Below are 71,119 nucleotides of genomic sequence, written 5' to 3' on the forward strand. Positions count from 1 at the left end.
CTCTTCGACCGGATGTGGGGCCCCCACGGTCGGGAGGCGGTTAGGGAACGGGCTGATCGGGCGAGGGATCAGGTAAAGTTTGTGTTTTGTTTTGTGTTGTTGAATGTGGGTATACGCGGGTGTGCTGAATCGGTGTGGTGTGTTATAGATGGCGCGTGCTGAGGACGTGGAGGACTTCGGGCATCTGAACAGCGCGCTGCCCGAAGCGGACGTCAACCTGGTGGTGGCCGAGGCTGAGGTCGACCCGGCACCGCTCCCGAAAACCGGTGAAGGTTCCCACGCTGCCCCTGCGTCTACTGTATCTGGTGGAGGCTCGCTGCCAGCCACTGTGCCGATGGCGGAGGATCCCCCGAAGGCGCCGATGGAGCCAGCAGCGGAGGATCCCGTGGCGGCGACTAGGTCTTCACAGGTGGCTTAGTTGGTGTGGGGTAGTTAGGGAATTTTATCTGTGTTACTGAACCTTGGTTGCTGCGTAGGTTCAGGATTTTGGGCCTGCGCACGCAACTGCTACTGCTAATTTTGTGGCGGCTTCGACCGTGGTCGCTGGAAATGAATCGAATGAGTCTACGTCTAAGTTTTCTGAGTTTGACGACTCTGGGAGTTCGGTTGTGTGGACGGAAGAGTCTTCAGATGAGGGCTTGGATTACTTTGCGGCCTTGGATGTGGCTGAGGCGGAGGCTTCTCCGCGTGTTACGGATGCTGAAGTTTTGCCTGGTCCAAGTGTTGGGCGTAGGCGGCGAAGGGCGGTGGCGAAGCGTAGAGTGAGTGAATTGGATGGTGGTCGGCTTCGTGTGGGCAGGACTGGCAGGCAGGAATTGTTGTCCTCACTGGTTGGGGCGAGTATAGGTGAGGGGGAGTTGCATAGTCTTTTTGAGGGTGAGGAGCTGAGGATAATGCTGTTTAACTATAGGGAGATGGGGATCATTCCGAAGGTTGAACCAATGTAAGGTATGATACCCTCGTTGTACGCGTGTAACTATAGTTTGTATGATGAGGCTGTGTGCCTTCGCGCATCTGGCTATGTTCGTAGGGCGTTGCGCACCTGGTCTAGCACGTTTTTTGTGTCGGTCCGGCTGCGCCTGTAGACTTTTGCACTGATGTAATGTGCCTTGGATTTTTTGCACTCGTTGTGCTAGTCCGGCTGCACCCTTAGGCGACTTTTGCACGGATAGTCTTTTGGAGAAGACTTCGATTTTGCGCACTTGTTGTGCTAGTCCGGCTGCACCCTTAGGCGACTTTTGCACGGATAGTCTTTTGGAGAAGACTTCAATTTTGCGCACTTGTTGTGCTAGTCCGGCTGCACCCTTAGGCGACTTTTGCACGGATAGTCTTTTGGAGAAGACTTCAAATTTTCGCACTTGTTGTGCTAGTCCGGCTGCACCCTTAGGCGACTTTTGCGCGGACTGTCGCACGCGAAGGTAGCCAGCGCTGCCCCTCGCGGTGACTTTTGTGTCGGTCGAATGCCGAAGACCGTTGACGCGGTCTTTTTCAACGTAATTTTCGCGGGGAATTTTTCGCGTGTATATTACATGGCTCCGCCTCGTTAAAAACCTCACCCCCCGGGAGGAAAAGAGTGTGGGCCGGTATAAAACTGTTTTGCGGATTACAAGGGTGAAGTGGCCTTGAGGAGTTAAACAAAAAATTTGCGAAGATTATCAATGTTCCAAGAATGTTCTAAGTCTTCGCCGGATGGCGTTGTGAGCCTGTACGCGCTGGGGGACGCCTTCGTCTTGACGATGAAAGGGCCCTCCCATTTTGGCTCCAACTTGCCCCGGGACTCTGTCCAAGCTGTCCGGACGAGTATGAGGTCTCCTTCGCTGAATTCCCTCGGGATGACTGTGTGGTCGTGCCATGCTTTTGTTTGAGCTTGGTATTTGTTTAAAGCCTGTAGGGCAAAGACGCGGTCTCCGTCGATGAGGTCCTTCGAAGTAGGCTCGTCTATGTCGGGGACGGCCGACGCGACTGTCCGCGGTGACCCATGTTTTATTTCTTGCGGAGTCATAGCCTCCGATCCGTATAGAAGGCGAAAAGGGGTGAACCCAGTCGCCCTGCACTCAGTCGTGTTCAGCGCCCAGACCACTTCAGGTAACAGGTCTGGCCACTTGCCTTTTTGTCGTCGAGGAGCATTTTCTTGACAGCTATGAAAATTTTACCGTTAGCGCGTTCCATGACTCCGTTGGATTGCGGGTGGTACACTGAGGCAAAGGCAAGCTTGGTGCCGATGGAGAAGTAGAAATCCTTGAAGTCTTGGCTATCGAATTGCTTGCCATTGTCGACTGTGAGTTCGGACGGGACTCCAAAGCGTCAAACAATATTTTGCCAGAAGAATTTCTGGGCAGTTTTCGATGTTATCGTGGATACAGCCCTCGCCTCAATCCATTTGGTAAAATACTCAACGGCGACGAAGGTGAACTTGAGGTTCCCCTGAGCCGTGGGCAGGGGCCCGACAATGTCTAGGCCCCAGCGCTGAAGAGGCCACGTGTGGGCGATTAGCTTCGTGAATTGCGAAGGGCTTCCCGAGCGTGGAGAAAATTTCTGGCAGGCTTCGCAGCCAAATCATGGCGGGCCAGTAGAAACCTTGACGAATCACTTTTGCAGCTAGGGCCCTAGGCCCTGCGTGAGAGCCGCAAGTCCCGTTGTGGACTTCGCGCAGAATTTGGACGCCTTCGGTCTCGGTGACACACATAAGCATCGGTTGACTGACCCCCTTCTTGTAAAGTTGGCCTTCGATCAGTGTGAAGTCCCGGCTTCAGTGTTTGAGGCACTTGGCCTCATTGATGTCGCTTGGATGATAGTACCCCTGCAGGAACAGGGTTATTGGTGCCTGCCAGTCTTCGATCATGATGAGGTTGACTATGCGGTGACCCTCGCTGTCATTGGTTATTTGGAGCCCCTCTGGGCTGCGGACGGCTGGCGTGCCGATGACGTGGTAGAATACGTCGGAGGGCAGGGCCTCGCCCCTGGCGGCTGCCTTGGCCAATGCATCGGCCTCCTCATTCTTGGCTCGGTCCACGTGCTGCAACGTAAAACCCTTGAATTGCCTTTCGAGTCTGCGGATGGCCGCGAGGTACTGCATGAGTGCGGGGTCCTTCGCTGCATAGTCTTTCTCGACCTGGCCGGCGACTACCTTGGAGTCTGTTCTAATGATGCAGGTGGTGACACCGAGTGCCCTTAGCTTGCGAAGGTCGAGGATGACAGCCTCGTATTCTGCTATGTTGTTGGTGCACCTGTCAGACTCCAAAGCGAAGCTGAGGCGTGCTGCGTATCTGTGCTTGACCCCGGTGGGTGAAGTAATGACCGCAGCGGCGCCTGCCCCCGCATGGCACCATGCGCCGTCACAATGAATTGTCCACACTTCCTTTGTGGACGGGTCCGGCTGTGTTATTGGCCCAGTCCAGTCGACGACGAAGTCTGCCAGGACTTGTGACTTGATGGTTGTCCTGGGTTCAAATGTGATGTGGTAGCCGGAGAGTTCGGCTGCCCACTTAGCAATCCGTACTGATGCCTCTGGATTTCTAAATAATTCACCGAGTCCTCTATCTGAGGTGACCCGGACCTTGAATGCCTCGAAATAATGGCGCAATTTGCGCGAGGCCATCACGACTGCATAGGTGATCTTTTCCAGTTCCGTCATATTACATTTCGATGTTGTGAGCACTTTAGAGACGTAATAAATTGGACATTGCCTGATCGTGCCCTCTCTGGTCTGCTCTTGAACTAGTGCTGCGCTGACCGCGTGTGGCAAAGCCGCGACATAGAGCAACAGGGGTAGCGAGGGGTCGGGGCTGGTAAGAATCGCCAATTCCGACAGGTATTGCTTTAATGAAGCGAAGGCCGCCGCCTGCTCTGGTCCCCATGCGAAGTCTTTTGCGCCACGTAATGTTTTGAGGAAAGGGAGACTTTGCTCTGCGGACTTGGAGATGAATCTGTTGAGGGCGGCCAACCTGCCTGTCAGTCGTTGTACTTCTCTGGCTGACTGCGGGGGCGTCATGTTGATGATAGCCTAGATCTTGGTTGGATTGGCCTCAATTCCGCGGTGTGACACCAGGTAGCCCAAGATTTTCCCCTGGCGAACGCCGAAGACGCACTTTTCGGGGTTCAGGCGAAGGCATGCGTCCCGCATGTTCGCAAATGTTTTAGCGAGGTCAGCCAGGTGGTCTTCCTTGTTTCTGCTGGTGACGACGATGTCGTCCACATATGTGAATATATTTCTGCCGACGTGGCTCCCGAGCACCGTTTTGGTGAGTCAGGAGAAAGTGGATTCGTCGTTCTTAAGTCCCTCCGGCATTCTGATGAAGCAGTACGTGCCAAAGGGTGTTATGAAGCTGGTGCTTGCCTTGTCCTCCTCCTTCATATATATTTGGTGGTAGCCGGAGAAGCAATCAAGGAGTGACATGACTTCGCACCCGGCCGCACTATCGACGATTTTGTTGATCCGAGGCAGCGGGAAGTTGTCCTTGGGGCAGGCCTTGTTAAGACTGGTGAAATCGATGCACATCCGCCATTTGCCGCTCTTCTTCTGCACCATCACTACGTTGGCGAGCAATGTGGGGTAGGCGATTGGCTCGATGAATTTGGCCTTGAGCAGGCGATGCACCTCGGCCTTGGCGGCTTCCGTCTTCTCGTCAGACATCTTACGCAGCCGTTGTTTCTTCGGCCTCACCGAAGGGTTGATTCCTAAGCTGTGCTCGATGATGGAGCGACTGACTCCGACCAGGTCGAGGGCGGACCAGGCGAAGACGTCTTTATTCTTGGACAGACAGCAGAGGAGTCTCTCCTCGTCATGCGAAGTGAGGTCTTGCTGATGGTAACCGTCTGCTTGGGCGTTGCCTGGTCGAGGGGGACAGTCTTGGTCCCGTCGTTGCTCTGCAGCTGTGCTTTTTCATGTTCTTTGGCGGTTGGACTAGCAGACCCGGGGACCTCGCGCTGGGCCGTGAGGCAGTGTACGTTTCTTTGTCCGGGGACGAAGTCTCTTTCTATGTTACGCGCAACCTGCTGGTTGCCGTAGACTGTGATGGCGCCTTGCGGACCTGGGATCTTCATGCACAGGTAAAGTTCGTGGATAGCTGCCTCAAACTTGTTGATGGAGCCCCGGCCCATTATGGCGTTGTACGGGTACACCATGTCGACGATGTCGAACATGACTTGCTCACTTCGGGCATTGGGTGCTACACCGAAGGAGAGAGGTAACTCTATTTTGCCGACGGGAAAGGTGCCCTTGCCGCCGAAGCCGTACAGGGGGTTGTCCGATGGCTTGAGCAGGCTGTGGCTTATGCCCATGCGATCGAAAGCATGGAGGAAAATGATATCTGCCTGGCTGCCATTGTCGACTAAGACTTTGCGCAAGTCCTAGCCTGCCACGCTGCAGTTGATGACCATGGCATCGATGTGGGGGGCGCTGCGCAGATCGACATCTCGGTCGTCGAAGGTCAATGGCACATGGGACCACTTTGTCTGCACGACCGGACCGGAGATGGCGACGTGGTTGATGCTGCGGTAATGGTCCCTCTTCTGCTGCTTTGTGTCGAAGTCGGCGCTAGACCCCCCAGTGATCATATGAATGACTCCGCGATACGGCTGATCGGCGAAGTCCTCTTGCTTTGGGGCTTGGGGGTGGTGGATGTTTTGCTGTTCATGGTGTGGAGGTGGGGGTGGGGGAGGTACAATTTGTACCTCATGGTGATGTTGGTACGCGTGGTGCGGTGGAAGCGGAGCGGGGCCGTGGTTGTATGGCTGAGGGGGTTGCTGATATGTGTGTGCGACAACTCTAGGGTTGTCGGTTGGTTGCGCTCGTGCCATCCTGTCTCTGATGGCCTTCGTCTCTGGGCAGTCTCTTGTAGGGTGCGCGCAGTCTTCGCCGTGGAACAGGCAGTAGAATCTGCGTGGCTGCTGCGCACGCCCCCGGCCCCGACCACGAGTTCCGTTTCCACGGCCCTGCGGGGGATACTCCTGGCGGCGAGGGGTCTCACCAGCGGGGTGCTGGTTGGCGATGTTGTGTACCTGCTGCTGATTGCGGCCGTCCCGACCGGAGTCTGCCTGCGAGGGCCTCGTCCATGTGCGGCTGGACTGCGGAGGGTCTTTGGGTTTCCTCTGAGACTCGACTTTGCGCTGGTGGAGCTCTTCGGATCTGGCGTATTTTTCGAACAACTAATACAGCTCCTGGAGGTTCCTGGGCGGATCCCTGATGCAGTGGCTGTAAAGGACGCCAGCCCGAAGGCCACTGATGGCGTAGTGGATGGCGATCTAGTCATCGACCGAAGGCAGTTGTGACTTGAGGGTCAGAAACTTGCGATAATACTCCCGCAGAGTCTCTCGTTCCAGCTGCTTGTAGAGTGAGAGTTCAGCCAAGGCGTCGGTGTCTGGGCGGTACCCTTGGAAGTTGAGCAAGAATTTGTCCCGGAGACTTCTCCAGGAGTCGATGGACAATGGGGGCAACCTGGTGTACCAGGTGAGGGCTGGGCCTTCGAGGGCAATGATGAATGACTTGGCCATCGTGGCACCATCCCCTCCGGATGATGCAACGATGACTTGATAGCTCATGATGTACTGTGTTGGGTCAGTGCTGCCGTTGTACTTGGGATAGGTCCCGGCCCTGATGTTGGCGGGCCATGGTGTCACTTGCAGATGAGGTGCCAGGGGACTTCGCTCGTCAAGGTAGTTGACGCCTTGGAATGCCATGGCATGAGGGATGGCATGTCCGCGCTGAGGGATGAACAGGTCTTCGATTTGTGCGCGCTGTTGGAGGGGTGGGTCATGTTGCAAGCCGAATTGGCCTTCGCTCTGCATCAGCGCGATCTCTTGTTCAAGCTCCTGAGCCTTCTGCTCTTCGTCGTGTATCATCTATCGCACCTTGGCTTGTGCAGACACACGTTGGCGCTTGTCCTCGAGGATCTCTTTTTGCTTCTGGAGGTTGCGGTTCTTGAGGCGCAAGGCGCGCAGCTGTAGCTGCTCTTCGGCTGAACGCCAATGACTTCGCCGTCCTCGGTGGCGTCCGTGCCCTCTGGTGGAGCGAAGCCTGGGGCAAGTTGCGGTTGTCCTCCAGAGCTGCTGCAGTGCGGAGGCTGCCTTCGGTAGTGGGTTGTTCGTTGCCTGCCTCTTGCTGTTAGCGTCGTCTTCGCAGGGCTCTTGGTGGGTGGTGTCGACAAGGGCCTTGCCCTTTTTCTCGATCAGCAGTGCTGCCTTCGCAGCCTCGTCAGCCTTCGAGGTGGTTCTCTTGGGTGCCATCGCGGGTGGTGGTTTCGTAGCACGAACGGTGGGCGCCAAATGTTGGAACTTGCTCTCCTGGGCAAGTTGATCCAACGGGGGAGCAAAAACAGTGTGAACAAGGTTTCAGCTCGAGATGGCAATAGCTCTGTTAAATTCAGCCACTCAAGGGCACTGTACGGGGGTATTTATAGGTGCCTGAGTCCCCAGCGTCTTGGGTTAAGGACGCATGTGCCCTCAGGCACCCAGGTTATCCCCGGAATATTCCCATAAAGCAGGGTTACAGACTGTAATTACAGGGAAGCCTTTGCAAATTAGGCCTGTAATGCGTAGTGGCCACGCAGGGCCTGCTATAATGGGCCGGATCACACGTGGGCCTCCATGCTGGACAAGGTCGCGGGATGGGACGACTTCGCCGTAGGCCTTCATCTTCCGATGCGTGGGACGAAGGGTAGAGTCTGCCAGTCGTCTTGTCTCCGTTGTTGCAGCGAGTCTGGTGAAGGCATCGAGCGAAGGGTGGCGTCTTCGCCTTCGCCCCATCACGCATACACCTATTTTGCGCATCACGGACAGTCTGACACACAGACGCAGACGGTCCGGGACACCGCCGGATAGTCCAGACCATTTCAGTGGACAGTCCGGCAATGCCCAGAAACCACGACGACCACGTACCTTCAAACCGCGACGACTAAAAATAGGTACGTGGAAAACTAACAAGGTAAATGCAGCTGGCCGACTAGTAAGATTCGGCCCGACCTTTGACCTATTATTGTCTAAATATGTAAAAAAGGTCAGCCCAAGTGACCGGCCAGCAAAGCGACCTCACTCACCCACTCAAGAGCAATAGCAGGTAAGACCGATTGGACTACCTCACCAATCGAAAAGAATGACGGGTCATAATGTCCAATTACGACCCAACATATCTGCATGGACACCTCCACCCCCATATCCACCTATGCCATATCAATATACATACATGCCACTACCATATGTCCCGAGTCAAATGTGGGGCATGCCACCATACCCATTTGGGATGCCCCAGTACCCCGCTTGGAGGGCACCCCAAACATCTGTATTCAACAGGGTGTCACCTCCAGTACAAGACCGATTGAGCACCACTCAATCCAGTCATCAGGCACAGGCCCAGCGAGATTGTCGGACCACTCGGCTGCAAAGGCCGACCAATCCGATAGGGGGCATATATCTACAACCTCCAACAGGACGACAAAAGGAGACGTCATCAAAATAGGGACATCAGATGTCGTCATACAAGAAAATAACGAAGGACCGATGATTTTTGGTGAATCGGCTGATACAAGCAAAAAAGAAGATACGACTATCAACAAAACAGTCAATCCAAAATACTCCATGCCTCGATGGTGCCCATCAGGATTGACACGATCGCAAAAGCGAAAATTACAGCACCTAAGAGCAAAGGAGAACCAGGAAAAGGAGGCGGAAAAGATATTCAATGACACACATCCACAATACCCGCCACCACAAAAGAAATGGAGAACAAAGGCCATTGAGGAAAAGCAAACAACCACAAAAACGGAAAATAAAACAACAATTGTGCAGCTCTCTGCAGGTATGGTAGACAGTCCGGCTATAAAAGGCAGGACTGTCTGCGCAGGGCATGGACCATCCGACCCCTGAGTCCGGACCGTCCACACTACACCAGGACACCTCCAACGATGTGCCAACACCCATGGAGGAGGACGACCTAGTGGGAGAAGACCTGGTCGACTACAAAGCTTCTCTAGAACGCCTAGGTATGGATGTAGATATTTATTACATTCTCCACCGATTGCACTATTATCGGCGACAATGAACATGTCATTGCTTAGTTCGACTTTGGTCCTAAAGAGGCCGCCTTCACTAAACCAAAGGAATCGGTAAACCATTTAAAGCTGCTCTTTGTGTGCGGTCACATTGATAGGATACCGATTGCTAAAATGTTGGTAGACGGGGGGCGGCCGTAAATCTAATGCCTTATTCATTGTACAGAAGATTGGGTAAATAGGACAATGAACTTGTCAAGACCAACATGACCCTCAGCAGTGTTGGAACTGATGTTCAATCAAAGCCAAGGGAGTCACGTCCGTTGAGTTAACCATCGGGACTAAGACCCTTGTTGCTGCATTCTTCGTTGCTAATGTACAAGGAAATTTTAGTCTAATCTTAGGCAGAGATTGGATTCATGCTAATCAATGTGTACCTTCTATGCTACATCAAATGTTACTACAATGGGTGGGTGACGACGTAGAACAAGTATATGCTGATGCATCGGCCTATATTGCCATGGCCGATGCCCCTGTACTTTGGACCTATAAGACTGCTACGTGTCTCACAGGAGTAGATTTTTTTGATTATGAATTCATAAGTCTAGATAAAAAAGGATTCATTCCTATAATGCTAGATCCGATGGAGAATCGACTGAACCCTAAATAAAGTTTAAATGATGAGTACACATAGAATGAGTCCTTGGTCGTGGACGGTCTGCCTTCTGAGACCGGACGGTCTGGTCTGTCACAAAACGGTTCGGCTTTTAAGGCTGAGCAGTCACCACAGCATAAAACCAGTGTCACGGACGATCCGACTCTCGAGACTGGATAGTCCGCCGTCACACAGAGATCATCTAATTCCCCTGTGGGAGACATAATAGAGGAATTCAGAGACCTCGACAAATTAGGACAGGTGTTTACATCGGCTGATCCATTGGAGGAGATCGATACAGGGTATGGTAAAACTCCAAGGCCAACTTTTGTGAACAAGACCCTAAAGACCAATCCTAGGGATGAAATGATCGGTCTATTGAAGGAATATTCTGATTGCTTTGCTTAGAACTACACTGAGATGCCAGGGTTAAGCCATGAGATAGTGGAGCATCGACTGCCCATTAAGTCCGGTTTCAGACCTTTCAAGCAGAAAGCTAGAACATTTCGTCCAGACCTTCTCCCACAAATAAAGGACGAAATTCACCGGCTGCTAGAAGCTAATTTTAGTAGACCTTGCAGATACACAGAGTGGGTCTCCAATATTGTGCCGATGGAGAAGAAAGAATCAGGTAAGCTTAGAGCATGCATTGATTCTAGAGCAACTCCTAAAGATGAATATCCCATGCCCATAGCCGATACATTGATCAATAATGCGTCAGGAAATAGAATTATTAGCTTTCTTGACGGTAATGCCGGATATAATAAGATTTTCATGGTCGAAGAAGATGCGTCTAAAATGGCCTTTATATGTCCAGGCTTCATTGCTCTATTTGAGTGGGTTGTCATGACATTTGGTCTGAAAAATGCCGGTGCTACTTATTAGAGGGCTATGAATTTGATCTTTCACGAGCTGTTGGAAAACATTGTGGAAGTCTACATTGATGATATTGTAGTCAAATCGGCTGAGTTTAGTTCTCATATAGCTAATTTGCACAAAGCCTTTGATAAAATGCGTCGGTATGGTCTGAAAATGAACCCACGTAAATGTGCTTTTGGAGTGTCGGCTGGTAAGTTTTTAGGATTCATCATTCATGAACATGGTATAGAGGTAGACCCTAACCGAATTAAATCCATTCAGAATGTGGGACCTCCGACCTGTAAGCTTGAAGTACATAAGTTCCTTGTTGGGGGCCTTATTCTTCGCCGAAGGTCCTCCAAGCAAAAACACCTTTGACAGGGTGATATGCATGCAGACACAACACAAAGGTATATACCGAAGCTACAATCCAGGGAGCTTCGACATGACGACGCGCCTTGAGACGAAGGGCAGCACCGACTTAAAGAGTAAAAGACCGTTTAGTCCATGATAACTTGTGTCATGGTTATGATTAGTTATAAAGGACACAAATGTATATTTGTCTGGGCTGCGTCCCATGCCTATAAATAGATGAACAGTACCCCCGTACTGTCCATGCTGGCTTGTATTCACTCGCACGTCACTCTTGGATTCATACCTTCTATCAAGCCAAAGGTACAAATGTAATTTACTGTCATTAATGTTTGTTCATGACTAGATAATAAGAATATAAATAATCTGACGATTTAATGTGATTGTTCGTGTTATTTTCTATGTTTCATATGTTTATACTTTCATTATTACATACTGAGATGATGAAGGTATGTCCTTCATAACCTTCGTCTGAAGATCATTATATCTTAAGGGAGATAATGCTTCAAAAGACGAAGGTCTTTGACCATTAACATTTTGTGTTGCCTTGTTCTTAACTCATAGCATTTGAGAACAAGTTCCCAACATTGGCGCCCACCTCCGGTGAACTCACTTCCACTGTTGAGCTGATGGTTTCGTTCAACAACCAAGTTGTAGCACCTTCGGTTACGAACCTGGTAATCCCAATCATGGGCAGTTCAAGTTCAGAGCCATCCAACAAGAAGCAGAAGAAGGAAGCGCAGAGAAGAGTGCAGCATGTTGGGGTGCAAGGACCCTTCGTCAGGTCCAAGTGGTCCCACATCCCAATCACCTTCTCCCAGGAGGATCTTCAGCTAAAAGACTATCCTCACAATGATGCTATGGTTATATCTTGTATCATCAAGGGATTTCTGGTCCACAATGTTCTGGTTGACATAGGTAGGGCAGCGGACATTATATTTGCAAAGGCTTTTAGGCAGATGCAAGGACCAGAGGACAAGATTCATGATGCTACACACCCTCTTTGTGGCTTCGGAGGACGACAGATTGTGGCACTTGGCAAAATCACAATGTCAGTTACCTTCAGTTATGTCCACAACACAAGAACTGAGCAAGTTGTTTTTGACATTGTCGACATGGATTATCCATACAATGCCATCATTGGTCAAGGGACGCTTAATGCCTTCGAAGCCATACTTCATCCAGCATACTTATGCATGAAGATACCTTCGGAACAAGGGCCCATTGTTGTCCATGGAAGTCAAGAAGCTGCCAGAAGGGCTGAAGGGAGTTGGACAGATTCAAAGGCAATCCACAACATAGATGGAGCCGAAGCTTTTCAACAATATAAGCACAAAAGAGAGAAGGCTGCTTCGGCAGATCAGCCGAAGCCTATGCTCCTATGTGAAGATGTAGCAGATCAAAGGGTACTGCTGGGATCTCAGCTACCTGATGAGCAAGAAAAAACTCTAATAAGGTTTTTGTTCAATAACAAAGATGTCTTCGCTTGGACAGCCAATGATCTTTGTGGTGTCAACAGAGATGCCATCGAGCATTCACTTAATGTGGATCCATCTTTGAGGCCAAGGAAGCAAAGACTTCAGAAGATGTCTGATGATAAAGCTGAAGGTGCTCGGAACGAAGTAAAGAGACTTCTCAGTGCTGGTGTTATCAGAGAAGTAACATATCCAGAATGGCTAGCCAACACTGTTATGGTGAAGAAGGCTAATGGCAAATGGAGAATGTGTATTGATTTCACATATCTCAACAAAGCATGTCCAAAGGACGAGTTCCCATTACCAAGAATAGATACCCTTGTAGATGCAACAGCTTCTTTGGAGCTCATGAGTTTACTGGATTGCTACTCAGGCTATCATCAAATTTGGATGAAGAAGGAAGATGAGCCAAAGACTAGCTTCATAATTCCTAGTGGCACCTATTGCTACCTTCGGATGCCTGAGGGTAATGCTGGAGGAAGCTTCAGCAGAATGACAGCCAAGGTCCTTCATTCTCAAATAGTCAGGAATGTGTTGACTTATGTTGATGACATTATAGTGAAAAGCACGAAGCAAGAGAATCATATTGCCGACTTGCAAGAGACATTTGCCAATTTCAGGCAAGCTGGTCTCAAATAAAATCCAGAAAAGTGTGTTTTTGGAGTAAAGAAGGGCAAGTTCCTTGGTTGTCTGGTATCAACGAAGGGAATCGAAGCTAACCCAAATAAGATCGAAGCTATCCTTCGGATGGAGCTGCCAAATTCAAAGAAGGGGGCTCAATGGTTGTCAGGAAGGCTGGCATCGTTAAATAGATTTATATCAAGATCAGCAGAAAGGAATCTACCATTCTTTGAAATACTAAAGTCAGCTGAAGTTTTACAATGGGGTCCAGCTCAGCAAAAGACTTTCGAAGAGTTAAAGCAATACTTGATAGACTTGACAACTCTAACTCCACCTTCGTGATAGACTTGACAACTCTAGATTTATATGTAGTAGCTTCTCACTCTGCAGTCAGTGCGGCGCTAGTACAGGAGAACCAGGATGGTCAAGACAAAAGACAAGCTCCAGTATATTTTGTCTCCGAAGTTCTAAGTATATCCAAGAAAATTATACAGAATTGGAGATGGTGTTATATGCTGTGTTGATGGCCTCAAGGAAGCTTTGGCATTATTTTCAAGCATATCATATAATTGTTCCTTCGTCACAACCTCTGAAGGACATAATGAGGAATAGAGAAGCTACTAGGAGGATCGGAAAATGGGCTACCGAGCTCAATGAATTCTCTATTGATTATGTACACAGATCCTTAATTCAGTCCCAGGCATTAGCGGATTTCATTGCTGATTGGACGCTAGGGGCTCAGGGAGAAGAAGTAACAAAAGACGCCGAAGCCTGGACAGTCTTCTGTGATGGTTCTTGGGGAACCTTCGGCGCAGGAGCGGCTGCTGTTCTAGTAGCGCTCTCTAAAGTCAGAACTTGTTATGCAACAAAACTGGACTTTAGTTGTACAAATAACATTGCTGAGTACGAAGCCCTTCTATTGGGGCTTCGGAAGCTAAAAGCAATGGGAATAAGAAGAGCAGTCATCAAAATTGATTCTTAGGTCATTGCTGGTCATGTAGATAAAAGCAGCAAGGCAAGGGATCCGAAGCTTGAAAAATATTTGGACATAGTCCGAAGGTTGGAGGCTTCCTTCGAAGGTTTTTCTGTAAAAAATATTCCAAGAGGGGAAAATGAACATGCAGATCTACTAGCTAAGTCAGCAGCACAGGGGCTCCCTTTACCTTCGGAAGTATTCTTTGAAACAATAAAAAGCACCTTCGGTCGAACTTCTGGAGAGAGCAGTGCTTGCAATATCACATGTACATAGTGAAGATTGGAGGACTGAAATCATTTCTTTTCTCCAGGGTAACTGCCTTTCGGATGATGAAGTTTATAACAAAAGAATGGAAGCAAGGACAAGACCATATGTCATAATAGAAGGGGAGTTATACAAACATGGAGTCTGCTCTCCACTTCTCAAGTGTTTATCCAAAACCGAAGCTATAGAGCTAATGAATGAAATACATGCAGGTTTGTGTGGATCTCACATTGGGTCTAGGCCTTTGCTGGGAAAAGTTTTTAGACAAGGTTTTTATTGGCCGAAGGCAGCTTCGGATGCAGCAGATCTGGTTCAGAAGTGCGAAAATTGACAAAAATGTGCAAGAGACCAGAAACAACCTTCGTCGCTAACTCAGTTAATGTAGCCAACCTGGCCATTGCAAAGATGGGGCCTAGATTTGTTGGGTCCACTCCCACCAGCACAAGGCAACTTGAAGTATGTTGTAGTGGCAGTAGAATATTTTTCCAAGTGGATCAAGGCAAAGCCCTTAGCTACAATAACTTCGGTCACGGTCCAAAAATTCTTTTGGCAAAATATTATTTGTCGCTTCAGTGTGCCGAAGGCAATAACTGTGGACAATGGTACACAATTTGATGTCTAAGCATTCAAAGATTTTTGTGACCAAATTGGTACGAAGATTCATTTTGCATCAGTTAGGCATCCAGAATCAAATGGGCTGGTAGAAAGAGCAAATGGCATTATAATGACAGGAGTAATGAAGCTAATCTTCAACCAACCTAGAGGAAAGTGGCTAGATGAGCTGATTAAAGTGGTGTGGAGCCACTACACAACTGCGTCAAGGTCAACAGGATTTACACCCTTCAAGCTCTTATTCGGTGACGAAGCAATAACTCGAGAAGAAGCAAAGACAGGGTCAATAAGAACAATAGCTTCGGTAAAAGACGAAGCTGATTATCAAGTAACAAAAGATACTATAGAATGGACCAGACTTCAGGCTATAGAACACATCAATAAATATCAGGCCGAAACAATAAAGTGGCGTGATAGAAAAGTTCGATTGAAAAACATCAAGCCAGGGCATCTGGTGCTTCGGAGAGTGGCCAACCCAGATACAGTGGGCAAGTTGCAATTGAAGTGGGAAGGTCCTTTTCTGGTAGTATCTTCGTCAAGACCCGGTTCTTATAGATTGAAGGATATGGACCGCAACGATATACCTAGATCTTGGAATGCGGATGAGCTTCGGCGATACTATGTGTAATCTGATGTAATCTTTTTTTTCATTTTTTCTATGGCACCCTTTTCCTTTCAAGAGGGGAGAAAGGTTTTTAATGGGGCCATAGCTTGTAATTTTTCATTCTTATTTAGCCCTACGAGGGCCAAATCCCCCAAAGATGTAACATGTAAAATCTGAGTCTGCACCATCGAGTGCAAAAAAGAAAAACAGGGAGAAGCTCAAAAGACGTCCCCAAGGGGATGTAGAGCATGACGAAGCTGCAAAAAAGTCATTCCTAAGGGAGCGCATCGTAAGTTTTCTGCTCAAAAGTCGTTCCTAAGGGAATGTAGAGCCAAAGGCATAATGAAGCTGCAAAAAAGTCGTTCCTAAGGGAGCACAGAGTAAGTTTTCTGCTCAAAAGTCGTTCCAAAGGGAATGCAGAGCCAAATACCACCGAAATAGAAGGTGAAGAAGTTAAAAAGTCGTTCCTAAGGGGATGCAAAACTTAAATGCCACCTAAATAGAAGGTGAAGAAGCTCAAAAGTCGTTCCTAAGGGGATGCAGAGTCTGGGTGTGGTTTCGTGTGTGCGTTCGGGACATTCACTTGCACATTACATTACATCATTCATTGCATTCATAAACATTCATGTAGACATTCATAGGGTCATCATCATCATAACATGAACACAAATAGAAATACTTCAGCTTTGATATCAATGCTTCGATGAGCACGAAGAAGCAAAGATATGCTTCGTTGTGAACGAAAAGAAGGGAAGGTGTTTTTCGCCTTCGGCTCAAAATATACAAGTTTCGTCCACAGCAAAGCAATTTACACATGGATGAAAAGGTAAAAATATATTACAAGGTATGGATAAATATACAAATGATCAATTATCGATTACAATGTTTTTTACAAAGATAATACAAAATGCTTCTAAGCTTTATGCAGGCAGGCCTAAAAATAGCTTCAGCCTTCAGAATGTGCTTCAGACTATCAATCTTCAGCATCATCATCCTACACACAACAAAGTAGTATAAGGTAAAAAGTAATTACAAGAAAATGTAAGCAACAGGTATAAGTTTCATACCTACTTAAGCAAGCTTCGGGCCTCGTCGCCAGCCAAATCCCGACCACCCTTCGCCCAAATTTGTGTTATAAATCTGCTCCCTATGCTTCGGGCTTCGCTGAGAATATCAACCAAAGCTGTTGAAGATAGGTTGAAGGTTGGTCTATTCACAATCTTCACGTGCGTAGCCGGCTTTCAGAAATGCTGCAGTTGTGCCGCGAGAAGCTAGCAGGGCATAGAAGTCACCGTGCCCCGCTATTACTTCATCAAGCGCCTCGACTTCGCCTTCAATGTGTTCAAAGGTGCTTGATATATTTTCGGCCGAAGGGTTAAATTTTTCATCACTGGCTCCAACCGAGTTCAAAACCTTTTTCAATCGCTGTACACAACGGCTGCCAAAACCCAAACACATGTTCCGAAGCTCTTTCGAAGATTGCTGCAGCTTCGTATTTTTGACAACTTTAGCTTCATATTTTGTCTGCAAGTTTTTTTTCTCTTGTTCGAAGCTCTCTGATTTTTGGAGAAGTTTCCCGTTTAATGTAGTATTTTCTGCTTGTGCTTCTACAAGGGAACCCTCCATTGCTTGGAGCAGGAAATCTTTCTTCTCAAGGGAAGCTTCATACTCTTTAATTTTGTTTTATAAACCCTCAATTATAATTTCGTTGTTTTTATCTTCGAGGTCTTGCTGCATTTGCAGTGCTTTGCTTAGCAACATACTCTGTAGAAATAAACCTTCATCAGCAAATTTGCTTCATCGCAAAAATAAAAAAGAAAAATTTTGCTTCATCACAAGAATTTTACCTTGAAGTTGGAATAAAACAAACTGTCGATGATATGTTGTCGACGGTAGCTGCTAATATCGGCTTCGAGGTTCGGAAAACCGACACTCTTTGATAGAGTGTCGATTATCTTCGCCCCGGTGCGGTCGCGAACGCATCCTAAGGCCTCTTTATCGATCCCACCAAAGAGCATGGCTCCTGGTTGGTAGCCACAGGAAATGCCATATTCCTATAGCTCCTTCTTTTTGGCCTCAGATAGTTCTTGCCCGACCAGGTTCCGAAGGTCGAAGTCTTTTTCCTCCGAAGTAGCATCGACAATTTTCTTTCCTTTGTCAGGCACTGGGGCCATGACCCTTTCTGCAGCCACAACTGTTTCTTCTGTAGGCATACCCGATAGCAATTTATCAATTCCAGATAGTGTGCTCTCCAAGTTGGTAGCTTCGGTGGCAGCTGCAGCTTCGGCAGAAATGTTTGCTTCGGCAGTGGCCAGGGCCGATGGTAGTGTCCGTTCAATGGCTTCCATTACGGTGCCGATCCTTCGCTTTTTCTGCCCATCCACCTTTTTTGTAGCTGAAGGCTCGTCCTTCTTCTGTAAAAGCTTTGTCAGTTCCGGTCCCAGAGGACTTAGCAGCTTGATAGTGAAAGGGAAATGTGTCCTTGGGCCATTTCTAAGTATTTTGGTGATTGAGTGCCAACACAAGTGCTTAAGTGAAAATATATGCCAAATGTTGGACAAAGTGCAAATCAAGAGTAAAGGTATGTTTCTAAGACTTAGTACATTGTTTTGAAGACAAATGCTCTGTGTCTAAGTGCTGGAAACAGAAAAAACGAATTGGAAAAGAGATGGCTTTGTACAGCCAAAGTCTGCTCGGTCTGGGTGCACCGGACTGTCCGGTGGTGCACCGGACTGTGTCCGGTGTGCCAGGCTGGCTCTGGCAAACTTGCTGCTCTCGGGACTTCGACAGCGGTGTACGGCTATAAATCACCGGACTGTCCGGTGGTGCACCGGACTGTCCGGTGAGCCAACGGTCGGCTGGGCCAACGGTCGGCCGCGCGATCTGCGCTGGACACGTGGCCGAGCCAACGGCTAGAAGGGGGCACCGGACTGTCCGGTGTGCACCAGACAGTGTCCGGTGCGCCAATGGCTCTGAATCTTCAACGGTCGGCTTCGCCAAATAAGGAAAGAAATCCGCACCGGACAGTGTCCGGTGGTGCACCGGACTGTCCGGTGCGCCAGGCGACAGAAGGCAAGATCTGCCTTCCTGGAATGCTCTCAACGGCTCCTAGCTGCCTTGGGGCTATAAAAGGGGCCCCTAGGCGCATGGAGGAGAACACCAAGCATCCTTAGAGCATTATTGATCACTCACACTTCATTCTTGCGCACTTGTTCGACATTCTTAGTGATTTGAGCTCCGTTCTAGTGAGAACCTCGTGATAGTCTTTTAAGCTCAAGTCTGGGTCTTGTGTGTGCGTATTTGCTGTGATTTTTGTGTCTTGTGTGAGTTGCTCATCCCTCCCTTACTCCGTGCTTCTTTGTGAACATCAAAGTGTAAGGGCGAGAAGCTCCAAGTTGTGGAGATTCCTCGCAAACGGGATATAGAAAAGCAAAGCAAAACACCGTGGTATTCAAGTGGGTCTTTGGACCGCTTGAGAGGGGTTGATTGCAACCCTCGTCCGTTGGGACGCCACAATGTGGAGTAGGCAAGCGTTGGTCTTGGCCGAACCACGGGATAAACCATTGTGCCATCTCTGTGTTGATATCTTTGTGGTTATTGTGTTTTGTTAAGACTCCTCTCTAGCCACTTGCCATTATTGTGCTAACTTCTAATCAAGTTTTGTGGCATTAAGTTTCAAGTTTTACAGGATCACCTATTCACCCCCCCTCTAGGTGCTCTCAATTGGTATCAGAGTCGTTCTCTTCAAGAAAGGGACTAATCGCTCGAAGAGATGGATCCTAAGGGGAAGGGAATTGTGATCAATGATAAAGAGAAGGAGTCCTTCATCAACGAGCCAAAAGACGACAAGCCTACCGACTCGGGCTCGGGCCACAAACAAAAAGATGGGAAGAAGAAGAAGACGAGGCGCATCAAGGAGATCGTCTACTACGACGACAGCGACGAGTCCTCTTCTTCCCAAAAGGACGACTACGACTACGAGAAAAAGAAAATGGTCAATTCAAACTTTTCTTTCGATTACTCTCGTATTCCGCAAAGTACAAATGCTCATTTGCTCTCCATTCCACTTGGTAAACCTCCTCACTTTGATGGAGAGGACTACGGATTTTGGAGCCACAAAATGCGTAGTCACTTGTTCTCTCTCCATCCTAGCATATGGGAGATAGTAGAGAGTGGAATGAAATTTGATAGCTCGGATAGTCCTATGTTTATCAATGAACAGATTCATAAAAATGCACAAGCTACTACTGTGTTGTTATCCTCTTTGTGCAGGGACGAGTATCATAAGGTGAGCGGCTTGGACAATGCCAAGCAGATCTGGGACACCCTCAAGATCTCTCATGAGGGGAACAACGTCACCATGCTCACCAAGATGGAGTTGGTGGAGGGCGAACTCGGGAGATTCGCGATGATAAGGGGCGAGGAGCCAACCCAAACGTACAACCGGCTCAAGACCCTCGTCAACAAAATAAGGAGCTACGGAAGCACGCGATGGACGGACCACGACGTTGTCCGCCTAATGCTAAGGTCCTTTACTGTTCTTGATCCACATCTTGTGAACAATATTCGTGAGAATCCTAGGTACACCAAGATGTCGCCCGAAGAAATTCTTGGGAAATTTGTAAGCGGGCGGATGATGATCAAGGAGGCAAGATACGTCGACGATGCACTAAATGGACCAATCCAAGAGCCTCAAACTATTGCTCTCAAGGCAACGAGGAGCAAGGTGGCGCAAGTTGAGGCGGCGGGGCTCAATGATGAAGAGATGGCCCTCATCATCAAGCGCTTCAAGACGGCGCTAAAGGGTCGCAAGGGGCAGCCAAGCAAGACCAAGACAAAGGGGAAGCGCTCATGCTTCAAATGTGGTAAGATTGGTCATTTTATCGCTAATTGTCCCGATAATGATAGTGACCAGGAACAAGGGAACAAAAGGGAGAAGAAGAAAGCTTACAAGAAGGCTAAGGGCGAGGCACACCTTGGCAAGGAGTGGGATTCGGATTGTTCGTCGTCCGACTCCGACAATGAAGGACTCGCCGCCACCGCCCTCAACAAATCGGCCCTCTTCCCAAACGAGCGTCACACATGCCTCATGGCGAAGGAGAAGAAGGTATGTACTCGAAATACTACTTATGCTTCTTCAAGTGAGGACGAGTCTAGTGATGATGATGAAATAGATTATTCATGTTTATTCAAGGGCCTAGATAGAAACAAGGTTGATAAAATTAATGAATCAATTGATGCCTTGAATGATAAGAATAGGTTATTAGAAAAGCAAGAGGATTTGTTGTATGAAGAACATGATAAATTTGTCGAGGCACAAAAATCTCATGCTTTAGAAGTTAAAAGGAATGAAATGCTTTCTTGTGAACTATCTACTTGCCATGAGACAATTTCTAGCTTAAGGAGCATAAATGATGAATTGAATGCTAAGTTAGAAATAGCTAGTAAATCAACATCTTGTGTAGAAAATGTTGTAATTTGCAATAGGTGTAAAGATTTTAATATTGATGCTTGTAGCAAACACCTAGCTACAATTTCTAGATTAAATGATGAAGTGGCTAGTCTTAATGCCCAACTTAAGACTAGGAAAAGTGAAATTGATAAAATAAAATTTGTAAGGGATGCCTACACGATTGGTAGACACCCCTCAATTAAGGATGGTCTTGGCTTCAAGAGAGAGGTCAAGAACTTAACAAGCCATAAGGTTTCCATCTCCGCCAAGGAGAAAGGGAAGGCCCCTATGGCTAGTAGTGCTCATAAGAACCATGCTTTCATGTATCATGATAGGAGACACTCTAGGAATGCTTTTAGAAGTTATGATGCTTTTGATTCTCATGCCATGGTTGCTTCTAGTTCTTCTATTATGCATGATAGAAATGTTGCTAGGAAAAATGCTATGCCTAGAAAAAATGTTGTTCATGTTCCTAGGAAAGTAATGAATGAACCATCTACAATTTATTATGCTTGCAATGTTTCCTTTGCTATTTGTAGAAAGGGTAAGAAGGTAATTGCTAAGAAGTTAGGGGCCAAATGTAAGGGAGACAAAACTTGCATTTGGGTCCCTAAGACTATTGTAACTAACCTTGTAGGACCCAACATGAGTTGGGTACCTAAGACCCAAGCCTAAATTTGCCTTGCAGGTTTATGCATCCGGGGGCTCAAGCTGGATTATCGACAGCGGATGCACAAACCACATGACGGGGGAAAAGAGGATGTTCTCTTCCTACGTCAAGAACAAGGATCCCCAAGATTCAATAATATTCGGTGATGGGAACCAAGGCAAGGTGAAAGGGTTAGTTTGTCAAGCAGGTAAACAGGTGGGAAGCTCTCATCATCCCAAAAATGTGATGACCACATCAAGACCTTTGGAGATGCTTCATATGGACCTCTTCGGACCCGTCGCCTATCTAAGCATAGGAGGAAGTAAGTATGGTCTTGTTATAGTTGATGATTTTTCCCGCTTCACTTGGGTATTCTTTTTGCAGGATAAATCTGAAACCCAAGGGACCCTCAAGCGCTTCCTCAGGAGAGCTCAAAATGAGTTTGAGCTCAAGGTGAAGAAGATAAGGAGCGACAACGGGTCCGAGTTCAAGAACCTTCAAGTGGAGGAGTTCCTTGAGGAGGACGGGATCAAGCACGAGTTCTCCGCTCCCTACACACCACAGCAAAATGGTGTGGTAGAGAGGAAGAACAGGACGCTCATAGACATGGCGAGGACGATGCTTGGAGAGTTCAAAACCCCCGAGCGATTTTGGTCGGAAGCCATGAACACGGCTTGCCACGCCATCAACCGGGTCTACCTTCACCGCCTCCTCAAGAAGACTTCGTATGAGCTTCTAACCGATAACAAACCCAATGTATCTTACTTTCGTGTATTTGGGAGCAAATGTTACATTCTAGTAAAGAAAGGTAGAAATTCTAAGTTTGCTCCCAAAGCTGTAGAAGGGTTTTTGTTAGGTTATGACTCAAATACAAAGGCGTATAGGGTCTTCAACAAATCATCGGGTTTGGTTGAAGTCTCTAGCAACGTTGTATTTGATGAGACTAATGGCTCTCCAAGAGAGCAAGTTGTTGGTCTTGATGATGTAGATGAAGGAGACGTTCCGACGGACGCAATACGCACCATGGCGATTGGCGATGTGCGACCACAGGAACTCGAGGAGCAAGATCAACCTTCTTCCTCAACAATGGTGCATCCCCAAACTCAAGACGATGAATAGGTTCATCAAGAAGAGGCGTGTGATCAAGGGGGAGCACAAGATGACCATGTAATGCAGGAAGAAGCACAACCGACACCTCCAACCCAAGTTCGAGCGACGATTCAAAGGAATCATCCCGTCGACCAAATTTTGGGTGACATTAGCAAGGGAGTAACTACTCGTTCTAGATTAGTTAATTTTTGTGAGCATTACTCCTTTGTCTCTTCTATTGAGCCTTTCAGGGTAGAAGAGGCCTTGCTAGATCCGGACTGGGTGTTGGCCATGCAGGAGGAGCTCAATAATTTCAAGAGGAATGAAGTTTGGACACTGGTGCCTCGTCCAAAGAAAAAATGTTGTGGGAACCAAGTGGGTGTTCCGCAACAAACAGGACGAGCACGGGGTGGTGACGAGGAACAAGGCTCGACTTGTGGCAAAAGGTTATGCCCAAGTCGCAGGTTTGGACTTTGAGGAGACTTTTGCTCCTGTGGCTAGGCTAGAGTCTATTCGTATATTGCTAGCATATGCCGCTCACGATTCTTTCAGGTTGTTCCAAATGGATGTGAAGAGCGCCTTCCTCAACGGGCCAATCAAGGAAGAGGTGTACGTAGAGCAACCCCCTGGCTTCGAGGATGAACGGTACCCCGACCACGTGTGTAAGCTCTCTAAGGCGCTCTATGGACTTAAGCAAGCCCCAAGAGCATGGTATGAATGCCTTAGAGACTTTTTAATTGCTAATGCTTTCAAGGTTGGGAAAGCTGATCCAACTTTATTCACTAAGACTTGTGATGGTGATTTATTTGTGTGCCAAATTTATGTCGATGACATAATATTTGGTTCTACTAATCAAAAGTCTTGTGAAGAGTTTAGCAGGGTGATGACGCAGAAATTTGAGATGTCGATGATGGGCGAGTTGAACTACTTCCTTGGGTTCCAAGTGAAGCAACTCAAGGACGGCACTTTCATCTCCCAAACGAAGTACACGCAAGATTTGCTAAAGCGGTTTGGGATGAAGGACGCCAAGCCCGCGAAGACTCCGATGGGAACCAATGGACACACCGACCTCAACAAAGGAGGTAAGTCTGTTGATCAAAAAGCATACCGGTCTATGATAGGTTTTTTGCTTTATTTATGTGCTAGTAGACCAGATATTATGCTTAGCGTATGCATGTGTGCTAGATTTCAATCCGATCCAAGGGAGTGTCACTTAGTGGCCGTGAAGCGAATTCTTAGATATTTAGTCGCTACGCCTTGCTTCGGGATCTGGTATCCAAAGGGGTCTAACTTTGACTTGATTGGATATTCAGACTCCGACTATGCTGGATGTAAGGTCGATAGGAAGAGTACATCGGGGACGTGCCAATTCTTAGGAAGGTCCCTGGTGTCATGGAATTCTATGAAACAAACTTTCGTTGCCCTATCCACCGCTGAGGCCGAGTATGTTGCCACAGGACAGTGTTGCGCGCAACTACTTTGGATGAGGCAAACCCTCCGGGACTTTGGCTACAATTTGAGCAAAGTCCCACTCCTATGTGACAATGAGAGTGCCATCCGCATAGCGGAAAATCCTGTTGAGCACAGCCGCACAAAGCACATTGACATCCGGCATCACTTTTTGAGAGACCACCAGCAAAAGGGAGATATCGAAGTGTTTTATGTTAGCACCGAGAACCAGCTAGCCGATATCTTCACTAAGCCTTTAGATGAGAAGACCTTTTGTAGGCTGCGTAATGAGCTAAATGTCCTAGATTCGCGGAACTTGGATTGATTTATAGCATACATGTGTTTATGCCTTGATCATGTTCCTTATGCATTTTGTTGTTTACTTGTGGTGCTCAAGTTGTACAAACACTCCCTAGGACCTCACAAGTCCTTTTGCAAGTGATGCACATATTTAGGGGGAGTTGTGCTACAACTTGACCCTTTGAGACTAACCGTGTGCTTGAGTTTGCTTGATTTAGTCTCAAAGGAGGTTTGAAAGGGAAAAGGTGGACTTGGACCATGAAAGACTTCCACTGTACTCCGATGAGAGGGTAACTTATTCCAAGTTCATCTCATGTACTCTTATTGCCTTTGTATTCTTATTTGAAGATTTTGGTTAGGCAATGGGGTTAAAGGGCCAAAATTGATCCCGTTTTGGTGCTTGATGCCAAAGGGGGAGAAAATAAGGCCAAAGCAATAAATGGATCAGCTACCACTTGAGAAATTTTGAAAATAGTAGAATAGAGCTTTTGGTTTGTCAAAACTCTCTTATTGTCTATCTTGTCAAAAGTTGGCCTCTTGTGGGGAGAAATGTTGATTATGGGAAAAAGGGGGAGTTTTTGAAATCCTTGATCAATTTCTCTTGGAATACCTCTCTTTATGTCTCTACAAGTGAATTTGACTTAGAGATAGGAAATTGAGTTTGATTTGCAAAAACAAACCAAGTGGTGGCAAAGAGTGATCCATATATGCCAAATTTGAATCAAAACAACTTTGAGTTCTCATTTGTATTGATGTTGCACTTCTATTAGTTGCTTTTTGTTGTGTTGGCATAAATCACCAAAAAGGGGGAGATTGAAAGGGAAATGTGCCCTTGGCCATTTCTAAGTATTTTGGTGATTGAGTGCCAACACAAGTGCTTAAGTGAAAATATATGCCAAATGTTGGACAAAGTGCAAATCAAGAGTAAAGGTATGTTTCTAAGACTTAGTACATTGTTTTGAAGACTAATGCTCTGTGTCTAAGTGCTGGAAATAGAAAAAACGAATTGGAAAAGAGATGGCTTTGTACAGCCAAAGTCTGCTCGGTCTGGGTGCACCGGACTGTGTCCGGTGCGCCAGGCTGGCTCTGGCGAACTTGCTGCTCTCGGGACTTCGACGGCGGTGTACGGCTATAAATCACCGGACTGTCCGGTGGTGCACCGGACTGTCCGGTGAGCCAACGGTCGGCCGGGCCAACGGTCGGCCGCGCGATCTGCGCTGGACACGTGGCCGAGCCAACGGCTAGAAGGGGGCACCAGACTGTCTGGTGTGCACCGGACAGTGTCCGGTGCGCCAACGGCTCTGAATCTTCAACGGTCGGCTTCGCCAAATAAGGAAAGAAATCCGCACCGGACAGTGTCCGGTGGTGCACTGGACTGTCCGGTGCGCTAGGCGACAGAAGGCAAGATCTGCCTTCCTGGAATGCTCTCAACGGCTCCTAGCTGCCTTGGGGCTATAAAAGGGGCCCCTAGGCGCATGGAGGAGAACACCAAGCATCCTTAGAGCATTATTGATCACTCACACTTCATTCTTGCGCACTTGTTCGACATTCTTAGTGATTTGAGCTCCATTCTAGTGAGAACCTCGTGATAGTCTTTTGAGCTCAAGTCTGGGTCTTGTGTGTGCGTATTTGCTGTGATTTTTGTGTCTTGTGTGAGTTGCTCATCCCTCCCTTACTCCGTGCTTCTTTGTGAACATCAAAGTGTAAGGGCGAGAGGCTCCAAGTTGTGGAGATTCCTCGCAAACGGGATATAGAAAAGCAAAGCAAAACACCGTGGTATTCAAGTGGGTCTTTGGATCGCTTGAGAGGGGTTGATTGCAACCCTCGTCCGTTGGGACGCCACAACGTGGAGTAGGCAAGCGTTGGTCTTGGTCGAACCACGGGATAAACCACTGTGCCATCTCTGTGTTGATATCTTTGTGGTTATTGTGTTTTGTTGAGACTCCTCTCTAGCCACTTGGCATTATTATGCTAACTTCTAATCAAGTTTTGTGGCATTAAGTTTCAAGTTTTACAGGATCACCTATTCACCCCCCCCCCTCTAGGTGCTCTCAGATAGGTAGAGATTCAGTCATTACCTTTAAAATTTCTGCCACTTCGGCAGCAGGAGGTGTCGAAGGAGTCTCCTTTTCTACCTTAGTCACCTTCGGCTCTGGAGTTGTAGCTTTTCTTTTCCTCAAAGCTGCCACCTTCGGCTCAGGACTAGATTTTCTCTTCTTTAAAATTTTCTCATCTTCCTTCACCATTCTGGCAGCTTGTCTGTTCAAGACGCTGACAATTCTTTTCCTTTTTGCCCCTTTGGCACCCTTGCTAAGCCGCTCATAATCAGGGTATTCAAATTTAGAGCACCCATCACCCGGTTTAACCTTCGTTTTGGCCGGGTGCCGAAGGCTGCTGTCATCAATTGGTCTTATTTTTTTAGTATAGTTTCCCAGTATTTCATTACACATAGTTTCAATCATTTCTAGCCATTCTTGGCAATGTTGCTTGAACTGTTTTTCAAATTTGAAGCGATAAGGTAATTGAACAAGTTCATATTTATTCTTTGTTCCCTTCATCTTCGGCATCCCCAGTCACAAGAAGTTGGATACGTCCGGTTGGCTAGGTATTCCTGCACCAAGTCCCTGGTGCCGATTTGTTTAGCCACCACTCTGAATTCCACCTTGGCCAGCTGGCATGCTGACCCTAGCTACATGTTGCACAGGGGCCTGGTCATTCCAAAGTTTAAGGACATCGGGCACATGACCATTGTCATCAGTTTCCCTCTCTTCTTCTCATTAGCCTTGATGTAAAACCATTCACCTTTCTAGCCGGTTGGCCATTTGGTGCGATAACTAAGGACTGGAGCCTTTGTATCCTTGCGATACGCAAAATTGTAGCAGCCAAAATTTTCATGCAGACTGTCTGCCCTGGCCTTCGTCTGGTAGTACAACTCATGCAATCGGCAGAATGCTTCGGCATCTGGGTTCATCCCTTGGCTTCGAAGGGCCCAGATGAAGACACTAAGCCTAACAATGGCGTTCGGAGTTAGCTGATGAAGATATATTTCGAAATTTTTTAGGACTTCCCCTATCATCTCGTTCAGAGGAAGTCGCAGTCCTACTCTGAAAAAACTCTTGAAAACCACTACTTCATCATCCTTCGGCGCTGGGGTGGTTTCTTCTCCAGCAAATCAGACAAGTTTCCTTTCAGCTTCCCCAAAGTAGCCTAGCTTCATCATCATGGGCATGTCAGCTTCAGACACAGTAGATTTCTCAAAATCTAGATGGCTGCGTTTTGATGGGATCATAATACTATAATCTTCTTCATCCTCTTCAATATCTTCTTCTTCAACAACGGTCTGTTCAGCTTCGGTAACAGCAATACCTTCGTCAGTTTTTCCCTTCATCACAACTAGACCTTATTGTTTCATCACTTCGGAAATTGGTGTTGTCCCGGTGGCCTCGGTCTCTTCTCCTTCACGAGTCACCCTTGCAGTCGAACGCACTCTAGCCATCTGATGGGTTTTTTCGGTTTTAACGAAGTTGATGTTTCTTTTTGCAGTTTTGATGAAGCTCTCTTTTTTGACAAAGTTAACTCTAAATGATGAAGTGTTCGCTTGAGAGCGCAGTGAAAAAGCTTCGGCTATGGTTAAATTTTTTAACAGCACAACAGTGCAATGGCAATGAATGATGTGGTAACTCTTCACCAACCCGTCTGTTTATATAGTGATGCAGGTGGGAAGGTGAACCGCCAAATCGCTTGCACCCGCTGAAGGTGGACCACTCGGCGCTTGGAAGGGGAATCGCCAGATCGCTTGTATTCGCTGAATGGTGGACCACCCGATGCTTGGAGTATTTTAATCATTTCTCGGCAACGAGCTCAGGGAAGGTGTTTTCGGACCTTCGGCATTCCGAAGCCTTTGAGATTTTTCACGGATCGAGCTCGTTACGAAAAACGATCTAGCACCGCGAAGGGGCTACTATTGGGGGCCTTCTTCTTCGCCGAAGGTCCTCCAAGCAAAAACACCTTCGGCAGGGTGATATGCAAGCAGACACAACACGAAGATATATACCGAAGCTACAATCCAGGGAGCTTCGGCATGACGACGCGCCTTGAGACGAAGGGAAGCACCGACTTAAAGAGTAAAAGACCGTTTAGTCCATGATAACTTGTGTCATGGTTATGATTAGTTATCAAGGACACAAACGTAATTTTGTCCGGGCTACGTCCCGTGCCTATAAATAGATGAACAGTACCCCCGTACTGTCCACGCTGGCTTGTATTCACTCGCATGTCACTCTTGGATTCATACCTTCTATCAAGCCGAAGGTACAAATGTAATTTACTGTCATTAATGTTTGTTCATGATTAGATAATAAGAATATAAATAATCTGACGATTTAATGTGATTGTTCATGTTATTTTCTATGTTTCATATGTTTATACTTTCATTATTACATACTGAGATGATGAAGGTATGTCCTTCATAACATTCGTCTGAAGATCATTATATCTTAAGGGAGATAATGCTTTGAAAGACGAAGGTCTTTGACCATTAACATTTTGTGTTGCCTTGTTCTTAACTCATAGCATTTGAGAACAAGTTCCCAACATTCCTCAGCAAGGTAAATTATTAACGGAGGTTTATTTCTAACCTAGCCGGGATGGTTAATGCCTCCACTCCTATCCTTCGGCTTAAAATGATGTCGAATTCACCTGGGGACAGAACAGCAGGAAGCGTTTGATCTCATTAGAAAGTATTTGTCTTTGGCTCCTGTGTTAAAAGCGCCACGGGTAGGAGTACCATCCAGATTATACATTGTAGCCAAAGATAAAGTTATTGGAGCTGTTCTGACGCAAGAGACCGAAGAAAAGGAGCATGTGGCAACCTACCTAATTCGGAGGCTGGTGGATGATGAAACAATGTACACTTTCATCGAGAAGTTATGCTTATGCCTGTTTTATGCATGCACCAAGTGTAGATGCTATTTGTTGTCTAGTCATTGCACCGTTTCCGGTCAAACCGATGTGATCAAATACATGTTGCAAAACCCGATTATGAGTGGTAGAATTGGTAAATGGGCTTATGCACTCATAGAATATGACTTGGCTTATGAACCATTGAAATCTATGAAAGGCCAGGTCGTAGCAGACTTTATTGTAGAACATCGGATTGATGATACTCATAAACTAGACATATCATATCTCACTGTTACTCCCTGGATTTTATATTTGATGGATCGGTTTGCAATGAAGGACAAGGAATTGACATCGTGCTTGTTTCACCAAGTAATGTCTCTTTCGACTTCTCTAGCCGATTAAAAACTTATTACACTAACGATCAAGCCGAATATGAGGCCCTTTTGTTCGGCTTAGAGCTCTTAAGTTGTATGGGAGTAAAACATGTGAGGGCATTTGGTGATTCTTAGTTGGTTGTTCAACAAGTATTAGAAGAGTATCAATGTTTTGATGGTACTCTAAACAGTTACCTTGAAAAATGTTGGGGCACAATTCATTCTTTTGACGAATTCAACATTCGACACATCTCTAGAGTTGAGAATCACAGAGCTAAAAATTTGGCACAAGATGCATCAGGTTATCGGATAAAGCGAGGGAAATTTCACAACACCGAAAATCTGATAACCGATACAGGGCCAATTCCCTAGGTCGCGGACCGTCCGGGTGAGGGCTTCGGACCGTCCGGGGTTGCTAGGAAAGTTCTCCTGATTGATTCAGCTGGTAGTGAAGCTGATGCAAGCGATTGGAGGACACACATAATTAATTATCTACGAAATCCCAGTGTTATGACGGATAGGAACGCTCGGCATACAACTTTCAAGTATGTTTTAATGAGTGATGAACTCTACCACCGAACAGTCAACGACGTCCTGCTTAAATGCTTGGGCCTAGGTGATGCTATATTAGCCATGGACAAAGTACATGAAGGGATTTGTGGTATCCATCAATCGGCTCCAAACATGAAGTGGTTGTTGCGAAGGTCTGGCTTCTATTGGCCTAACATGATAGCTGATTGTTTCTAGTACAACAAAGGATGTCAAGTATGTCAAAAAATCGGCAACTTACAGTTGGTCCCTGCAGCAGAATTACATCCTATCATCAAGTCTTGGCCTTTCAGAGGATGGAGATTGGACTTTATAGAAGAAATTCATCCTTTATCATCAAAAGGACATCGGTTCGTATTAGTTGCCACTGACTACTTTACTAAATGGACTGAAGCCGTTGCTGAAGAACATGACACACAGGGAGGTAATTGAGTTCATAACTGAGCATATTATTCAGAGATTCGGCATTCCCCAGACTTTGACTATAGACCAATGGGCTTCTTTTATGTCAAAGGAGGTACGTGAGTTTACTTAATTATATAGAATTAAGTTACTCAATTCATCTCAGTATTATGCTTAGGCCAATGGACAGGCCGAGTCTAGTAATAGGACATTGATTCGCCTGATAAAAAAGAAGATATCTGATCATCCTAAGCATTGGCATAAGATTTTGTCCGAAGCTTTATGGGCTCAAAGAATATCTAAACACCTTGCTACTAAAGTATCTCCGTTTGAGCTTGTATATGGGCAGGAAGTAGTGTTACATATAGAGATAACTTTAAATGTTGTAGGTTCGCCAAGCAAAATGATCTGACTGTCGGTGATTATTATAATTCAATTATGGACAATATTGATAAAGTGACAGACAAGAGATTGACAGCCTTAGGAGAAATACAAAAGGACAAGATCATGGTCGCCTAAGCTTACAACAAGAAGGTCAAGGCTAAATCGTTCCAGGTAGGGGACCTGGTATGGAAGACTGTTCTGCCTCTGAGGAGCAAAAACCGGAAGTTTAGAAAGTGGTCGCCAAGTTGGGAAGGCCCTTACAGAGTCACGCAAGTGATGTCCGGTAACGCCTACTTGTTGCAAACATTACAAGACAAAGACTTGTCCAAGGCGTTAAATGGGTGTTTTCTCAAGCAGCATTATCCTAGTATGTGGTAAAATGCTTAAGGAAACCGATGTGGTCGATCGTGTTAGTTGCTTTTGGTTCGCTTAGCTCCAAAAGGCAGGGGCATATGTTGGGCACCAAATTAGGCGGCCGGACGGTCCGCACTGGTGATCCGGACGGTCCGCGCGCGCGCCGAGCCAATTAGGGTTCCAAGTTTCTTGCTATGGTTGTTGGCTAGATTCGTGGAATTAACTCAGGAGATTTGTTTGTAACGGGTCCAGCCCCCTGCTCTATAAATATAGAGGAATACGACCGATTAAAGATAATCAATCAAACCTACAATCAATATAATTCACATTTTATCTTGTAAATTTAGGAGTAGTTCTAGTTTAGTCTTTCAATCCCCAGATTCTCCGCTTCTCTTCGACTCTATATTGATTAGAGTTGTCTAGGTCGGTCTGCCGAGCCTAGACAACACCTATGATCTCTCCTCCCCGACGGGGTCCCTCCCAGGAGCGAGATCCAGACGCCGCCGGCGAACCTCGTCGCCCCTGCGCACGCGCGGACCGTCCAGCCTATAGGCGCGGACTGTCCGGCTTGTCAGGTAGGAAACCTAAGCCCTGCTCTAGGTCGCAGAACGTCCGACCCCTTCCGCGGACCGTCCGTGCTTGTGCAGAGAGCACCGCTGCCGGTTCTCATCGTAGTGTTTGGCGCTCGGATCGGCGTCAACGGTATGTCCATGCCACGATCCTTATACCACGATCCTTATACGGAACCTGAGCATCGTAGCCAGCCACTCTCGTCTGTGCAAACGGATGCAGGATGAACCAATAATTCATTCCATGTTCACCATTGTGATGAGCTCTTCGAAGATTGTTTGTGACCATTGAGTAGGTGTGAAAAAGGGAGCTTGCAGAATCTGTCGGGAAACCCCATGCCAAACCACAATACAATGCCATGGCACCATGTTGCAGGGGCGGCGTCGCGACCAGCGCCGGGTTGCTACCGCCGAAGCCCGGACCAAATGACAATGAATTGTAATGTCCTGATTTCTTGAATATAAACGGCACATAGGCAAAGTATCAGCAGCTTTCTCCGTTTACATCCCTGCGAGCACGCAAATGAGCTCGACAGATTCTTCTTCGTTTGGTTTCTGCGCCATCTGGTCGGCTAGCAGCCGGAGCACCTCCCAGATCTCGAAGCGCCGCGGGTGCGCTTGGTCGTCGGCGACGAACGAGCTCACCTCGCCGTCCACCTCTAACGCGCTATACGCGGGGAGCTTCTTGATCCCCCGGCCGCCGATCAGCTTCCGCACCCGACGCGCGTCATCCTTGCGGTTGGCGTCGAGGTAGATGTTGGACAGCTGCACGTACACGCCCTCATCGGCGGAGCCACCTAGCCTCTCGAGCTCGCGCGCCGCCACCTCCGCCAGCTCGACGTTGCCGTGGCTCCGGCAGCCGGCGAGCACGGATCCCCACACGGACGCGAGCGGGGCCATCGGCATGATCTTGACGAGCCCCACCGCGTCCTCCAGCCGCCCGACCCGGCAGAGCATGTCGACCGCGCAGCTGTAGTGCTCGTGCCCGGGCACGACGCCGTACCGGGGCCGCATCTCCCCAAGAAGCCGCAGCCCTTCCTCGACGTCCCCGGCGTGCGCGCACGCGGACAGCGCCCCGAGCACCGCCACGCCGTCGGGCCGCACCCCGTCCTCCCGCGCCATCCTCTCCAGGCACGCGACAGCTTCCGCTGCCATCCCGTGCACCGCGAGCGCGCCTACCATGGTCGCCCATACGTACGCGTTCCGCTCGGGCATGCCGTCGAACACCCGCACGGCCTCCTCCAGGCACCCGCACTTGGCGTACATGCCGATGAGCGCGGACCCGAGGAAGGCGTCGGCGAGGAGCCCCGGCGCGGCGCGCTCCACGTAACGATGCACCCACGCGCCGAGGTCCAGCGCCCCCGCCTGCGCGCACGCCGCCACGGCCGTCGTCAGCACGACCGCGTCCGGGGTCACCCCGTCGTCGTCGAGCATGGTCCGGAACACCGAGAGACCCTCGGCGGGCGCCCCCGCGCGCGCGTACGAGCCGATGAGCAGGTCGTAGTGGATCGCCTCCCGCCGCGGCAGCTCGTCGAACACCCTCCGCGCGAGGTCCGGGCGGGGCGAGTACAGCTGGAGCAGCGCCGTAGTGACGTAGTGGTCGGCCGGGAACAGCGCGTTCCTGACGAGCAGCGCGTGGAGCTGCGGCCCAGGTGCGGTCCCGGCGGCGGCGGAGGAGGACGGGTTGGCGTCGAGCGCGGCGGCGGCGGAGAGCGCGAAAGGGAAGGAGAGGTGGTCCGGAGCGGGGAGCGCCGGGGGCGTGGCGGGAGAGAGCATGAGGCGGAGGAGGCGGAGCGCGAGGCGCGGGTGGGCCGGGCGCGCGGCGCGGCGGGAGAGCGCGTGGAGCAGCGAGTTGAGCGCGAGCAGAGCGAGGTCCGGGTGGCGCGGGAGCAGGCCGGCGGTGACGAGGAGGGCTTGGATGGGGAGGAGCGGTGCGGTTGGGGAGGCGGCAGAGGGGAGGAGGCGGGAGGCGAGTAGGGAGTGGCAGAATGCGAAGGTGGGTTTGGGGATGTACGGGCGCATGCTTGCCTGCTTGCTTTGATCGCGCGCCGCTGACGCTGGGTCGCAGGTGCACCGATTCTCATGTTGCCGAGGTGACTGACTCCATGGACGGCAGACTCACGGTCGCAGGGGGCTGCGGCTGCTCGGCAGTCGGCATCGACGGCGGAGATCGGCAGCTCGCAGCCGCAAAACGCACGGCTGCTCGTGGCGGCTGGAGCAGAGGACGTAGAGGAGATGGGTCTTTTTTTTGTTCAAAAGGTCAGAACTTACTGGGCTGGATGGCAGTGGCTTTATTGATTTGGGCCTTTCAGCCGGTGGCAGGATTTGTTCCGAAGTTTTTTGGGCTAAATATTCGGCCTACGTCTGGCCCTTAGAGCTTTTCTTAAAAAGCTATTGTCAGACTTGCTTTAAATTCTGAGGAACCAATAGTGATTTTGAAATTAGTTTGGTGAACTCAGAAAGCTAAAAACCAACGAAACCAGTTTTTTTTTCTTTATATAGAAACTCAACTTTTAGAATCTTTTTAACTTGATGGAAGCTAAACAAAAAAAAACATGTTTGTTCAAATAAATAGAGGCTAAGTCTAACTATTAGTTAAGGGGAAGGTACTGTCCGACTAATTATTAGTTGGACCTCTAAATAACAATTATCACATAATATTAACTATTAGCTACTAGCTAGGCCAACAATCTAATAATATCAATTAGATGTCTATCTAATATTTGTTATGTACCTAGCTAACTACTATCATCTAATGGGTATAAAAAGAATTTAGTTGTAAGGACCAAATTATACATTTGCGATGATTGGACATGCGTCGCTCCCACCCTCGTGCTGGAAAATAAGGCTGTCTCCAACCATTTTTCCTCCTAAATCCCTCCATTCGTACTTTCTATTCATATTTAAATACCTCTCCCTCAATATCCTTCCCCCTATTTCTCCTCCTCTCTAGCCATTCTCTCTATTCAGCTCCCTCTTACCCTTTAAATGAAATATTTGTCTTTTATACATCCGTTTTTAGAGTTTTAGAAAACACTAGCATATTTGTAGTATCGTAATACACATTATTATCAATTAATTAAACTTGAAATAAATTAATTTCACGGTTAAAAGCGTTGATTAACGAAAGGGGGATTAGATCTCCCTCTTCCACAACAAGCGCAGGCATGGTCACCCTCGCGACTCATGAGGGGGCTTCGAGGGACGGCGTTGGACACCACTTCACCATATTCGTACACGCACATGAGAGGGGGTGGTGTTTAGTGCATTGTTGGAGATTGGAGTCAGCCTAACCCCGAGTGCCCCCTTCCCGCCTCGCGCCATAAAAGCTGGAAGTTGCTCCCACCCTCATGCGCCGGAAAATAACACAAAAAAGACGCATATGCATGGGCAACAAGATTTCAACCTACACCACTTGAATCAAAAGGAGACATCATCAACCACAACACCAAAAGTCTAGATGTGTTGTACGAAGGAGAGATGATATATATATATGGTGTGTTTGTTTTGGCTTTTGGTTCTGGCTTTTGCCCCATAAAAGCCAAAAGTCAAACCAAAGGGATGGATCCAGGAAACAACTTTTTCTAAATGCCGGCTTTTCGTAGTGCAAAACTGAAAGCACCCATATACCTTCTTTTAGTGGCTTTTAGATGGAATTGTGAAAACATATATCGAAGAACTTTTAACGGCTGTTAGTGGTTTACACCAAACGGTTTTAGCTTTTTAACAGCTGACAGCCCGTAACAGCTTTTTTCGCAGCTCACAGACCATAACAGGTTTTTTCACAGCCACAGCCTAACCAAACAGACCCATAATGTGAAATTATAACAATGTTTGAATAAAAATCTCGTTTAAGCAAAGTCTATATATAATATATGGAAACCGTATTAATGCACAACCATTTATTTATAAAAAAACTTTTTTTATTGTTATTGTTATCTATGTCACACCTTCTCTTTCCTAATCTTTCTCACAAAACAGTCATCCCGCAAGAAATGGAAGGTGGATTGTCCGTAAACTTATGAACAGACTAATTTTTACATGTTTTTTTTAAAAAAGGACTAGCTTATTTTATATGTTTGCGGTAACCCGACTTGCTCACATAATATCTATATCTATCTACTCCTTAAAAGTACGAGTTTCCACCATCGTGTCTCACATGCGAACGTGTAGGTCTGTTTTTCTTCCCCACGTCTTACCCTAAACAACCAGATAACCTTCCATTCGAATAAGAAGAACAAAAATACGATAATTTCTATGTATATTATTGGATAAGTTAGCACCACCGTTTCTTTAAAAGCATTCCCCTCAGCTCCTCCGCCTCCCGTCTCGTCCTCTGCCCTTCCCACAGATGTCAGTGTTTACCTCGCCCTCGAGGGACTTCCACAGCGTCATGCTCGCGCTACCAGGACAAAGGAGCATCAACTTCGCCGCCGCGTAGGGTTTATTCGGTTGGGTCTGGATTAAAGAGAATTGAGGAATTCAATACCCTTCTATTTAATTTTGACTAGAAATAAATTTAAATCCCTTTTAATCCTTTTTGATCCAGACGTAACCAAACAAGTCCTAGGCGGGCGTTGTGCATTGATGGACGCGTATGGTTTCCTGGCGGCGGCTTGTGTCGAGCTGTGAATAGGATGTGTTCTTTGCTCGGTGTTTGTTGTTCAGTTTATGTCTCTCCCGGCTCCTCCTACTGTATTTGGCTCACAAGTGGTTCGGCCCGAACGAGCTATATTATTGTACTAGTAAATTGTTCGCGCCCCGCCGCGAGTCTTTGATAGATGTGTTTGTACAGTCAAAATAGCGTTGCTTTACACATAATGGACCATTAATATATATGGATACATACATATAAGAGTGGCAGAATTATATGTACAGAAAATTGTTTGTAGTAGTAGAATAATTCGGTCTGCAAATGTAACAACAATAGTCTATTGTGCGTCCTCGTGCGAGGGCAATTCACATGGTAAACACGTGCATAAAAATTATAAGTTCAATCTTTGCATAGAAACCAGCCTGTTCATTTGGCTTTAATTCATATCGACTTTTACTGCCTTCTACAATATTGTCTCTATGGATTGCAGCTGCATTAGTCCAAACAACCGGCTTTAATCTGAAGCGAACAACCCAGGCAAAGGATTTTAATGTAGATATGTGACACACACAAACTGGAATATCTGAGTTTGTTTATATGGGGCAGAACATATCTATTGTGCATATTTTTCAACTCATGGCCTTCTCTGTATGTGGTAATCATAGAGGATTTTTCGGATCATACACACATATCTGAATTTCGCACTGAAGTGGGGTCTATTTTGAAATTCTGAAACCTTGGAACCAACAATACTCATACATTTAAGCAAATTTAAGTTCATTTCGAAAGGAAAACAACTCATAGTAGTGCAAAATAGAGAAAACAAAAACTTCACTCCTACCCAAGGGAAAGAAACTTTGTTATCACTCTATTCCTATGCTGGCTCAGATTACTCTACTTTTCCCCCTCCATTCCAAACATCTTTGCTATCACTCTATTCCTATACTTTTTACTATTATCTTATCTCAGTTTTTTTTTCTATTCCTCTATTTTGCATTCATTTTTTTCCAAACAACTGCAGTTGCTTTTATAGTATAGGGTGATCACTTTAGCTGGCATGTAAAATAGAGGAGCCATTAGCATCATAATGGAAATATAACGATCAACTGGAGTAAGAAAGCAAAGTCAGAGGAGGAAGCAGTAAATAACATGGGGCTAGTCAAAAAATGGTGCCGATCATGAACATATAAAGTAAATTGGTAATAAATCTCAGTTATGTATTGTTGGATTACGCCTAAGAATGGGTCAAGAAGATCTCTGGTTTAGTAGCACGGGGGAGGAGAGGATAAGGTAAAGTGTTTTTTTTAAAATAAACTGCTTGTGTTCTAAATAAAAAAGGCGATTTAAAAATCACCTTGATCTATTTCAAAGAACTGAAAGAAGAATACATGTGGCTTAGCGCTAAGACATTTAGGCATCTCCATATTTAAATGGATCTAGTTAATCAGATGAATGCTAAAGTTTGCTAAGGAATTATACAAAAACATAAGGAGAGTTGATACACTATTGTTTGCTGTAAGTTCTACCGTCAGAGTTCCACATTTTTTTCAGAATCAATATACATAAACAATTAGAATCATCGTTTGACTTAGCTCCATAATTTCGCAGATGTGAATAATAAAAACTATTTTTGTCGTTCCATCCACTCCAAAGTATGATTTCGAGGCAGTAAAGAGAACGACAAACATTTACTACCAATTACTGACATCTGTGATGAAAAATAAATACAACTAAGTAACTGGAACTTACTTCTCGTGCTATCTCCACTGAACTTCCAATTTCCTTTTTGTGAGATGCTGTTAGCGCCTCTTGCTAAGATGCACCTAAAAAAGTACTTCGTATCACGCCTCTACTTAGGATCAAACAATATCTCATGCTGATTAAAAAGAAACTTCACCTCAAATATTGTATTTATTTCTATATATTTATTTTCAGATTGCTACAACTGTGTGTTTGGTCGTCGGCAAAGCGAGCCAGTCGCCCTTGATGTGAAGGGAGGAGAGAGAAGGCAGCAGGGTGAGCTGGAGCCGTGGAGGAGCTGAAGTCACAGTGCAGTTGTAGCTTTGTGGCCACCGGATATGCTATTCAACAGGAGCACTGGAAAGTGGGCACGGAGAACTGTGATGGGGACAGGAGCGTGCCGGCGAGCCCCCTCCCCTGTAGCGAGACGCTGGTGAAGGCACCAAGGGTGTCGCACGCGGCATCCTCGAATCCTCCAGACGGCGCCAGCATGCCGGTGTTGCTACCAGGCGCCCATAACGAGAGCAGGCAGCCCGTCAGGTGCAACAGGGTCCGCAGGGGCAGCGGCGCGCACAGGTGGCTGTTGTCCGCCGCGCAGGCCTCATCCAGGCACATGGCGTAGAGGAGTAGAAGGAAGCGAAGGCGACGAGACGGTTCTTCGTTTGGAGGCGGCTGGGCCTGGGCCTAGAAAGACCGACGCTTCGAGAAAGGGAGTTCGGTTGCGGCCTGTGGCCATTCAAATTGCATTGGACGCACCAAGTTTTTTGTGACGACGTGGACGCACGGGAGCACACGTTTACGTCGCGCTTTGTATATAAGGAAAGGAATACACCAGCACATCACATATGCTTAGACACGATTAGACTGCATGTTCATTTCAGAATCAAGTAACTTTTATTTTCCATCATATATTTCGCTTTAACTTTTTCTTTCTGTCTATTCTTTAGGTTCATTCAATTAAAATCACATTAAGAGCTCTCTCACTCTCTCTCTCGCCGAAAAATATTTCCAAGCACATTAAGATACTCATACATTTGTTCTTTTTGGGCTAGTTAGATATCACTACAGGGCTTTGCTGTGTTTTTTTTTATTTTGTAGGTTAATGAAATAATCAATTTAAAAACTAAAAAAAATAACTGTTCAAATTTATTTAAGAAATTGCGTTCTAGTAGGGAAATTGCCGTAGCATTGCCCATTACTATTCCATTATTTCCTTTATAAAGATATCGATATTCTGTTATCTAAAGGGGCGAAGAGAAAAACCCATAACAGTAGCCGGAACTGTAGCTGGTCATGTCGATGCTTCGAATTTCAGGGTACTCTGCATTATGCAACGATCGTTTCAGAGTCTAACTGTGCTGTCCAAGTGGATCAAGGTACTTAGATACTCTCTCTCTCTCTCTCTCTCTTGGCTCAGTTACTTAGATATCATGAGGTTCTCAGGTTTTCTAGCACTGCAAAGATGTTATCAGTTTTTCACCTCAACAGAGTGAGATGCAGAACTGAAGCAAGCAGTGACGCTGACGCATGGGGCCGTCAGAGAGACACACCACAGACAGACACATGTAGATGTAGTAATAACGCAGAAAAACACGCATATAGATCTAATATTAAATCCGGCACGAGACGGACAGGATCGACGGAGGCGGCATCGCCGTCGTGAAGCCGCGAGGACGTTCAGACGAACCCCAGGACCAGGAGACGCAGGCGAGGAGCGAGCGACCATGGATAATGGCGGGTGCAGTTGACAGGATCTTATTTACTGGACGCCGCTATTATATTTATACGCCTCGTCGTCGTCCTCCTCCTCTCGACTCTCGTGCGCCATCGCCGGGCCGGGCCAGCTCAGTTGCAGCTGCAGCAGGAGCAGCCGCAGCTGGTGCCGCACTTGCAGGTGTTGCAGTCGCAGCCGCCGCCCTCGGTGGCCGCCTCGAAGCCGCCGGCGCTGGCCTTGGTGGTCGGCGCGGCGAGGACCGTGGTCTTGACGCTGCTGGTGGCGGCGGTCTCCACGTCAGGGTACATACCGCAGCTGCATGCATATGACCGGATGGATCACTCATATAATCACATGTACACGTTCAGACGCCGCACACACACCAACACCATCATGCGTCGTCTACATACTCGAGCGTCTCTACTCAATTAACACGATGTGAGATTATCTATTATTACCCGTTGCATCCGCTGCCGCAGGAGCAGCTGGAGCCGCACCCGCACTTGCCGCCGCAGCAAGACGACATGATCACAGGCGAAGGGAGGAGGTGTGGTTCTTGCTTGTGCTGCTGCCTTGTTGCTTTTGCTTGTGATGAGAGGATGGCAGGGTGGGGAGAGGGGTATAAATAGGCGGGGGTGACGAATCGGAGTGGAGTGAACGGCGCACGGCAGCCGGTGGCCGGAAAGAATGGATGCGGGCGGGCGAGCCAGGGACCACCCCCCACGGCCCGACCTGCTCTGCTTTGGGAGCAGGAATACGGATAGAGTAGAGAGACACGAGCCTCTCTTTCCCTGATCTTTTTGGTTTTTTTTTGGAGGCAGAGCCAGAGGTAGGACCGTAGGAGCAAGGGGGAAAAGAGAATCTTGCTGCAGTATTTTCACTCTAATTAACTAGTCATTTTTAAAAAAAAATCAAGTTACGGAAGTTCTTTTTAACAAAAAAAACTAGTTTCATGTTTGCATCTCTAGTAGCCTAGTAGGTGGTTTCCATCACATATTTTATCGGTTTGGGTGTGCACAATCCACTATCCTATCTAGGACTAAGGTTGTCTCCATCAATGTCCTCTATATCTATCTTCGATATTCATTTTTTACAGTATGCTTTAAAAGATTTTATTCTCTATATATCCTTCATATACAACATTCTCTAAATCACGTTATCTATATTCAAATACCTATATTAAAGATATTTTTTATTTTTATTTTTTGTACATATGTATTTGTCATACTCTCAGATGTATTATATATATTTTAGTTTTGCTAAACCGGTTATTTAAAGTATTCAAATGGATAGAGGACCGTTTAGGGAAACTCTATATATAGAGAATCCAACAACGTCTTTTAAATTTAGATGACTGTTTAGAAGACATTGCTGAAAAGCGTATATGACTGTTTGATCCTCTAAATTTAGGATAGAGCACCCTTGTTGGAGCCCGTCTAAGAATTCAGAGGTAGGCTTCAGATATATGTCATAATATATGTATGTTAAACCGGTACCATGGCCAAAAACTCTGCATCTGTGCTCTCTGTTCCTACTGGTGATGGTCACCCAGCAGAGAGACGAGAGGTTGCAGCACCTGCTGCTAGAAGAAGAATGCCATAGTGCCATGGATCGATGCCATGCTCTCGTAGAAGTTTACTGCGCCATTCTCTGCCAGTGCCGTCACTGTCGTATGCAGGTTGCCGAATCAGAATCTTTCCACGTCGTCGGGCGACGATTAGATTGCATAAAAGATCGGACCGACATCAGATCAGTGATCATGGACGCGGCCGGCGTTCGTTAATACTCCCTCTATAGCAAATTAGTAATCGTTTTAGTAGGTCTTTTTATGTCTATATTAAAAATAAATAATATTAAATCTAGACACATATACAAAACATACATATTAATTATTGAACGAATTTGTTAAAAGTCTTATATGACTTCTATTGTGGAACGGAGGGAGTAAACAGTGTAATCTATCGTACAAATTCGCTATTTTACACGATCTGCCGCGGACAGCCTAAGGCTGACTCAAGCAACTCCAAACATGACTGCGGATACGCAAAAAGGTATAAGGAAAAACTATTATTTACTAGTCCAGCATATCACGGATGTGATTGCGTAAAATGTTAGACCTTGTCTCTCATTGCGGATATTCACTGGTACACATCTCTTCCGCAAATCATTGTTTTCAGTCGTTGCCTCCTTTTCCCCTTCCAGTCGAACCCTAGGACCGCCACCAAAATTCAACCTCGTAGACGCGGCTTCGCCATCAACCATTCGCTCCGCCTTCTAGGATGGGCGGAGCAGCTCTGAAGCGCCACCGAGAGAGTTCAGAGGCTAGACGTTCGAAAAAGAGAAGCACCCCATCAGATTTGGGGAAGGACTCGACTTTCGTTAATACTCCCCCTCTACCAAATTAGTAGTCGTTTTAGATCATATTTTTTATGTCTATATTAAAAATAAATGATAATAAATTTAGACACATATACAAAACACATACATCAATTATTGAACGAATTTGTTGAAAGTCTAATACGACTTTTTGTGGAACAGAGGAGTAATAGTCTCTCTCCAACACCTATCTTATCACATGTAACACCACTGGTGTTACATTAACTAAAACTCTGATATGTCATCATAAACATTTGTATTAACTTGCTTACACTTAGAGTGCATTTACTAGGGTAAATGTTTTCTAAAGTGTGATGGTTTTGAGCTAAAGCATAGGACTTAGGGTAAGAGTTTTGCTTGAACTAAGTAGGTGATGGTCATCTCTTAAGAAAGTGACAAGATGGCTTGGAGTCTTAAGTACTAAAGACAAGTTTTAGAACCTAGATTAACTTTACTTTGAAGTGTTAGTCAAGTGGAAGAAACACTTGAGGTGGTGGATCAACTTTAAAACCTAAGTCGAGACAAAGTGAAATATTGTATAACCAAAGCAAACAACTGCTCAACTAATGACACTTTGGACACGAGCTCTATAAACCAAAGTTAGATCTTAGGTCAAAGAATACCTTTGCTTTTTGGAGGAAGGATCAAATTGGTATAACACTTGAAGAAAGTGAAGAACATGTGAAGCCCTAAATTAGTCCCAATAGTGGAATCCTAAATTCATTAAGGATCTTCTAAAAGTCCATATACCAAAGTTGTAGAGCTTGGGAAAGTGAATAACTTTCATATTTAGAGATTTCCAAGTTGTGTAGAGAAATTTGGAGTAATTTGTAAAAGTTCAGTTTGGGTTCAGATTGGAATTCCTGAAAAATAATAGCAACTAGTCAACTTTGGTGTTATGTAACTTCTGATCTATAAACATTTGGAAGGTGGTCATTATAACAAAGTTATAGATCTATATTAGGAGTGTAATTTTGTTTAAGTCAAATGGCCCTAAAGCTATTTGGAACTTAGAGAAAAACTGGTCCAAAGTAGAGCTAACAGATTTTCTGGATTTCAGACTTAGTGCCAATTCAAGAACTGAAGTTTAGTGTTTTGGTCCAACTTTTGAGCTCTCTACTGCTCTATTCATAGAGTTATGGATTATGGCCACCGTAACAAAGTTGAAGAGCTACAATAGGGGTACTAGGTTACTTAAGCCACTTTACCCTAGAAGCATTTGGAACCTAGGAAAAAGAGTGGTTCAAAGTGGTGCTCACAGGTTTCTAGAGTTTCAGATTGTGAACAGTACTGAAACTGAATTTAGTATTGTGTGTGCTGTTTTGGGGTTCTTTTGTGGCTATTCTATAAGGTTTTAGGTTCGGGTGTCTATGGAGGAAGCGAAGACCATAAGATGATGAACAACTTTACTTAAGTGGGCTTGGCTTGATCCTATGCAAAAATTGGAGAAACAAATGTCCAAAGTTGAACTGTCAGATGTTGGTGACCGAGTTTAGTTCAGAAGCTAAAACTGAATTTCAGTGAAGTTGGTTCAACTTTGAAATACTGTAACTTTTAAACCATGAGTCTTTAGTTATTGGTCATTATAGCAACATTGTAGAGCTATTGTAGTAGTGCAAACTTGGTTAAGCTATTTGACCCTAGACTTACATGGAACTAGGTGTAAAGCTTGCTCAAAGTTGGACAGACAGACAATGCTTTAACTGAATTTGGTTCATTTCTGAAAACTGAAATTGTTGTATGGTGCCAAGTTTGGAGCCCTTTTGTGAACAGTCCATAAGGTTTTGGATTGAGGATCTTATAGTAAAGTCAAAGACCATAGGAAGTAGAACAAAGTCCTTATGGAATGTTGGGCCTGGTACAACAAAGAAATGTGAGTAATGTGTCCTCAAACATGACCTGTCAGTCTGTGTGATATAGGCTCAGTTTCAGTTAAATGAAACTGAAATCAGGGTGTTGTGCTCTACTTCAGGGCACTGCAGCTTGTGATGTGTGTGTTTCTAACCTTGGAGTATTATAGCAAAGAGAAAGACCGATACTAGGTGAACAAGTTCCTTGAGGTGAGTGGGGCTTGGTATTGCACATAAGTTAGTGTGAGGTGTCCCAAGTCTGCACTGTCGGTGAAATGGTTTCAGTTAACTGAAACAAGAGAACTCAGTAAGTTCGGTAGAACTTTGGGTCATTATAACTTTTTATCAGTATGTTTTTAACCCTGGGTTGCTGTGGCAAGTTGGTAAAGCTTTGGGTTATGAGCAAGCTCTTTTAAATGTGGTCGGCCTGTCCTTGTCTAGAATGTGTGAAAAAAAGGGACTGAACAGAGGAAGGTGCAGTCAATCAGAGAAGGGTTCAGACTTCAGAGATTGGTTGAATGAAGATCTGAAAAAAGAATTGATGCCACTACGGGCTCTAGTTTCTTCTGATGTGGTGGGAGATAAGATGTAAGTGGGCCTAGGAGTTCCATACGGTAAATATCAGCACCTCATGGTTATCCCAAGGTGATTCCCTCCTGCCTATCCTTTTGTGCACACCCTTGGGTGAGATTCATCGCCCTTGTGTTTAGCTACCCTAAAGACTTTATTCTATGAAGTTCCTCTCTGCCCTTGAGTTCTGGCCTGGGTTCATTGTGGGTATGGTGGTACTCGTGTCTGCAAGTTTGTGTATCTCCCTCCTCGTCGCCTTAGTGATCTGCTCCAGTGCACCGTAGTGTTCTTCCTGTGTCTGTGTCTGGTGACTGCAACAGCCATCTTCTCCACCCCACCGTGGTCATCACACCTCAAGGTGTTCCCCGTTCCTTGCGTTCGTGTTCCCTAATCACCAGGTGGAAGTGATGCTCACTGAACTTTTCCTTCTAACTCTACCGCTTTTGTTTTGTTCGAATGACAGCTCGCCGCCAGTGAACGCCGTCGCACCCAAGGTTATTAAAACGACGAAACGTTGAAACACTCATGGGTGAGTTTTAACTTTTAAACGGTTTAAACAAAGTTTAAACGTAGTTTTAAACAACATAGGGAAATTTCAATATATCATAATTTCATGCAATTATATCAAGTCAAATACCAAACAACCAACATAAGTTCACATAATAATATTGTGCAAAATGACATGTCCACAACCACATTACCTTCAGCAAGCGAGCAACAGGAACAGGAACAGACGCAAAGCTGTTTGTTTGAGCAACTGCTGAAGCAACAGCAAGCGAGGAACAACGGGGCAGTGGGAGTGCGGGACAGCAGGGCAACAACAAGCGAGCAACAGCAAGCGGACAGTGGGACAGGCCGACGGGCGGACAGCGGGAGTGCGGGACAGGGCGGCCGGACAACAAGCGAGCAATAGCAAGCCAAAGGAGGCGGGGCTGGCGGGGGGCGGACAGGCGGAGCTGAGCGGCTGAGCAAGGGGGAGGGAGGAGGTTGCACGGGAGGAGGCGGCTGCATGGGGGAGAAGGCGGTGGCCTGGAGCACGGCCGGGGGAGGGAGGAGACTGCACGGGGAGAAGCGGCGGCCTGGAGTGCGACCAGATAGCGCTAACCCTAAACCTGGGCGGCTGGGCGGGAATTGGGCTCGGCCAAATTCTAGCAGGTGGCAAATAAAACGCTCAAAACGCGATGTTTCACTCTATACCGCGTTTAAACGTCAAAACGCGACGTTTAAACGGCGTTAAACGACGTTTTACAAAAAATCGTAAAACGTTTTGTCGTTTCAGTTTCTACAAGCGTTTTATAGTTTAAACGTCGTTTTAATAAGCATGGTCGCACCCTGTTAAAAATCTAATGTGGACATCTATGGTTACCATGACTTCGCACTCCTTAATTTTAGAAATCTCTACTACTCATTATGTAGCTAATGTAGGCGTGCACATCCCATTGTTCTGCCGCTGCCGCGGCCGCCCCCCGCCCCCGCATCCCGCCCGCAATCAACGCCTCCGCCGCCGCAGCCCTTCCAGAAATCTCCATCCCGAAACCTCCGTGCCCCCGCCTGACCCCGTTCATCCCGCAGCCCCCGCCCCCTGTGTCGCCCTCAACTCTCCGAAAACCTACCGACTTGGGTCCAAGCGGGAGGGATGACGGCGGAGGAGCTCCTTTCTCGACGTCGAAGCGCGGCCCATGGCGTCCCCGACCCACGCCCCTGTGGCCTCTCCCCCGTCCGGTGGCTGCGATGATGACCTTCGCCACGTCATCACGCCCCTGCACAACCCCGCTCCACGACCCCGCGATGGGATCACCCATTCCCCCCTTCCGGGCGCGATGGGATCTAGGAGCGGCAAGAGGTCCTCCTCCATCTTCGGCAACGAGCTCCTATAGGTCCTGCCTGGACGAACCACCCTCGGCCACGGAACCGCGAACGGCCTCACCGAGCGCCGTGACCCACCGCCGGATCTCGGTCTCTTCTTCCGATGCCATGAACCTGTGTACCGCGGGGGTCACGTCGTGGCGCCGCTCCCACGAGCGCACCAGGACGCCGGCTTGGAGGTACTTGCACACAAGGGTCGAGCTCGGACGTCGTAGCGGTGCGGAGGGCCTCGGCCGTAGCATGCCCCGCCCCGCCACGCATGCCTGCGCGGTCGGTGTCCCGCAGCACCCACACCGAGTGGCCCGTCTTCAAAGTCATCCTCGTCCTCTCCTCCTGGCTCAACGAGACCATCAACGTCTGGATGTTCATGTACGGATCCACTGCCGACTCGCCTCTCCTCATCTCCTGAGCCGACATTTCTTTGTTCGTGTGGTTTCCTGCGTATCGCTACCGAAGCCTAAAACAGATGCTCTTGTGGGTGCAGGCACCTGCTCGGGTTCATGCTGTTCTTCGACCTCACCCTGGTGCACCTCGGCCAGTACTTCACCAAGGTGTCTGGTATGATTGGGCACCTCTCCTGGTGAGCCACTACTACTCTTCAGATTTTGCTACTTAATCATCTTATGCCAGTGCAAATTAGTCGACATCGTTTGAGGCTTCTAGCCATTGCTCCCTTCGTCCCCAGCTCCGGCGACCGAGCTCCAACCAGGGACGTCTAGCGCTAGCGCCCAGGACGCACGGCGGCACGGCCCCCTGCTCCTCTATCCTCAGCGCCGAGCCCCTCCGTCCTGTTTCTGACAGCAAAAGCCCAGCCCCTGCGGCAAGCTACCTACTCGATGGAATGCCCAGCCGCTTGTCGGATCTGCGCAGCCCCTGCGCGACGTCACAAACTCCGGTGAAACCTCGTTGCCCTTGCTGCTCTCGAGCCCCTTATGTTTGATAAAATGTTAAAACTACTGAATGATTGTTCTACTGCATGATCCCTAGAACGGTTATACGCGCCTCACACAAGCATGCGCTGAATTTCTTGCTTTCCCAACCCTATTGTTTTTTTGGGTGTGTATGGTTTTCCCAGGTGAGGTCCAGATCCAAATCCAATGTTCGTTGTTTGCATGAGTAAGGCATATAGGGGCACTGAATCGAAGTGTCAAGATGCAGTCTCGCCTTTTGGAATATCAATGTGCTGTTGATTTCTTTGGATTATGAAATTTGCAGTGAATTGTGAGCAGTATTCAGTTTGATGAGAGAACTTGTGACATTTTGGCTGGCTTGCAGGCAGTCAGGCGGGATAACAAGCAGAGGTTTAGTCTATTGGAGGAAGATGGCGAGCTGTTGATCCGGGCGAACCAGGGACACACAGTAATAGTATGTTCTCTGTCCGAGATTTCCTACAGTGATAGTGAAGTTGTTTACACAAAGCATTGTGTATTTACCATGATCGTTCACTTTCCCTTTAATATTTTTGTGAGATGGAAATGTTTTTTTGCAATAACATCTACTGGTACAATGGTTAGTGTTCCTCTGTCCTTCTATTGCTTACTACTAATGCTTAGGAACTGAGAATGTGATAATTGGAATGCTTGCAAGATTACATTCATGGAATGGTAAAGCGAAGGTTCCATTCACAATTTGTTTTTATGCATAATACTTATATTCTGATAGTTTCCCTTCTTTGTATATGCCCTCTTCCAATCCGCCAATTGCTGCACTCCAAAATTTGTTTAATATATTAAAGATTAATTTGGTCTGTGGAGATCGATTTCTTATGCTTACAGACTTTTATATCTCATCAGTGCTATCTTTCTAATTCTGGCCAATTGCCTTACAAGTGGTCTGTGGAGATCGATTTCTGCTGCTCGCGGACGGATGCCGAAGGATGGGGCAACCTACCTAACATCTGCTTTATTTTTTTCTTCCTACGATGGTTTCCCAACAAGACGTCGCTGCGGATGGCGGTGGCCCGGATCAAGCTGCTGCGGAATCGCAAGGAGGTGCAGGTACACCAGATGCGTCACGAGGTCGCGCAGCTCCTCGAGGCCAACCAGGACATGACCGCGCGCATCAGGGTACGTGCCTTCCCCGCCACCTGGTTACCTCCCTAATGGTTCATCTTGTTCGCCATTTCACCCTGCCCATTGGTCGGAATTTGACTCGATGCGCCTCCCAGGATTCCATTCGTGGTAGCACAGTTGACCTCGTGGTTGTAGAATTCGATAACGCGTCGCGTGGACTTGGCTTCTAAAGCTAGAGCATTCTGGCCTCAAGCTGAGTACGACTTAGTTGCCCGTTGCAGCCTAGGTGTTTGTTTATATGCGTGCAAATGGACAAATTGTCTGCAATTCGGGGTGGATGTGCATGCTCTGACCCCTAGGTAGGTCGTGGTTTATGATTGTTGGACATGTAGCCATCTTGCTAACCGTGGACTGCAATGACTTTTGATAATTGGGACTTGCTTGATAATATTTTAGTGCTGGTTATTCCGCGTCATGTGCCTTCCCTGTGCACGCCAGCACATACACTGTAGCCTGAGTTTGTCCACTGGTGGTTATTGTGCGGAAGAGAGCTTGTGCTTCTGAATATCTGGTTTTCTGTATTTCTTTGTTCAACGCTGATGTTCCATGGGGCATTGGATTCTCGCAGATATAAGTGTCAAAGTGTGTGATTTTCTTTCCTGGTTTATGTAGAACCAATGTCAGCTGATTATACTTGTTCCATATTTACTCTTGCATGCCTGTCTCTGCAAACGTATGTGCAAAAGTATTTAATGTTGTACACAACTTTCTTCCGGTACTGCTGTCCTGGTAGGTAAACTCTGCTAGGCTCCAACTTACAAGCCATATAACATGACTAGATCGTTTTAGTTCAGATGAAATGTGCACAAACAACCGTTGTAACATGTCTTAATAGTACTATGTCAGCACAGAGCTCATTATTTCTTACCGACTCTGTTTTATTTCTCCCACAGGTTGAACATGTCATAAGGGAAGAAAAGTTCATGCAAGCATATGACTTGATTGAAGTATACTATGAACTTATAGTAGCACGTCTGTCCATTATTGATTCACAGAAGTAAGGCAACCTTTTCTTTCTATTATGCAAACCTATATTTGTTGTTCCATGATTTTAGTTGTATAGTTTTGTTTCTTGATCTGAGGTTATAGAAGCAGCGGCGGAGCACAGCCAACAAATGAGGTATGGCAGTCGCGGGGGGTGCTGTGTGCGCCACACGTTGAGGCGGGTCGCTAATGGCATCGTAGGCTCATGGCGGATTGGAAGAGGGCAGGAGGCATTGTCGCTCTAGAACATTGTTGCTGCTTTGCATTGACGTACACTGTTGCATTGCACAATCTTTTGCAGATGTGTATCTTGCTGGAACGGTCATGTTGATATTTGGGATGGGTCTCTACAGTCTCTTCGTCAGCAACGCTTTTGCGGATGTTCGTTCTGAATACAAACGTGCCCTGAGCGGATCGTCGCTGTTCTAGATGTTCGCTTTGAAGGTAACCGTCAGAATTTGAAATCTCCATCATTTTTATATACCTTTTGAAGTACAATATATATGAAGCAAGCCATATTATTCTGTTTGCTTACGACCATTATTAGTCACTAAAGAATTAAAGATCCACTGCCTATCTCATCCAACAGAAATTAAGATACCTTTATTTTTTTTAAAAAAAAATATGCTAGAATTAGCAGGTTCTAATCTTCACATATCCCACCGGGACGTATGGAAACTTCAGGCCGTTGTTACCTCAATGAGCGGTGTTCTCCGTTCTACAAAAGGGGAATTTTTGGTGACTTTCGCTTGTCTTGGAAAGTGACATCAGATGATTTATCTCAATCTTGGACCTTCTATTTTTGGCCAATCACATGAGCTGGACTCAGATGTCGTGGACTTAATTTGTGAAAGGTGCCCACATCGTTTTCTGAACCTGCCAAGTTTCTGAAATGGCATAACATTCTATATGAACCTATAAACTGTTGTTAGGATATCAGGTTTCTGTTATGAGTAACAGGGATATTTGGTTTTTGTACTTACCTATATGGTCATATATGAACCTATAAACTATTGTTAGGATAGATACAAGGTGTGCATGGTCTTCTTTTTGTTGGTTCATACTTACATATGTAGACCATATTTTATCAACTTATAAAAAGTTAATGCTGCACTGATGTTTATCAAAGAACTCTACTTTTTCTATGCACCAGTGAGAACATAGTTACAAACTGCATGCTGCTTTGCTTTCCATCTGAGTCTACAGAAATAAAATAACGTGAGTGCTATTGATTCCCTATTTATGGCCTATGGGTTTATCGGTTTTTGTAGCCATTAAAATCCTAGAATGGAGATCACACAGTTGGGAAGCTCTTCAAAGGAACCAAATAATATAGTTGTAAGTGTTTTCTTATCACATGTATCTTGGTATTTCAAAGTACTCCCGTTGATTGACATTCATTATATATTGTAACCTTGTTGCTTAAATCCCACTTTGGTCTTTGATTGTAGATCATTCTTCTTTGTATCATCATAGGAGGAAAGACAAAATGTTTTAGTATTGCACTGTTTATCCCTCTGCCTTTGGTTGTTACAAACCGTCTGGCCTTCCCTGACCTCTTGGGAATGCACCTATGTTTCAGTTTACCTTGGATTAGCTGCGAGCACTATCTTGTTATTGCTTAAAGAAACTATTTGTTCTTTGTTGTGTGCCTATGAGCCTAAATCATTACAGCCTGACCCTGTTGTCAAACTTGCAAGGTTTGATCCTTTTATCTCTCGTATCCCACATTGGGTTAGAGATCTTCTTCAGAGAACTAAATCTTTTACTCCTTCCAGTAATGTTTTCAAATCATCTAATTGACCTTAGTCGCCATGGAGCGATCATCTAGACTAATCGTAGCTAAGCGTTATGCACAACTAATCGTTAAGCACTGATAACCCTAATTAGTTGTACAACTTGATAACTTTGATTCTGATTAGTTGTACAACTTGATAGCTTTTCTTCAGTGTATTGTGTAGGTGTTGTTGAATCAGCTGGGAGACAAATCACATAGCTTTCGTGACAGAGTTAATGAAGACTTCATTGAACAATATGGAGGCGAGAAAGCAACAGTTGCTACAGTGAACAACTTGAAGAGAGACTTGGGTGTGTCCCCTTTGGTCAGTTTATATAATATTTCATAAATCATTTATATCCCTTAACTTTGTTGACTAACATCTATTTGTTTTTACCATTAAGGTTCAAAGCATAAACAGCACATGCAGACTCATGTACTGCGTGGACCACCTTGAGGAGGTTAGCAAGCTTGCTAAGGTGAAGTCCCAACTCTTCAGAGTCAAAGGAGTTATGATGTTCAAAATAAATTTTTTATTCTATATTTCAAGGGAATCTCTAAACTGCCTAGAGCGCTTGGGATGTTGAGCTACAATTTCAGGTGTCAGTGTCGGATTCAAATACCTTTTTTCGAAATAGAGATTAGCATCCCACTATATGGCCACAGGCCAAATGTGGCTACCTATTTTCTGCATCCAAAATGTAGTCAGATTAGCCTTCTCACCCTACAACAGAGTCAAACCAAACCCATCATTCAGTTATGGCTTCATCAACGGGAACCCAGAAATCGAGGTCTGATGTCTTTGGTGAGGGTGCTGCCCATGATGATGAAGGTTGTTCTGTCCTCTGTGTTGAACATCAAAATTTCTCTAATGAATTGTTTACTGATGTTCATATAGTAGAGAGCAAATTTGTTTATGTTGGCAACGTGCCATCATCTGTTACTAAGGCTGATCTTGAAAATGAGTTCAAGAGATTTGGTTGGCTTATTCCTGACGCTTTTGCTATTAGAAGCCGAAAGATTTGCTGTTAATTTGTCTTTTGATTCTCCACTGTCGATAACACAAGTTAACCTATTAATTGATTTGATTTTGCATCCAAATTACGGGCACATACGTACAACAAACTGTTGCATGATTTTGGCAATTTTCTTTTCAATTTCCATAGCAAAGTATAGACATATACGTTACATCTCTACTATTTCGTATTCTGCCATTCCCACTCCCTGTTCTGCCTTTCTCATTCCCTCCTCCCCGCACAACCTGTTCTGCCTTTCCCATTTCCTCCTCCCCGCATAGTCTATTTCTATGTTCTGCCATACCACGTACATCTCATGTTTAGCTAAAATTAAAAAACACAAATGACCCTACAGTGAACAACTTGAAGAGAGACTTGGGCGTGTCCCCTTTGTATATAAGTTACTGTGATATTATATGTCTCCGTCGCAACGCACGGGCACTCACATAGTAAACAATAATTATATAAAAAATAGTGTAGAGCGAACAATTCAACTCACGCCCCATGTTCTAGAAATTTGGAGCTAACCACTATACCACACGTAACTTTGTGTTTAAAAATAAATAATAATTATATTTAAATAAATATCTGATATATAAAAATCGTGCAAAGTACGGCAAATTGGCTATAATCTAAAAGAAAAATAAACAGGCGTCATGTCCCCTTCCAATTAGGGGTGGATAACGAGCCAGCTCGGCTCGACTCGTCCGAGTTCGAGCTGGCTCGTTAAGCTAACGAGCCAGCTCGGCTCGGCTCGTTAAGGTAACGAGCCACGGAGTCAGCTCGGCTCGGCTCGTTTACGAGCTCGAGCTGGCTCGTTTAGCTCGTGAGCCAGAGCAGAAAAAAAATAAAATGTATATAATAATTATTTTTAGTTAATTTCAAACTAATTTAACAATAGAAAAAAATAATTATTATACTCATAGTTTCACAAACCACGTCAATATAACACCAAATTAGCATAATTCATCACTCATTAATTCACAATTCACATACATGTTCATCAGTTTAACCCATAATTATATTTCATAGACCAAATTAACACATAGGCACAGTTCATTAATCATTAGTTTAATTCATAGGCCATAGACACCTTACATATATATAACATGCTCATCAATTATTCTGTAAATGATATGTATATAATTTCGTTTTACTGGAATATGGTAGCTCGTTTAGCTCGCGAGCTGGCTCGTTAACGAACCGAGCTAGGATGTCAGCTCAGCTCGTGACAAAATTCAAACGAGCCGATCCGAGCCGAGCCGAGCTGACCATGAAACGAGCGAGCCAGCGAGCCACGAGCATTTTGTCCAGCCCTACTTCCAATGTTGTTTATTACTCCGTATCAACATTGTGACAACGTTGTTTTTGATGCAATTCATCTGCACAGCTGTTAGAATGGGGTGGTGGCGCAGTTGGCTAGCGCGTAGGTCTCATAGCTGTGAGTGATCCTGAGGTCGAGAGTTCGAGCCTCTCTCACCCCCCAAAATTCGGTCGAAACCATGATGAAAAAGCTCCGTGACGTTTATGGGTCACATCCTGTCATCTTTTCAGATATGATACGAGCACCTCTGAGCTTCGATATTTTTTTCCCTTTCTTTTTTCTCCGGCCTTGCAGTCAATTTTGGTCCGTTGATTTATTTTAAGTAGTCCAAACGCGTAGCTTGCCAGTCCACCGCCGTCGCAGGCTCGCAGCTGCCCCTGCCCGCCACGATGCCGCCTCCTCCACTGTCGCTGTGCCTTCACCTCTGAATTGCTGAAATTAACAGCATGGGCTTCTTCTGAAGCTTGTTAAGTAGCCAACTAGTTGATATGGATCCATGCATCAGACAGACGCGCGCAGAGAAGACACGCAAGAAACCGGCACATGTAATAACGCAGAAAAAACACAAATACATGCATATAAATATTAAATCCGGCACGAGACGGACATGACCGCGAGCACGTTACAGATGAACATGAACCCCAGGAGCGACCATGGATCGATAATGGCGGGTGCAGTTGACAGGATCTTATTTAGACGCCGCTATTATATTTATACGACTCGTCGTCGTCCTCTCGACTCTCGTGCGCCATCGCCTGACCGGCTCAGTTGCAGCTGCAGCAGGAGCAGCCGCAGCTGGTGCCGCAGTTGCAGGTGTTGCAGTCGCAGCCGCCGCCCTCGGTGGCCGCCTCGAAGCCGCCGGCGCTGGCCTTGGTGGTCGGCGCGGCGAGGACCGTGGTCTTGATGCTGCTGGCGGCGGCGGTCTCCACGTTAGGGGACATGCTGCATGCATGAGGATCGGATGTAATACTCGTCATGGAAGCGTCTACTCGATCGTCATGAAAGCATGTAGTACTCGTCATGTGAGGTATCTGTTATTACCAGTTGCATGAGCTGCCGCAGGAGCAGCTGGAGCCACAGTCGCACTTGCCGCTGCTGCAAGACATGATCACAGGCGAAGGGGAGCAGGCGCTAGCTGTGCTAGGAGGAGGAGGAAGAAGAAGAAGAGGTGTGGTGCCTTGTTGCCTGTGATGAGGATGATGGCAGCGGGCGGGGATGGGTATAAATAGGCGGGGGCGGCGGAGTGGAGGGCGAACGGGAGCCGGCCGGCGGACGGAAAGGATGGATGCGGGCGAACCAGGGACCACACCCACCACCTGCCCTGCTTTGGGAGTAGGAATACGGATAGAGAGACGTGAGCCTCTCTTTCCCTGAACCTTTTTGGTTTTTTTTTCTTTTGAGGGAAAGGGAGGAGGAAAGGTGAAAAAGGGAATTTTGCTGCAGTGATTTCATTTTAATTAGTTTGATACTTTGTCCATTATGAATTATAGGTAATTTTCTCAATGCACTGCGTAGTGTTGAAAGTTGGACGGGCCGGGCTAGGTCGGCATGCACGGCTCAGGTACATCGTGCTTCGGACCAACTTATTTTGAACTAGCATGACACAAAATAATTTTAGGCTGTGTTATGTCATGCTCAAATACCAAAAGAGAGGCTAGACCTAGTCCTAAAGCACGCAGGGCTAATGCTTGCCAGCTCAAACATGTCACGAAATAAAAAAACTTATATATACGTCTAGAATATGTCTTTATATATATAAAGACATATTCTACTGTGATACCAGTGTTTTCTATAACTTTATTGAGGAGATCAATATTATTGAAGTACAAAAAAGCTCTATAGAGATGATTGTTTTTGTACTGGCGTTTTTTATAACTGACAGCGCTAGGGGCCAATAAAAATATTAGCTTTCACGAGCGATTAATTGAGAATCGCCAGCACTAATAATTTTCAGAAAACATAAACTGAGTTTTAAAATAGCAAAAAATGTATTTTTATTCGGGAAGCCTCCGTCTGTCCATCTCCATCAAAGTCGCAAGTCGCAGTATTTTTCATGGCTATGCAATAGCTAGGAATCAAACCCACAGTAAAATTATTAGTTTTCACATACAGTTAATTGAGAATCGTCTTAGAAATCAATTTCTACTCGCGATCAACATAATAAAATCGTCAGTACTAATAATTTTTAGAAAACATAAAGAGTTTTTAAAATAGTAAAAAATGTATTTTAATTTGCGAAGCCCCCGCTCGACCGTCTCAATCAAAGTCACAATTCGCAGCACCGCAATACTAATAATTTCTAGAAAATAGCAAAAAATGTATTTTAATTTGGAAAGCACCCACCAGCATTTTTAGCTAGAAATCAAACCCACAACCTCACACTCATGTTAAGCCTCCCCTACCACTCTACCTATGACATGACTTATACTTATAGTACAACTTTATTGGCCACGTACTATAACTAACTGAGCATAAATTGACTATTTGAGGCCGTAAAAACTTTTAAACAAAAACGTTGACAACTACAAAGTTGAACAACTTTTGATGTTCTATAACTTTTGCTTTGATACTTTTTCCATCCGATGTCGTTTGCAAAATTTGCATTTTAAATTTAACAAGATGACTTCAAATAAAAAAAGTTGTCAACTATAAAGTTTCGTAACTTTTCGAGGTCTGCAACTTTTATTTTGGTAGTTTTATTATCCGAGATCGTTTGTAAAACTCAAAAATTAATGATAAAAATGTTTTGTAGTGGCGGTTTTTTAAGGAAACCGACACTAGGAATCATGGATTTCTACAAACAGCTATTGATGGTTTTCTTAAGAAACCGTCTATAAAAATAGCACGGCTATTGATAACTAAATCCATGTGTACGAAATAGTCCTCACTGTAGACTTAGAGTTTTTTTTCCACGTTTAATTAATAGTCAGATGTATGCATATTAAAAATGCACTATGGCCAAAAACTCTGCAGTTGTGCTCGCTGTTCCTCTTGATGATGCTCACTCAGCAGAGTGACGAGAGATAGCAGCACCTGCTAGAAAGAAAAAAAATGAATCGCTGCCATGGATCGATGCCATGCTCTGCTATCAAACCCACAGTAAAATTATTAGTTTTCACATACAATTAATTAAGAATCGTCTGTAGATATCAATTTCTACTCACGATCAACATAATAAAATCGCTAGTACTAATAATTTTTAGAAAACATAAAGAGTTTTTAAAATAGCAAAAAATGTATTTTAATTTGGGAAGCCCCCGCTCGCCCGTCTCCATCAAAGTCACAATTCGCAGCACCCCAGTACCAATAATTTCTAGAAAATAGCAAAAAATGTATTTTAATTTAGAAAGCACCCACCAGCATTTTTAGCTAGAAATCAAACCCACAACCTCAAACTCACGTGAAGCCTCCCCTACCACTCTACCTATGATATGACTTGTACTTATAGTACAACTCTATTGCCCACATATTATAACTAATTGTGCATAAATTGACTATTTGAGGCCATAAATACTTTTAAACAAAAACGTTGTCAACTACAAAGTTGAACAACTTTTGATGTTATATAACTTTTGTTTTGATACTTTTTTCATCCGATGTCGTTTGCAAAATTTGCATTTTAAATTTAACAAGATGATTTTAAATAAAAAAGTTGTCAACTATAAAGTTTCATAACTTTTCGAGGTCTACAATTTTTATTTTGATAGTTTTATTATCCGAGATCGTTTGTAAAACTCAAAAATTAAGGATAAAAATATTTTGTACTGTCGGTTTTTTAAGAAAACCGACACTAGAAATCATGGATTTCTACACAAACGGCTATTGATGGTTTTCTTAAGAAACCGTCTATGAAAATAGCACGGCTATTGATAACTAAATCCATCTGTACAAAATAGTCCTCAATGTAGACTTAAGAGTTTTTTTCCACGTTTAATTAAATAATCAGATGTATGTATATTAAAAATGCACTATGGCCAAAAACTCTACAGTTACGCTCGCTGTTCCTCTTGATGATGCTCACTCAGCAGAGTGACGAGAGATAGCAGCACCTACTAGAAAGAAAAAAAAAATGAATCGCTGCCATGGATCGATGCCATGCTCTGCTAGAAGTTTACCCGTCACTCTCGTATGCATGTTGTGGAATCAGAATATTTCTTCGCTAGGTGGGCGGGCCACGATTGGGGTTGCCGGTTGCGTAAAAGATAAGGCCGACATCAATCAAAGAGATCAGTGATCATAGATGCAGCTCCCAAATTTTGTTTCTAACTGTCGTCCCATTCCTCCCCTTCCAGTCAAAGTGTCATCGATGGAGTTCAGAGAAGCGCCCCATCGGATCCGGAACAGGACTTGGCGAATTCGGTCGACGATAGCTGCAACGACGCGGTCTGCCGAGGAGGTCCCGCGAAGGTCCCTGCAAGGCAAGTTTCTTCCGTCGTAATCCTGTGGTCAGCCGCAGAGTTACAACTAAGGAAAGCAAGGCTCATTGTTCGTCTTTTATCGATCTGTATGGGATGGCTATTGATGTTGTACATGTTCTACTTCGTGTGATTCTACTAGACGTGGAGGTCTTTGGTCGTCTTCTTTCCACGGCCTTACCATCTAGAGTAATTACTTGAATTTCGAACACCTAACAGTATGAACTAATGTTTCTGTTCATATGCATGCAGAACACAAAACTGGATTTACACACCAATGCAAGCCTTCTTGCACATGAATCAATTCTAGAGTGTGATCCCTTTGCACCAGTCTAGTGTGAACCAACCAAACCCTACATATGTTATATGTACTAGGCCATTTGTCTAGCTATACAATCCAGGCCACATCAGCCTTAATCACAAAGAAACCAAATCCCATCGGGTGTGAATACCTACTAGTTGTCATGCCCATCTACAAATATCATAGTACCATACAATTAGGAGGCATCTACTTGCTTGCTATTTAGTAGACACATTACTTTCATGAGCCTAATATAAACTAGGAATGCATGGAATTAACCTTTGAAATTTGTCTCGAGTGGGGTGAATAGTTGAAACATGAAATTTTAACTCAAAACAATAAACTTCTTCCAAGATATTTAATTCTAAGTGTTAGAACAAGTGGGGTTGGTCAGGAATAAATCCAAGTTTATTTTTTGCGATATGTTGCCAATAAATATTGGTGAGAAATTAAACTTAGCAACAATTGTATATGAATGGAGAGAAATGCAAGGATAAGCTTAGAGAGGAAGGACACAAAGAAAATCACAAAGAAAGCACAAAGAGACGCGGCAATTTGTTTACCGAAGTTCAGTTTCACAAATAAAATGTGTCTCCATTGAGGAGTCCACAAAGGATCCAGTTTCTTTCAACCCTTTCCTCATTTAAGTGATCACTAAGATCAAACTTGAGTTCCCATTCAATATAGTCAATGGTAAGACGGAGTCTCCACAAGGCTCTCCACAACTAGGAGGCTCTTGCCCACTTTATAATCTCAATAGAAGCTTAGGTCCAAGGCTCAAAGATCACAAACATACTCCACAATGTTGCTCAACACAAGTTCTCACTTGCAAATCACTCAAAGGATGGCTATCGCTACACACTCTACTGAATTTGAGACACTTGGATCACTTTGATGTTTGGATGTGTTGTTGTACCATGTATGCTTTGTATCTCGGCTCTTGGATGTTAAACCAACTTGTTAGGGTCATATTAATAGGCTCCCAAGGCCCATAGAGTCGCTCAAAGTCCACTACAAAACTGCTCAGAAATTGGTCACACTGGACCGGGCCAATGGTGACAGAACCTCTCACTGCGGCTTTGTCCCATCAGTGACTATTGTGGTAAAGTTGTCAGCTTGTCATTGCACACCGAACTGGTCCCGTTGCACATCCGACCCACCACGTCAGCCAACTGTTGGATCTTCTGCTACCGACCGTTGGAAACACAGTGCGTTTGGTGCACACTAGACCTGGTCTGGTGCATTAGCTAGCAAAGTACAAAAAACAAGCTCTCTATGTGCCTGGCCCAGAGGCAAGTCTTGTGGCATACCAGACTGATCTGGTGTGCCCACCAGCCAAAGTCTCGAAAACATGGTCTCTCTATGTTCGATCCGGTGGCACACCAGACTTGTTACTGTAGGTCCGATGCAGCTTATGACAATTTGAGTTTTTCTATCTTTGGCTCATCTTTCATGTCTTCTTTTGACCAGTGTCTTGGGCACTTCTATGACTTAGATATGTGTACCTTGAGTCCATTCAAACACTCTAAGTCATAGATGAAAGGAACATAGACGACTAAGAGGGGGTGAATTAGGACTTCTAAAACTTTTGCTAAACTAGGACACAAATAAATCCCTAGAACAAAACCTATGCAAATAAGCAAACTAGGTTTTGTCTAAGTGTTGCTATCTCTACCGCAAAAGGAGTTTTGCAACCTAAGTTACCATTCTAACAAATCTAACTAGGAATAGAGAGAAATGATCTTAAGTACTTGAATGTAAATGCGGAAGCTAAAGAGCAAAGGTAGAGATGCAAACTCTTATGGATGACGTCGGCATTTTTACCGAGGTATCCGAAACTGCACAAGGTCCCGACTAATCCTCGTGTATTTACTCTCGTGGATGACGTCGGTATTAGGGTTTCGGTCCTCCCCTGTGTATTTACTCTCTCGCCCTCATTGTAATGGGTTTGGCCCATCTAACTCAGGCTATATATCAATCTCCCAACCTCTTGAGGGCTTGTTCGGTTATTTTGAATTCATATGGATTGGACGAGATTGTTATGGTTTGAAAAAGATTTTGACTTGGTAGGGATTGAAACCCTTTCAATCCCCCTCGATCCATATGGATTGGGGTAGAATCGAACAAGCCCCGAGTGGGTTAGGGTTTCTATTATTCTACAGTTTGGCACACGTTAGCTTGATGGAAGTTAAAGACAACACGCTCCGTTGGATTTTGATCTGCTCTTCGGCTCGGTCGTCCTGTTCTGTCGGTTTCAGCGTTTCGTCTGCCCTCGTAGTACTATCAGATTATCTAGCAACTTGTCGTACTTACTATTAAGCCCTGCTACTGTGGGGTTTGATTTTGATCGCTACAAACAAAAAAATTGGCACATCCTAGTCCCTACACGAAATTGGTTACTTGCTAATCAAATTTACATTGCAGATGTTTCTTATTTTCTCGAACACGCAGGAGAACTACGCGTCATTATATTAAGAGGAAAAAAGGTCCCAAGTGGGCTAGGAAAACAAAGTGCCCGAGAAGGCAGCAAACGAGAAGAGGGGGACAAAAAGAAAAAAAGAAAGAACCAAAATAAAAGAAACTAGAAACAAGGGGGGGACAACCCCCCCATCTAAATTAAGGCCACAATTGTCTAATATCTTTTGCTCCTGCCATTCCCCAAAGCTTAACATCCTCATGAATCTCTTGCAACATGCTGCGGATACTCGGGGATACCCCATCAAACACGCAAGCATTCCTTTGTTTCCACAACCACCAAGACACCAATATAACTAGGGAATTAAACCCCTTTCTTTTACTGTTTGGCACTTTCTGCTCGGCCTTCCTCCACCAATCTTGGAAAACCACATCTGTTATTTCTGGATCCAAAGGCAGCAGTCCCACCTTGTTCAAAATCTAGGCCCAAATGTCTCTAGCAAAAACGCAAGCCACCAGAATGTGTTGTGCTGTTTCCTCTTGCTGATCACAAAGAAGACATTTGTCAGGATGGTCCAATCCCCTACGAGCCAGTCTATCCGCGGTCCAACATTTGTTAAAGGATGCTAGCCAAGTAAAGAATTTGCATTTCTGAGGTGCCCATGTCCTCCAAATTCGCTCGGACGGTTCAAAATAAACGGAACCAGCGAAGAAACGATCATAAGCTGACTTAGATGAATACTGCCCATTGGCCATTGGCAGCCATCTATGCTGATCTGAAATTCCAGGTTGCAAATGAATTCCCCGAGTGACGTCCCATATACAAAAGAAACCCATAAGCACATCAGCCGGCAAACTGCCAGTAAGGTCCGACACCCATCTATTATTCAGCAAAGCCTCGTACACAGTTCTGCTCTTCTGAATTTTCATGGGGATGCGACTCAGGAGAGCTGGAGCAAGCTCACCCACAGATTTCCCATGTAACCATTTATCAGTCCAAAACAACGTATTCAGGCCATCTCCCACAATAGAGCAAACAGAGACTGAGAAAAATGTTGCTGCATTTGGATGCACCTGAACGTCAAAATCTGACCATGGCCGTTCAGGCTGGGTCTTTTTAAGCCACATCCAACGCATATTCAGAGACCAGCCTAGCACCTCCAAATTGTGGATTCCGAGGGCCCCCTACTGATAGGCCTGCAAACCTTGGACCAACCAACAACACAATGGCCTCCTCTAACATTTGTCCTTCCTTTCCATAAAAACCCCCTGCGAATCTTGTCAATAGCTCTAATTACCCATTTGGGGCAGTTAAGGGCAATCAAATGATAAATAGGGATTGCAGTGAGAACCGACTTAATCAAAGTAGCTCTCCTAGCCGGGCTAATAATAGCAGCCTTCCATCCCGGAAGCTTGTCAGAAATTTTATCAATGAGCTCATTGAAAGAGGATCTCGGGAGTTTCCTAATTGACAGAGGCAAACCCAAATACTTACAGGGAAAAGGCATAACCTTGCAAGGAAAAATGCTCCTAATCTCCACAAGCTCTGGATCGTCACACTGAATAGGAGTCATACTGCACTTGCTCAAGTTCATGACCAATCCCGAAGCTTCTCCAAAAATTCTAAGGATTTCTTTCACCATAAACACTTCCTCCTCTCTTGGCTGCATGAATAGCACTACATCATCTGCATACAGGGAGACTCTTTGCCCATTTCTGTTTCTCAAGAGAGGCTGCAGCAGGCCCATATCGCTAGCCCGCGAGAAAAGTGAATTCAAAACATCCATAACTAAGATGAACAGCATAGGAGATAAAGGATCCCCTTGCCTTAATCCTCTTTGGTGGCAAATGAGCTTCCAGGTTCTCCATTCACCAGCACCCTAGTCGAGGATGAGCACAATAAATTGGAGATAAGATTGCACCATACTGGACCGAAACCAAGATGCCCAAGAACTTCCAGCAGAAATGGCCAAGAAACAGAATCAAATGCCTTGCCAATATCCAGTTTGAGAAGCACTTTGGAAATTTTTTGTTTGTGGATTGCTCTGGCTGTTTGTTGCACCATAATAAAGTTGTCTTGTATGCTTCTCCCTTTTACAAAAGCACTCTGGTTAGGGGATATCAGCTCAGGAAGCGTGGGAGCAAGCCGGTTTGCCATTAACTTGGTAACAATTTTAGCAAAACTATGAATAAGGCTGATAGGACTAAAATCTTTTATCTCTGCAGCATCAGATTTCTTAGGAAGTAAAGTCACCAAAGCTGAGTTAAGAAGGTGCAAATTCGAAACATCACCCAACAGAATCCTCCCCATAGCTGCCATGTGAAAGTCGCCTAGAGGGGGGGTGAATAGGGCGAAACTGAAATTCACAAAATTAATCACAACTACAAGTCGGGTTAGCGTTAGAAATATAATCAAGTCCGAGAGAGGGCGCAAAAACAAATCACAAGCGAAATAAGGAAGTGAGACACAAGGATTTGTTTTACCAAGGTTCGGTTCTTTGCAAACCTACTCCCCGTTGAGGAGGCCACAAAGGCCGGGTCTTTTTCAACCCTTTCCCTCTCTCAAACGGTCCCTCGGACCGAGTGAGCTTTCTCTTCTCAAATCATCCGGGAACAAAATTTCCCCGCAAGGACCACCACACAATTGGTGTCTCTTGCCTTGGTTACAATTGAGTATTGATCACAAGAAAGAATGAGAGAGAAGAAAGCGATCCAAGTGCAAGAGCTCAAAAGAACACGACAAATCACTCTCACTAGTCACTAATGCTTTTGTGGAATTGGGAGAGGATTTGATCACTTGGGTGTGTCTTGTATTGAATGCCTAGCTCTTATAAGTGGTTGGAAGGTTGAAAACTCGGATGACTTGAATGTGGGGTGGTTGGGGGTATTTATAGCCCCAACCACCAAACTAGCCGTTTGGTGGAGGTTGTCTGTCGCATGGTGCACCGGACAGTCCGGTGCGCCAGCCACGTCACCAGGTCGTTGGGTTCCGACCGTTGGAGCTCTGACTGCTGGGCCCGCCTGGATGTCCGGTGGCACACCGGACATGTACTGTAGAATGTCCGGTGCGCCACTTCGCGCGTGCCTGACTTCTGCGCGCTCTGGCGCGCATTTAATGCTTCTGCAGGTGACCGTTGGCGCGAAGTAGTCGTTGCTCCGCTGGCTCACCGGACAGTCCGGTGTACACCGGACATGTCCGGTGAATTATAGCGGAGCGAATTCCCGAAGCTGGCGAGTTCTAGAGTTGCTCTCCTCTGGGGCACCGGACACTGTCCGGTGTACACCGGACAGTCCGGTGAATTATAGCGGAGCACCTCTGGATTTTCCCGAAGGTGAAGAGTTCAGCGTGAAGTCCCTTGGTGCACCGGACATTGTCCGGTGCGCCAGACCAGGGCTGCCTTCGGTTATCCCTTTTGCTCTTTTGTTGAACCCAATTCTTGGTCTTTTTATTGGCTAAGTGTGAACCTTTAGCACCTGTATAACTTATACACTAGAGCAAACTAGTTAGTTCAATTATTTGTGTTGGGCAATTCAACCACCAAAATCAATTAGGAAATGGGTGTAAGCCTAATTCCCTTTCAATCTCCCCTTTTTTGGTGATTGATGCCAACACAAACCAAAGCAAGTATAGAAATGTATAATTGAACTAGTTTGCATAATGTAAGTGCAAAGGTTACTTGGAATTGAGCCAATATAAATACTTATAAGATATGCATGGATTGTTTCTTCATTTTTAACATTTTGGACCACGCTTGCACCACATGTTTTGTTTTTGCATATTCTTGTGTAAATCCTTTTCAAAGTTCTTTTGCAAATAGTCATAGGTAAAATGAATAAGATTTAGCGAAGCATTTTCAAGATTTGAAATATTCTCCCCTTGTTTCAAATGCTTTTCCTTTCACTAAAACAAAACCCCCCCTAAATGAAATCTCCTCTTAGTGTTCAAGAGGGTTTTGATATATTAATTTTGAAATACTACTTTCTCCCCATTTTTGAACATAACAGGATACCAATTTGAAATTTCCAATTGAAAATCATTTTAAAGTTAGGTGGTGGTGCGGTCCTTTTGCTTTGGGCTAATATTTTCTCCCCCTTTGGCATGAATCGCCAAAAACGGAGTCATTAGAGCCCTTAGAATTACTTTCTCCCCCTTTGGCCATAAATAAATGAGTGAAGATTATACCAAAGACGGAGTCCTTTTCTCCCAAAGATGGAGAGTGGCTCGGAGCGACGACGAAGGATGAGTTACGGAGTGGAAGCCTTTGTTTTCGCCGAAGACTCCAATTCCCTTTCAATACACCTATGACTTGGTTTGAAATAGACTTGAAAACACATTAGTCATAGCATATATAAAAGAGACATGATCAAAGGTATATTTATGAGATATGCATGCAATATATCAAAAGAAGTTCCTAGAATCAAGAATATTTAGCTCATGCCTAAGTTTGTTAAAAGTTTGTTCATCTAGTGGCTTGGTAAAGATATCGGCTAATTGATCTTTAGTGTTAATATATGAAATCTCGATATCTCCCTTTTGTTGGTGATCCCTTAAAAAGTGATACCGAATGGCTATGTGTTTAGTGCGGCTATGTTCAACGGGATTATCCGCCATGCGGATTGCACTCTCATTATCACATAGAAGAGGAACTTTGGTTAATTTGTAACCATAGTCCCTAAGGGTTTGCCTCATCCAAAGTAGTTGCGCGCAACAATGGCCTGCGGCAATGTACTCGGCTTCGGCGGTAGAAAGAGCTACGGAATTTTGCTTCTTTGAAGCCCAAGACACCAAGGATCTTCCCAAGAACTGGCAAGTCCCCGATGTGCTCTTTCTATTAATCTTACACCCTGCCCAATAGGCATCCGAATAACCAATCAAATCAAAAGTGGATCCCCTAGGATACCAAAGCCCAAACTTAGGAGTATAAACTAAATATCTCAAAATTCGTTTCACGGCCGTAAGGTGAGCTTCCTTAGGGTCGGCTTGGAATCTTGCACACATGCATACGGAAAGCATAATATCCGGTCGAGATGCACATAAATAGAGTAAAGATCCTATCATCGACCGGTATACCTTTTGATCGACGGATTTACCTCCTTCGTCGAGGTCGAGATGCCCATTGGTTCCCATGGGTGTCTTGATGGGTTTGGCATCCTTCATCCCAAACTTGCTTAGAATATCTTGAGTATACTTCGTTTGGCTCAGGAAGGTGCCCTCTTGGAGTTGCTTCACTTGAAATCCTAAGAAGTACTTCAACTCCCCCATCATAGACATCTCGAACTTTTGTGTCATGATCCTACTAAATTCTTCACATGTAGACTCGTTAGTAGACCCAAATATAATATCATCAACATAAATTTGGCATACAAACAAGTCATTTTCAAGAGTTTTAGTGAATAGAGTAGGATCGGCTTTTCCGACTTTGAATCCATTAGTGATAAGGAAATCTCTAAGGCATTCATACCATGCTCTTGGGGCTTGCTTGAGCCCATAAAGCGCCTTAGAGAGTTTATACACATGGTTAGGGTACTCACTATCTTCAAAGCCGGGAGGTTGCTCAACATAGACCTCTTCCTTGATTGGTCCATTGAGGAAGGCACTCTTCACGTCCATTTGATAAAGCTTGAAGCCATGGTAAGTAGCATAGGCCAATAATATACGAATTGACTCAAGCCTAGCTACGGGTGCATAGGTTTCACCGAAATCCAAACCTTCGACTTGTGAATATCCCTTGGCCACAAGTCGGGCTTTGTTCCTTGTCACCACACCATGCTCATCTTGCTTGTTGCGGAAGACCCACTTGGTTCCTACAACATTTTGGTTAGGATGTGGAACTAAATGTCATACCTCATTCCTAGTGAAGTTGTTGAGCTCCTCTTGCATCGCCACCACCCAATCCGAATCTTGTAGTGCTTCCTCTACCTTGTGTGGCTCAATAGAGGAAACAAAAGAGTAATGTTCACAAAAATGTGCAACACGAGATCTAGTGGTTACCCCCTTATGAATGTCGCCGAGGATGGTGTCGACGAGGTGATCTCGTTGAATTGCTTGGTGGACTCTTGGGTGTGGCGGCCTTGGTTCATCATCCTCCTTGTCTTGATCATTTGCATCTCCCCCTTGATCATTGCCGTCATCTTGAGGTGGCTCATCTCTTTGATCTTCTACTTCATCAATTTGAGCCTCATCCTCATTTTGAGTCGGTGGAGATGCTTGCGTGAAGGAGGATGGTTGATCTTGTGCATTTGGAGGCTCTTCGGATTCCTTAGGACACACATCCCCAATGGACATGTTTCTTAGCGCGATGCACGGAGCCTCTTCATCACCTATCTCATCAAGATCAACTTGCTCTACTTGAGAACCGTTAGTCTCATCAAACACAACGTCACAAGAAACTTCAACTAGTCCAGAGGACTTGTTAAAGACTCTATATGCCCTTGTGTTTGAATCATATCCTAGTAAAAAGCCTTCTACAGTCTTAGGAGCAAATTTAGATTTTCTACCTCTTTTAACAAGAATAAAGCATTTGCTACCAAAGACTCTAAAATATGAAATGTTTGGCTTTTTATCGGTTAGGAGTTCATATGATGTCTTCTTGAGGATTCGGTGTAGATATAACCGGTTGATGGCGTAGCAGGCAGTGTTGACCGCCTCGGCCCAAAACTGATCCGAAGTCTTGTACTCATCAAGCATGGTTCTTGCCATGTCCAATAGAGTTCTATTCTTCCTCTCCACTACACCATTTTGTTGTGGCGTGTAGGGAGAAGAGAACTCATGCTTGATGCCCTCCTCCTCAAGGAAACCTTCAATTTGTGAGTTCTTGAACTCCGTCCCGTTGTCGCTTCTAATTTTCTTGATCCTTAAGCCGAACTCGTTTTGAGCCCGTCTCAAGAATCCCTTTAAGGTTTCTTGGGTATGAGATTTTTCCTGCAAAAAGAATACCCAAGTGAAGCGAGAATAATCATCCACAATAACTAGGCAGTACTTACTCCCGCCGATGCTTATATAAGCTATCGGGCCGAATAGATCCATGTGTAGGAGTTCCAGTGGCCTGTCAGTAGTCATGATATTCTTGTGTGGATGATGGGCACCAACTTGCTTCCCTGCTTGGCATGCGCTACAAATTCTGTCTTTCTCAAAATGAACATTTGTTAATCCTAAAATGTGCTCTCCCTTTAGAAGCTTATGAAGATTCTTCATCCCAACATGTGCTAGTCGGCGATGCCAGAGCCAGCCCATGTTAGTCTTAGCAATTAAGCAAGTGTCGAGTTCAGCTCTATCAAAATTTACTAAGTATAGCTGACCCTCTAACACTCCCTTAAATGCTATTGAATCATCACTTCTTCTAAAGACAGTGACACCTACATCAGTGAATAAACAGTTGTAGCCCATTTTGCATAATTGAGAAACGGAAAGCAAATTGTAATCTAATGAATCTACAAGAAAAACATTGGAAATAGAATGGTCAGGTGATATAGCAATTTTACCCAATCCTTTAACCAAACCTTGATTTCCATCCCCGAATGTGATAGCTCGTTGGGGATCTTGGTTTTTCTCATAGGAGGAGAACATCTTCTTCTCCCCTGTCATGTGGTTTGTGCACCCGCTGTCGATTACCCAGCTTGAGCCCCCGGATGCATAAACCTACAAAACATGTTTAGTTCTTGACTTTAGGTACCCAAATGGTTTTGGGTCCTTTGGCATTAGAAACAAGAACTTTGGGTACCCAAACACAAGTCTTTGACCCCTTGTGCTTGCCCCCAACATATTTGGCAACTACCTTGCCGGATTTGTTAGTTAACACATAAGAAGCATCAAACGTTTTAAATGAAATGTCATGATCATTTGATGCACTAGGAGTTTTCTTCTTAGGCAACTTAGCACGGGTTGGTTGCCTAGAGCTAGATGTCTCACCCTTATACATAAATGCATGGTTAGGGCCAGAGTGAGACTTCCTAGAGTGAATTCTCCTAATTTTGCTCTCAGGGTAACCGACAGGGTACAAAATGTAACCCTCGTTATCTTGAGGCATGGGAGCCTTGCCCTTAACAAAATTAGACAATTTCTTAGGAGGGGCATTAAGTTTGACATTGTCCCCCTTTTGGAAGCCAATGTCATCCTTAATGCCAGGGCGTCTCCCACTATAAAGCATACTACGAGCAAATTTAAATTTTTCATTTTCAAGTTCATGCTCGGTAATTTTAGCATCTAACTTTGCTATATGATCATTTTGTTGTTTAATTAAAGCCATGTGATCATGAATAGCATTAATATCAACATCTCTAGCAAACAATTTTTCATTTTCAATCCTAAGGCTAGCAAGAGACATGTTTAATTCTTCAATCTTAGCAAGCAAATCATCATTATCATTTCTAAGATTGGGAATTGAAACATTACAAGCAATAGAATCAACCTTAGCTAACAAATTAGAATTCTCATTTCTAAGGTTGTCTATAGTCTCATGGCAAGTGCTTAGCTCACTAGATAATTTTCACTTTTTTCAACTTCTAGAGCGTAAGCATTTTTGACTTTAACATGCTTTTTGTTTTCCTTGATTAGGAAGTCCTCTTGGGAGTCCAAGAGATCATCCTTCTCATTGATGGCACTAATTAATTCATTTAATTTCTCTTTTTGTTGCATGTTTAAGTTGGCAAAAAGAGTACGCAAATTGTCTTCCTCATCACTAGCATTATCATCACTAGAGGACTCATATCTAGTGGAGGATTTAGATTTAACCTTCTTCTTTTTGTCGTCCTTTGCCATGAGGCACTTGTGGCCGACGTTGGGGAAGAGAAGTCCCTTGGTGACGGCGATGTTGGCGGCGTCCTCGTCGGAGGAGGAGTCGCTAGAGCTTTCGTCGGAGTCCCACTCGCGATAAACATGGGCATCGCCGCCCTTCTTCTTGTAGTACCTCTTCTTCTCCTTTCTTCTCCCCTTCTTGTCGTCGCCCCTGTCACTGTCACTAGATATAGGACATTTTGCAATAAAATGACCGGGCTTACCACATTTGTAGCACACTTTCTTGGAGCGGGGTTTGTAGTCCTTCCCCCTCCTTTGTTTGAGGATTTGGCGAAAGCTCTTGATGACGAGCGCCATTTCCTCATTGTCGAGCTTGGAGGCGTCGATTGGTTGTCTACTTGGTGTAGACTCCTCCTTCTTCTCCTCCGTCGCCTTAAATGCGACCGGTTGAGCTTCGGACGTGGAAGGATCGTCAAGCTCGTTGATCTTCCGTGAGCCCTTGATCATAAATTCAAAGCTCACGAAATTCCCGATTACTTCCTCGGGAGTCATTAGTGTATATCTTGGATTGCCACGAATTAATTGTACTTGAGTAGGGTTAAGGAAAATAAGTGATCTTAAAATAACCTTAACCACCTCGTGGTCATCCCATTTCTTGCTCCCGAGGTTGCGCACTTGATTCACCAAGGTTTTGAGCCGGTTGTACATGTCTTGAGGCTTCTCCCCTTGGCGAAGACGGAAGCGACCAAGCTCCCCCTCGATCGTTTCCCGCTTGGTGATCTTGGTTAGTTCATCACCCTCGTGCGCGGTCTTGAGCATGTCCCAAACTTCCTTGGCGCTCTTTAATCCTTGCACCTTGTTGTACTCCTCCCTACTTAGAGAAGCGAGGAGTATGGTTGTGGCTTGGGAGTTGAAGTGCTCGATTTGGGCCACCTCGTCCTCATCATAATCCTCATCCCCGATGGATGGTACCTGTGCTCCAAACTCAACAACATTCCATATACTTTTGTGGAGTGAGGTTAGATGAAATTTCATTAAATCACTCCACCTAGCATAATCTTCACCGTCAAAGGTTGGCGGTTTGCCTAATGGAACAGAAAGCAATGGAGTATGTCTAGAGGTGCGAGGGTAGTGTAAGGGAATCTTACTAAACTTCTTGCGCTCATGGCGTTTAGAAGTTATGGAGGGCGCGTCAGAGCCGGAGGTAGATGGTGATGATGTGTCGGTATCGTAGTAGACCACCTTCCTCATCTTCTTTTTCTTGTCCCCACTCCGATGCGACTTGTGGGAAGAGGCTTTCTTCTCCTTTCCCTTCCCCTTTTTGCGAGACTCTTCCGATGAAGCCTTCCCGTGGCTTGTAGTGGGCTTTTCGCCGGTCTCCATCTCCTTCTTGGCGTGTTCTCCCGACATCACTTCGAGCGGTTAGGCTCTAATGAAGCACCGGGCTTTGATACCAATTGAAAGTCGCCTAGAGGGG

The 71,119-nt window shown here is 45.6% G+C and overlaps 3 protein-coding genes, 2 long non-coding RNA genes and 1 other non-coding gene across 6 annotated transcripts; 2 read left to right on the forward strand and 4 right to left on the reverse strand.

The window, feature by feature from the left end:
- Window positions 1-32,322: 32,322 nt before the first annotated feature.
- On the reverse strand, window positions 32,323-34,100 carry LOC100382022 (Putative pentatricopeptide repeat-containing protein). The gene has a single exon (NM_001174787.1). The coding sequence runs from the start codon at window positions 33,914-33,916 to the stop codon at window positions 32,396-32,398; it is 1,521 nt and encodes a 506-aa protein (NP_001168258.1). The 5' UTR covers window positions 33,917-34,100; the 3' UTR covers window positions 32,323-32,395.
- Window positions 34,101-39,801: 5,701 nt separating this feature from the next.
- Window positions 39,802-40,502, reverse strand: LOC100282059 (uncharacterized). Its single transcript, NM_001154972.2, has 2 exons — window positions 40,401-40,502; window positions 39,802-40,257 (listed from the first exon to the last, which is right to left on the reverse strand). The coding sequence occupies exons 1-2, from the start codon at window positions 40,466-40,468 to the stop codon at window positions 40,074-40,076; spliced, it is 252 nt and encodes an 83-aa protein (NP_001148444.1). The 5' UTR covers window positions 40,469-40,502; the 3' UTR covers window positions 39,802-40,073.
- A 1,310-nt stretch (window positions 40,503-41,812) lies between these two features.
- Window positions 41,813-45,907, reverse strand: LOC103629248 (uncharacterized). Its single transcript, XR_554248.4, has 2 exons — window positions 45,440-45,907; window positions 41,813-42,264 (listed from the first exon to the last, which is right to left on the reverse strand). It is a non-coding gene; the product is annotated as an uncharacterized lncRNA (long non-coding RNA).
- Window positions 45,908-48,152: 2,245 nt separating this feature from the next.
- LOC103629249 (uncharacterized) lies at window positions 48,153-51,001 on the forward strand. Its single transcript, XR_002262980.1, has 3 exons — window positions 48,153-48,670; window positions 49,570-50,104; window positions 50,932-51,001. It is a non-coding gene; the product is annotated as an uncharacterized lncRNA (long non-coding RNA).
- Window positions 51,002-53,853: 2,852 nt separating this feature from the next.
- Window positions 53,854-53,937, forward strand: TRNAM-CAU (transfer RNA methionine (anticodon CAU)). The gene is given in 2 exon segments: window positions 53,854-53,891; window positions 53,902-53,937. It is a non-coding gene; the product is annotated as a tRNA-Met (tRNA).
- A 401-nt stretch (window positions 53,938-54,338) lies between these two features.
- LOC100280901 (metallothionein-like protein type 2) lies at window positions 54,339-54,975 on the reverse strand. Its single transcript, NM_001158831.2, has 2 exons — window positions 54,819-54,975; window positions 54,339-54,719 (listed from the first exon to the last, which is right to left on the reverse strand). The coding sequence occupies exons 1-2, from the start codon at window positions 54,881-54,883 to the stop codon at window positions 54,542-54,544; spliced, it is 243 nt and encodes an 80-aa protein (NP_001152303.2). The 5' UTR covers window positions 54,884-54,975; the 3' UTR covers window positions 54,339-54,541.
- Window positions 54,976-71,119: the final 16,144 nt, after the last annotated feature.

Source organism: Zea mays, chromosome 6 (assembly GCF_902167145.1).
Source record: "Zea mays cultivar B73 chromosome 6, Zm-B73-REFERENCE-NAM-5.0, whole genome shotgun sequence".
Lineage (NCBI taxonomy): Eukaryota > Viridiplantae > Streptophyta > Magnoliopsida > Poales > Poaceae > Zea > Zea mays.

Bases quoted from the DNA above. Each gene is read 5' to 3' on its own strand.
- LOC100382022 (NM_001174787.1), bottom strand. From the start codon at position 33,916: ATGCGCCCGTACATCCCCAAACCCACCTTCGCATTCTGCCACTCCCTA.
- LOC100282059 (NM_001154972.2), bottom strand. From the start codon at position 40,468: ATGTCGTCTTGCTGCGGCGGCAAGTGCGGGTGCGGCTCCAGCTGCTCC. The intron at 40,258-40,400 runs GTAATAATAGAT...ATATGCATGCAG, and splicing joins TGCGGCAGCGGATGCAACGG to CTGCGGTATGTACCCTGACG.
- LOC100280901 (NM_001158831.2), bottom strand. From the start codon at position 54,883: ATGTCTTGCAGCAGCGGCAAGTGCGACTGTGGCTCCAGCTGCTCCTGC. The intron at 54,720-54,818 runs GTAATAACAGAT...TCATGCATGCAG, and splicing joins TGCGGCAGCTCATGCAACTG to CATGTCCCCTAACGTGGAGA.